At 37.6% G+C, this 58,285-nt stretch overlaps 3 protein-coding genes across 4 annotated transcripts; all 3 read right to left on the reverse strand.

The window, feature by feature from the left end:
• Positions 1-14,433: 14,433 nt before the first annotated feature.
• On the reverse strand, positions 14,434-27,344 carry LOC147564426 (uncharacterized). Its single transcript, XM_086646143.1, has 2 exons — positions 24,802-27,344; positions 14,434-14,833 (listed from the first exon to the last, which is right to left on the reverse strand). The coding sequence occupies exon 1, from the start codon at positions 27,078-27,080 to the stop codon at positions 26,298-26,300; it is 783 nt and encodes a 260-aa protein (XP_086502269.1). The 5' UTR covers positions 27,081-27,344; the 3' UTR covers positions 14,434-14,833; positions 24,802-26,297.
• LOC147564427 (uncharacterized) lies at positions 24,814-26,162 on the reverse strand. The gene is made up of 2 exons (XM_086673538.1): positions 25,911-26,162; positions 24,814-25,815 (listed from the first exon to the last, which is right to left on the reverse strand). The coding sequence occupies exons 1-2, from the start codon at positions 26,160-26,162 to the stop codon at positions 24,814-24,816; spliced, it is 1,254 nt and encodes a 417-aa protein (XP_086529664.1).
• Positions 27,345-29,085: 1,741 nt separating the features above from the next.
• LOC147564428 (Mitochondrial substrate carrier family protein) lies at positions 29,086-32,895 on the reverse strand. Of its 2 annotated transcripts, XM_086646155.1 has the most exons (6): positions 32,693-32,895; positions 32,365-32,505; positions 31,017-31,111; positions 30,492-30,825; positions 29,915-30,152; positions 29,086-29,551 (listed from the first exon to the last, which is right to left on the reverse strand). In XM_086646155.1, exons 1-6 carry the CDS (start codon positions 32,714-32,716, stop codon positions 29,301-29,303), a joined length of 1,083 nt encoding a protein of 360 aa, XP_086502281.1. In that variant the 5' UTR covers positions 32,717-32,895; the 3' UTR covers positions 29,086-29,300. The 2 variants fall into 2 exon arrangements, with proteins under 2 accessions (XP_086502281.1, XP_086502289.1); XM_086646163.1 differs by lacking the exon at positions 32,693-32,895 and having other exon boundaries at positions 32,365-32,544.
• Positions 32,896-58,285: the final 25,390 nt, after the last annotated feature.

The raw sequence follows: 58,285 nt of genomic DNA on the forward strand, positions 1-58,285 counted from the left end.
AATAAAAGAATGTCGTCGAAATGGGGTTTCTTCGGCCGCGACAAAGAGGTATAGACAGATGAAGGGTGAGAAAGAGAGTTAATCTCGAGTTCTTTGTTGCCTGTGGCAAAGGGGCTCTCTATAAACGTGTTTTCTTCGTCTCTCTCCTTCTTTATCACACTCTCTCTCTCTCTCAGTCCCTCTCTCGTTTTTTTCTTAAATCCGATGATATCTATCTTTAATCCGACAATTTCTCCCTCCGCCCATCCCTATCGATTTTACTTTCATTTTATTTATTTTGATCAATATCTGTGTCGCTGGCAAAAGATTTTCCCCACGATTGTTCATTTTTTATTTATTTATTTTGTTGTTGGTCCGAAGAGTTTGACTTTGACCAAGTTCAAGACAGATATTGCTTAATTTGGATTTGTAAAATTAGTGGCCCACATGTAACTTCCCGTGATATAAGAAGTTGGTTGTGAAAAAATAATTGTAGTTGATTGGGTAGACGCGTGGCCTGGCTTGAATCTTAAAAGGGATGTTTAAACTATTGGTAAGTGAACTTGGCTGATTGTAAAGGGAGACTACGGTGCTGTTTGTTTTTTTTTAAATTTCAGATCTGAAATCTGAATTGGATTCCAGTTCAGATTTCAGATGTTTGTTTTTATTTTTAGCCAAATCTGAAATTTTGTCTGACTTGATTTCATGTCTGAATTGGCTGAATAAAGGCCCAAACATTTCAGACTTCAAAACAAGTCTGAAAAGGGAGCCAAAGATCTGAAAAAGTGCGAAAAGACGTATATACCCCTGTTAAACTTCAAAATACAAAATTATATCCATCTTCTTCCCTTCCCTACCGAATCACCACCACCACCACCGCCGTCGCCGCCGGAAACAAAACGCCACCACCAGAACTTGAATACCACCACCATCAGAACTGGAATACCACCACCACCAGAACTGGAATACCACCACCACAAACTTTTCCGATTTGTTAAAGAAAGAGATGGCTTCGCCGGATCTGGTTTTGAATAGTTTCAACTTTGAATCATCACATCTCTTGATTCTTTACATGATTCGTTACAGAGAGGATTTCACTTTGTAGATCTTGTTATAGAGAGAGGAGATGATTGAGAGAGAAAGAGACTGAACCCTCGCCGGATCTGGCGAGGGTTTTACTTTGCTGATTGTTAGAGAGAGAGAAAGAGAGGGAGTGGGAGAGAGATTGAGTTCTTACTGGATCTTCGTCGGAGCTTCGCCGGACATTTAATTAAAGAGAGAGGTTGAGAGGGAGAGAGTCTGTAGAGAGTCTGCAGAGAGATGTGGGGAAAGAGAAAGTGAGGAGGTGAGAGTTGTTTAGGGTTTTGTTTTGGCTTCTTTTTGGTCAGGGATTAGGTTAGAGAGAAGTTTAGAAATATCAACTAGGGTCTAAGGGTACAAATGTCAAAGTTTCATTTCAGATTTAATATTTCAGATTGCAAAAACAAACATTCTAAGTTTCAAAACTATTAAGCCAATTCAGATTCATCTAATTCAGCTAAGCCAATTCAAATTCAGATAATTCAGATTCAGACATCATAAAAAAACAAACACCACCTACGTTTGCACGCGTGGGGGTGCGCCCCCCACATGTTTAAAATAAGGGTCCGTGGGTATATAGACCAAAATAATATTCAAAAAAGATTTATGATCCAATCTTCCCAAAAAATGGATATTTAGTCCTTTTACATTATGGACATAATAACCCATTCTTTGTGAGAGAACTACCGTCCATGTCCCTCCTACAATAATCACGGGATTTTTAATTTCCCAGGGTGAATTTGGAATGTTTCTAATGTGGGCGTGATTTAGGGGATTTAAAGCAACTAACGTATAAATCCGAAATTGATTTTTCTCTATCTTCTAACCGTTTTGGAAAGCAAATCTATTTTCAAATCAATTCAAAACAAAATTGTAACCAAATCAATTTTCTCTCTCTTTACAGATTTGGAAACCAAATCAATTTTCTCTCTCTTCCTATGTAAATTTTTTTCGATTCAAATCAATTTTCTCTCACTTAACTTTCAGATTTACAAATAGTATATTTTCTAGGATCAATTTAGCGTGATTTGGGGGTTAATGTACAAAACATATATATCACTTTCTCTCACTTAACTTTCAATTTTGGAAATAGTATATTTTTCTGGGAACATTAAAGCAACATATGTTTTCTTTTTTACTCATACATAAATACACATAGAATACAAATTATGAAACAAATACGTAAATTATGTATTATGTATGACGAGGAAACCATCATTTGTCAAGTATACAACATAATTTATCAAATGTATGTGGGTCTTGTTATATAAATTACACATAATTTCTTTTACATTGCACATAATTTTTTTTTACATTACACATCCTTTACATTCTGTTACAAAAAAAAAAGTACAAAATCTTCTTTGGTTCAAAAATGGTGCCCATCCATGTACTCTCCATTAGTTTCGTTGACTCACTTTGATTTGATGATTCTCTTTGAAGTTTCATCTGGTATATCAAATCTACACACATAAATACACATACATTAAAGAAAAAAAAATCATATATTGTATTATAAACTACATGTACAGTTTCGTAAATTATATATAATGTTTGTCAAATTTTGACAACATTTGAAGGTTTTGAGTAGTTTGGTAAACTTATCAAGGCTACTGTTTTGGGTGAAAAGTACACGTAATGGTAAATAAATAATACACAATTTATGTGCACTTATACGTAAATTATACACATAATGGTAAGAACATGAAGATATACGTAAATTATATATACTTTATTGCAAAGTACACGAGATTTGATAGTAAAGCGAAGTATTTCTACTAATGAAATGAGTACTGTTTTGGTGTTAAAGCACGGGTAATGTTCTATAAATTACCCATAATTTACTATAAATTGTGGTAATTTACGATAAAGTACATGTACTGTAAATTCTGTTATGAGTAACCGTACGAAAGAACAAATGTTTCAGAAATCCGTACGGATTGAAAACCAGATCTGAAGAAAAAAAAAATGAGAATATCATTAAGCTTAAACTACAAATCTAAAGATATTTGCTATGATGATTGATTGCAATAATGTCAAACTCGAGTTGAAGGATTAAACACCAAGATCAAAAACATAAATGAAATTTTAAGAGAGAAAAAGAAAATAAACATCAAACATTCGATTGATGATTGATAATCTGATCTCACGAAATATCAGAAACAACAGAAGATTAAACATAGATCTAAAGAAATGTGATATTATCACTGGATGCAAACATAACATACTAACTTTGAAGGAATCATTGAATAAGGAATAAACAGAAAGATCTTAAACAGTTATGAAAATTTTAGGGTTTTAGTTATGAATCATTGAATAAGGAATAAACATAAAGATCTTAAACAGTTATGAAAATTTTAGAGAGAGAAAATAAACATCATACATTCGAAGTTAATGAATTAGTAAACAGATCTTATAGATATGTATCATAAATCTGATACGTTTTATAATAGAACGAAATAATTAGGGTTTTAGTTATAAGAAAAAATATTAGATATTAACAATGGTGTTTATAAAGATTTCGAAAGTATTAAACCTGATAAATGATGAATTTAGACAACAATATAATGTTGAAGAAGAAGATTTTCTGAGTTTAATGGAGGTTTGTCAACTAAATCGGTTTTAGAGATATCAAATAAAGAGTTTCCGTTACTGAAAATAATGAAAATATCCTTACTTTGAATAGAAACATGATTGGAGAGAAATATGGGAGATAATAATGAAGATATCCTTACTTTGAATAGAGAGAAATATGGGAAATAATAATGAAGATATCCTTACTTTGAATAGAAACATGATTGGAGAGAAATATGTGAGATAAATGTGGAAAAAGATATGCATAGATTTCGAAGATAAATCAGTTATAAAATATGGAAAGGTTAGATTAGGGATTATGAAATAATATTTATTCTAGAGATTTGTGTTTTCTCTCTAGATGAGACCAAATGGACTAGATATCCATTTATATTATTTTTTTGGTTTTAAAATCCTTTATAGGATTAGAGAGGATTATATCTACTATTAGGACCCGTTTTTTGAACTATAAGCCCAAAAATTCTTAAAATAATTGTAGTTGATTGGAGATTATGTTTAAATTATATGGCCTCGCCACTGCCTCTACTTTATTTGTATCTCAATTCAATAATTGATAGTTTTCTACTTCAATGAGAATCGAACTTGGAACTTCCCAGAATACATAGTTGTTGGTAGACATATAATGTTTGTATCTCTTGTACTTGGTACTCTTTAGAAAAACAATTAATTCTGTTTTGACTCATAATTTGTGATAAGCTGAACGATTTCACCCCATAAAAGTACAACATCTTGATTTGATCTTTAATTGTGTTCGAAAACTTAATTTGGCCCCCGATTTTGTCAAACTTTCTATTTCTACCTTAATGGTGTTTTTGTAAATTTAATTTTTGTTTGTATCTGTCCACCTCGTATTTCTTTCTCTCCTCCACTTCACCCTCACTCTTCTACGTCATCTTTCTCACCCTCCACCTCCTCTTCTTCTCCTCCTTCAACCTAAGAAGGCCGGTGGAATATGGTTGTCGGCCACACAATTTTTTACGGGATCTTGAAATTTAATTTTTTTTTACAATTATCTCTCTTTCTTCCTCCACCAACAACACATCCAATGAAAATGTCACAGGAACTAAATGGAAACGAGAAGAAAATTTAAACTATGAATGAATCAGGAGGGATCAAATATCACTCCAAACACGGAACATAATAAGAAGAGAAAAAAAGATAATTTAGATCTTGTTCTCAAGGGATGATGATCTTAAATGGTCTCGCGATCGGCTTTTCACTAGCTGACTACTTTTCGACCTTCAACTTTGTTAACATAATACGTCGATAGAGAGTGAGTTTAAATGGTTGTGGGGGAAGGGAGATGGTGGTGCTGATGTCAATGCAGACCATCTATGCGGTCCGCCTTTAGTCCACTATTTTTTTTTGTGTGCTTAACAAAGACTTCGTTAACATAATACGTCGATAGAGAGTGAGTTTAAATGGTGGTGGGGGAAGGGAGATGGTGGTGCTGATGTCAATGCAGACCATCTATGCGGTCCGCCTTTAGTCCACTATTTTTTTTTGTGTGCTTAACAAAGACTTTTTTTTTTGTTAAAAGTATATATATTATTCAACTAAAGCAGAGTCGCATTACAATACATATTAAGAAGAAAATACGGAATACAGTTTCACTTTTTAGCTCTTTCCTTTCGGCGCGCCCATTTCGCTAGCTTGTCCGCTTGAGTATTCTGATCTCGCTTAATGTAATTGAATTTTACCTGTTGCATCTCCTTCTTTACGTTCCTGATTTGCCGAATGTGTACTAGTGATTGCCATTGAACTTGATGCTTTGAGTTATTCAAATGTTTGATCAGATTTATATTGTCACTTTCAATGATGACCTGCATATAATTGTTTTCTTTTGCCCAAGTAATACCGTTCAGTATGGCTAAAGCCTCTCCTTCCTCACTGTTCCTTGCTCTTCCAATATTCACGCTTGCAGAGATAAACTTTGACCTATAATCATGGACAATAAGACTAGTTCCTATCATTTGAGCCACATTAACAAAAGATGCATCCACGTTAATTTTCACAAAAGGCTGGGTCGGAGGTTGCCAGTTAGTATTGACAACGTTATCATGATTCACTTTTTCTGCACTAATTTTAGGAAAAGTTTTGATCAATTCTATTACTGTATCCACATTATATACCGATTGCTGAAAGCAGTGGTCACATCTCGTTTTCCATATGTACCATAATATTGTAACAAAGACTTGTTTGGAGAAAAATTGTTACATAACACCTATGATTTTTCTTTTCTTCAAATGATCTTATGACGACATCATTATTTGCTAAAGGCGCCTCTGTACTACCAAAATTGTTAAAAACACCTATGGTTTTTCTTTTCATCCAAGATATTTTAAATCCACTCACCAACCCAAGAACAAGATGAAGATGAGGATGAAGATGAAAAGTTGGGAAAAGAATTTAGATCTAAAAGTACCAACTAAAGAGTGATATAATTTTCATATATGTATTATAAAGGAAGATAACATGATTAAAAAAAAAGTTTGGTATAAGTTTGAAGGAAATGAGAAAGATAGGAAATAAAACATGAAAAAAAGAATTGCTCACATCTCAGACATTTGAGTCTTAATTTATGAACTGATAAAAAAGAAGCTAAGTGGCAACGATTATTTGAGCCAAAAATATCTAAAATAAGTAAGAAATAACTTATAAATTGTAGTTATTATCCAAATTAAAATATTTATAAGATTAAAGTATCTTTCGTGTGACTAATTCTTTTATTTTATCTTTCAACTTTAAATATATATTTTTTCATTAGATGTCGAATTTCAATAGAACTTGTATATTTAGACAGAAAGTTTCAATATCATAAATGATTAACTTTCAATATTTTTTATCAAAATAAAATTAAACAAAAAATGGCGTTGTTTCAATTTAGCGTCACATGCGATATTGTATAGTTTTTCTTTGAACCCATATTCAATATGAAACTCAACTTGAATCCCCAAAACAATGTAGCATAGATCCTCAGGGACACTTCTTAATATCGAAGTTTGAATTTTACTATTTCTAGAGAAAGATATGTTAGTAGTTTTGGTTTATTAATTTCATATTAATAATGTGTCTCGAAAACCAATGAGAATTTTTTTTCAAAGAGTGTTAAAGGATCCGTGTGAGTGAAATTTGGACCGGCCGCAAAGAATAAAGTGATTTAGTACAGTACAAACTATCATATTTTCGATTTGTGAAAGGTTATCTAATGTATACTTGTATAGGCAAATAACCTAGCCAAACTCATGTCAAATTCAATGTTTTAAATTGCTTATCAAAGACAAAAAGATGTCAACTACTAGTATTTGATTATTTATTTGTACATTAGTTATAATCTATTTACATAGCTATTGAGAAATGACCAGTAAAACTACATGACAATTGACAACCAAAATAACAAATACTGTAAGGTGCCATCATGCTAGCCATTTACTTTCAAACTTTACGCGAAAAATATCTCTATAAAGAGGTAAAACACAACTTTTTAGGCCTTTTGTGAGCAAAATGACATCTTCACGTTCATTTCGTCTATTTTTATCTTCATCTTCTCCAACAAACGATAAAACAATTTAAATATTACACCGAACCCTAAAAATCTCAGTACCATGGAACCACATAAACCTTCCTCCAGTCCGATCCATAGAAATCTGCGAAATCGGTTTCATCTTTGTTAAGTATCCATCAGCGCGGAAACATAAATAGGAGTCTCTAAGACTAATTCGATGCAATGAACCATTCCTAAAGTCACCACAGTCACAAAGTTTATCATCAAATGAAGAGAATGCATCTCCAAAGACCTTTCAGAAATCCTGATTTTGAATTTGGTTCTCCAAGATTATGGTAATGAACTAATGATGATGAATTCTCAGGCAAGAAAGCATCTTCTTTATATAAGAGAATGATTCTTGAAAAAGATAAGATAGAATTGGATTAATTTATACTTTAAAAAATTATTTTAATAGAAGACTAGGGTAGAGTCTTGGGTATCTCATCAAAAAAAAAAAAGGGGTAGAGTATTGGTGTCGTTAGAAAGCAAAGACTTTGGTTAGGTATATTTTAGGCTTAAATCTTTCCAATTAGAATTATTTATCATTCCAGTATTAACTATTTTATTAGAAAATAATAAAGGTAGTGCCGTTGGGACTCACGAAACCGAGTTCCTCTCGGCTCTCCCCACGGGTTGTGACCGGCGTGGGGATGCATAGGAAGTTTCCTAATGCATTCGACATCCACAACAAGATTTGTTTTTGATTTTATGTGTATCTATTTCCTCTATATTTCGCTTTCATATATTTTTATTTCTTATAAATTCTTTTGTTTGTAAATAGAGATGAGGAGGAACTATAGTATTCACTTCATTGCTTTATATATCAGAGTCAATATTGGTGTCGTTTATATTTGATCATTCTCGTTGAAATATTTTCGAAATCTCGGATCATCTCTTTAGTCTCAGTTGTTTCGATTTCTGAGTTGTTACTCGTATAAAGGATTCTCAATTCTCTTTGGTTGTGCCCAAGGGTCTCATCCTCATCTTCAATTGTGGTCTCTTCTCCTCACCTAAGGTCCATGATTAGCTTCAAGCCGGATTCTAAAAGATTTCTTCAATTGAAGTTTCAAATTTTTCTCTTCTCCAAAGTCAACAATAACTTGTTTTTTTATCCTCTAATTTGTGACCAACTTCTTTCTTGACTTCATAATTTTTATTACTAAAAAGTGATCCACTTTTCTTAAGACTATCTCTCAACTTTACCAGTTTATTTTTTTTTTCATTTCTCTTATTACTCTTCGTAAAATTCAATTCTGATTTATCTTAAAATCTTCTCCGACATCTCGTAAGTGGTTGTCGGCGGTCGGCCGCCAACCGCCGAGAGTGATTTTTGTATTTCTTCTTTTCTTTCTCATTTTTTTTTTTTTTGCAGGCGTTGATTAGCAACAAACCAAGAAAATGGAGAGAGGGAAATTTAGAGATAAGAAGATCAAATATATGTTGGATACCTCTTGTCTTATTAGGAGACTACCACCCAGGGAATCCCCCGCTATATCGTTCTAAACCTATTTTATTGTTATGAATAGAGAAGACCAAGTTCAACAAAAAAAAAAAAAAAGAATAGAGAAGATCAGATGATAAGTTGGATAAAAAGACTTTTTGATATTTAAGATATTGAACTCGGAGAAGACTTTGGGAGTAAGTGGACAAGACTCGGAATTAATTACTACTCACTCCCTCCCAAAATGAATGACCTATTTTGAAAAACCGATTTTTTAAAGGAACATCTTTAATTAGAGTTTGACTTTAAAAATTTACATGACCTTTTCAAGTGTACCCTCACTAAATTTTCTATCATACCATGAACAAGTTTAACATACTTTTAAATAAAGTTGTCATTAAATTTTAGTAATGGGCATTACTGAAAAGAGTGAAAAATTGTACTCTTTATTTTTAAAAGTGGGACAATAAAATGAGACTAACCTAAAAAGAAAATTAGGTCATTCAATTTAGGACGGAGGGAGTATATTCTTTAGGTGACCTTTGTCGTCTATAGACAACCTGTTGATATCATCAATCTAAGGACCTAACAACCCACAGGGATAAAACAACTCATAGGCCATAGCCTGGCTTTAGGAGATACCTTAAGGTCACAAACATTCCACAACCTCCAATTTTCTCAACTGTGATGTTTAGTGACAAAAATAGAAACACTTCCACTTTTAGGTCATATTTAGGGCAAGATAATGCAATTATCACAAATAGCAATCCCATAATGTAGTGGGAGAATTCTACCCAAGAATACAAAATTATATTGCCTCAAACAAAATTTGACGTTTATCGTGACTCGTCGTGGTGTGTTTTCTTAGAAGTTTAGTTTCGCATTATTTCATTAAAAGTTTTGAATTTTTGTAAACTACTCCACCCGATTTGTAATGGAATTGCCCTCTCACTTTCGTATTTGAACCGTTCATCAATGATAAACGGTCCAAATAAGAACAAATGAAGAGACTGTGTAAAATTTTCGTCATAAATCCCGTCAGGTGGTCGAGAAATTTCAAAGTAATCAAGAAGAATTACGATTAAATATTAATGATAAAAGTTTTATTTCGATTCCAACAACATACATGCCAAAGATCGACATTTAATGTGTGCCGTGTTAGATGTCGAGAATAGTTCGAATTAGATCAGGATTAAATAAATTAACGTTTTCGGGAATTAAAAACAACGAACCAAATATCATGTAAAGGGGATAATTTACACACTACACTTAAGTTTGATTTAGTGTCAGATATTTTGTGAGCTTGAATTGTTAGTTTTGTTCGATGTGTGAGGGGTAAGGTGGGGCGCGAATAAACCTATGGCATCAAAAATACTTCTTATTGTATGGCACCAAAAATACTTCTTACAGTTAACTCAACAGTAAGAAGGTGTGTAAAAGTCAAGGGCCCATGGCACACACAAAGTTCTGTCCCTGAATGCCCCTATTTAGTGTTTTATGTTGAAGTTTAAGGTTACTTGATTAGGTTAATGGGTGGCCAGGTGGGTAATTAGAAAAGAATTGTGGGCGATAGTAATTAGGTAGTTTAGATAGATTAGGTCATTGACTCATTGGATTAGCAAGAAATTAAGTTAGACTTGAACTTTTGGCTTGGATTTAAGATGGTATAAGGGAGGGGCCAATAAACTTGAACGGGAGGCGTGAGGAAGAAAATTAAGGGTCGGGGGGCCATGGCCCCTCCTGTACCTTATGTGCATCGCCCTTCGGAACTTCTTTATATTTTGTTTTTATTGAGAAATTTGTATTTAGTTTATACAACTATATTAAACAATTTTTAGGTTTAATTCCAAAACTGAAATGTTAGTAATTTTGTTTATTAAGTTTACATCAACTATGCTATCCTGAAAATCAATGATAAAACCAAAAAAAAAAGGTCCAAGAGAGCTAAAAGGATGCACTTGAGTTAAATTTGGACCAGAGTGACAGATAATAAAGTGGTTTAAAACTATCATATTCCTCCATTTGATTAGGATAAAGTTTGCTAAAGGTTATCAATAACATAATGTATGCCCATATAACCTAGGGAAACCCACAATACTCCCCTAGATTCGTGTCAAATTCTAGGTTTAAATTGCTAAACCAAAACAAAAAGATGTTTACTAGTATTTCACTTATTTATTTGAACATTAATGATAAATCTTTTACACAGCAATAGAGAAAATACCAATAAAACTACATGACAATCAGAAAAACAAGCCATGAAGCTCAAAACTAACAAATACTCAGAAATTGCACACCACTTATATCTCTATATAACACAACTTTTTCGTGTTCTGAAAAACGGCAAAAAAAAAAAACTGTACAGATACCTTTACACAATGGATACGTTTCATTTCCTTTATCTTCATCTTTTCTAACAAACCATAAACTGAATTCAATATATACTACACCGAAAACAAAAAAATCTCGGTATCATCGAACCACATAAACCTTCCTTCCTCCTATCCCATCCATAGAATTTTGCAATACCGGTTCCATCTTTGTTAAGTATTCATCAACGCCGAGACATAAACAGGACTCTCCAAGACTAATTCAATGCAATGAACCATTCCTGAAGTCACCACACTCACAAAGTTTATCATCAAATGAAGAGAATGCATCTTCGAAGACCTTTCAGAAATCTTGATTTTGAATTTGGTTCTCCAGGATTATATAGTAATGAGGATGAATTCTCAGGCAAGAAAGCATCTTCTTTATATAAGAAAAGGACTCTTGAAAAAGATAAGATCGAAATGGAGTTTATAATTTTAAAAGGGTAATTTACTTTTTGACCCTCTAGTTTGTGAGTAGCTTTCTTTTTGGCCTCCTAATTTTCATAAGTTCAAAAATGGCTCTATTTTTTTGAAAACTGACCGTTAATTTTAACAACTAATTATTTTATTTCCACAATTACCCTTACTCTAAAAACTAATTTTCATCTGTTCCTCTCTTCTCTAATGTCTAAGAAGTGGGCGATCGTCTGCGGTCGACCGACCGACCAACTCCTAGCAACCTTCTTGATTTTTTTTCTTCTCTCAATCTCAAAGACGCTTCACAATAACGGCACCCTTCCTTCGAACTTCTCTCATACTTCTCTCACTCTTCCCACATTCCTTTCTTATTCTTCCCTCTGAAACTTAAATTTCTGTTATTAAAGTCCTCGTAGATTATGAATTTTTGTCTATCTCTCTCACTCTTCAACTCGTCTCTCAACCCCTAATTTTGACATGTCCTTCAGCAACTCCATCGGATCCACGTCCACAGATTAGGGACGACCGAGTCTTGATCTTCTTTAGTATTATTTCTCACTAAATTGTTTTTTAGAAAACCCCAAATCTCTTCCATTCGGCACCAAGATTCCAACTTTATCATTTAATCATCACGAGTTCTGATTGTGTTGATCGAATCTCTATAGATAACGTCAAAATAAACGAATCTGTCATTCTTAATTTCGGATCCTCGTCTCTGTTTCGAATCGATGAGTTCTTTAACCCTTATTTCCAAGAATAACAATCAAACCCTAACCTAAGTGCCGATATGTTATGTGAAAATTTGATTTTGAATGATACTTTTTGGTTCCGAAGTAATTAAAGCTTCATCTGCCTTGATTTCTCGAGGTTATTCACTAATGGCGTCCTTTCTTGATCTTCAATTGAGAGGATTCAAAGTGAATACACAAATTAATATTCTTACACTTATTGATAAAGTAGTGGAACAATTTTTCTAAGAATTTCAATTTTCGAAGACGAAGAAGATGAAGTAAGAAAATAAAATAAAATAAAATCGAAGAAGAGAGAAGGAAATGTGAAAATTTTCATATGAAAATAATTAGGAAAACAAAAGAATCAGTTGTTAAAGTTAACTGACGGTTTAAAAGAAGTCATTTTCTAATTTATAAAAGTTAAGAGGCCAAATAAAAAGATGGCTACAAGCCAGGTGAAAAAAAAAAAAAAAAACAAAACCTTTTAATAATTATGTTATAGAAGACTAGGGTAGACCGGTAGAGGTTTGGGGTGTCGTTAGAGAGCAACGACTTTTGATGAAGTATATTTTAGGATTAAATCTTCCAAAGTAGAATTGTTAAACACACAAATTAGTTATATCAATTATTCTTCATTATTTTATCTTATTTATTTATTGGAGGATGTGCCTTCAACATCACTCGGTAAAATATAAAAATATGAGATTTTCTCTAAACTGTAACTATGAGAGGGACCGATCTATGAGACATAAAATTTAATCGCCAAGGAGATGGAGATGGTAGACACCCAATTAAGTAACCATGCATGTTTATTTTCTTTTCTACTCTTACTTTTTTTTGTTTCATTCAAAATCTTAATTTTGCGTTGAATATTGATTTATGTATGACCTTTCTTCCGTTGAAACTTTTATATGACAATGTAGGTAATAGATTGTTCAGCAACAAATATGAAATAACGTACATGAGGGGCAAAAAAAAAGTCTAAAGTATCTTTCTTGTGATCAAATTTACTTTCCTTTGGACCTATTAGAGTTTATGTGGGGTAAGAAACTAATCATTTCCCACTTCAATCACAATAACACGTGGATATAATTTTTTTACCAAGTATTTGTTCAGTGTACTAGTTGAATAATGAGTCATTATCAATTGTCAGTAGATATTAGAAGAAACGAATCAACCTAATTTTTAGGTTTTGAAATTTGTTAAATAGGTTTGTAGGTTTTGAAATTAGAAGAAACGAATCAACCTATTTTTGCAATTCAAAAATAAAATTTGTTTGTAGGTTTTGAAATTTGTTAAATACAAATAAATTTTTTTTTTTTTTTGAAAAATACAAATAAAAGTTTTTTTTTTGTTAAAGGATAGAATATTATTAAGAAATTAGAGTGTCATTACAATACAACTGAGAAATAAAATACGGAATTCTACACCAAGTTTCTGATTTATTCTTCTTCCGAGCCCTCTTCGCGAGCTTATCCGCCGCAGCATTAAATTTCCTGCAAGTGAAATTGAATGTGACCCTTTCTATCTTACGTTTGACTTCTTTAATTTTCTGAATGTGGATGCTAGATTGTCATTGAACGTCATGTTTACTGTTTTTGATATTCTGGATGATATTGATATTATCACTTTCAATGATGATTTGTTTATAGTTATGTTCAACCGTCCAAATCAGGCCATTCAGAATTGCTATAGCCTCAACAAAAAAAGAAAAAAGTTATTGTAGATATCAGATGCAACTTCAACAATAATATATTTCATCCAAAAAAAACTTCAACACCAATACTTGGGCAACAGTTGACCTGCAATAATTTGTCTTTTTCTTAGCAATAAATTGCCCTAAAAAAGAGGATGCCCCTTCAAACAAGACCCATGATGGTTTGTCCATTACTCCCTTTTCTTTCATTAAAATTACTAATTAAAGACTCCTATTAAAAAAGACCTCTTGAATAATATAAGTACTTATTGGAGAAGGTTTCCGATAAATTAGGGTTGATATGAGAGTACCTCTTCCTCTTGTGGTCCCATCTCTCCCAATTGACTATCTCAAACGTCCACAGTTGACTTGACCCACTAATTGGTTGTCTAGGGCATTTAAAAATGAATTAGTCAGGTTCTTTTTACTAAACATATTTTATTGATAATAGGGTGGATAAGAAGACTTTTTTATATTAATAATATCCAACTTGTATTAGATAAGACGTCGGAGAAAAGTGGGTGATGTAGAACGCAGCGGAATTAAAAAAAAATAATAAAATAAATAGAGAACGATAAAATAACTGTAAACTTGATTAACTTCAATGGGATTTTTCTCTTCAATGTAAACATAAAAATAGACTGGACCTCCTTTTATCGGATATTACACTGTCCTAGATAGACTCAAATTAGGATTCCTAAATATTAAAGATACTCAAACATTGAAATTTCCTAAATAATAGAAATACTAACATAAGGTAATTTCCTAAACCTGGATTCATTATGAATCTTTACTAAACTAGGACTCTTTCTAAACTACTAGCATGGCCGACTAGGCCATGGACGTGCGGGTTCGCGGGCCGGTCCCGGATGCGCCTACATCAGCTCCCCTTTCCCCAGAAGGTTCGTCCCGAACCTTTTCGATGAAGAAAACAATTTGACGCAACCGCATACGATAAATTTCGCCATATCGATCCTTGTGTTGACCAAAAACTACACCTGGGCCCTCGACGATAAAATGCCCATCGGGACGTCAAACCCAACCCGGCTCGTTTGTCTTTGTTTGGGCCCAGCCCAGAAGTCTCTTAATGGGTACTCGTCAACTAGACCCTAAAACTCGTGTCAAGGCCCAATCACGCGCAAAGAGTTCCCACGTGCACAAAGCCCCACACGCCCGAATCTCCACACGTCTGGCGCTCGACACGTCTATATCTCCACGTACCACGTGTAAGAGATTATTTAATGAAGAGATACTCCACATGTCAAATATATCCATAATGACAAAGATATCTGACTTGGTCAACGTAACCTCAGAGACAATTATCCCCCATCAATGACATGCATAACATGGTAACGTCTCACATAAATGTGAGACCATGCGCATGCACAATCAGAGTAGTCGCCAGAGAACATGCACAACCGTTGTGCATGTACAGCCAGCGTACACGTCACCATATCCCAGGAATCATGACGTGCATTTACTCCGTAACGGTCAGCCTTTACTCCTCCCAACGGATCACTCCTCAAGCCTATATAAAGAGGAGCACTTTCATTTCTCAGACATCGAATACAGAGCAAAGCAACCCATACAACTTCTTCTTCTCCACTCGCCCTCTGTTCTTCGATTATCCTCGAGACGTTTGCATACAAGTTCACCCGGTTCTGGTCGTGGACACTACTAGACGCCTCAAAGGTGTTAAAGCTTATCCTTGCTCGACGCTTCCGGCTCGACGCTTCCTGCTCGACGCTTCCGGCTCGACGCTTCCTGCTCGACGCTTCCTGCTCGACGCTTCCTGCTCGACGCTTCCGGCTCGACGCTTCCTGCTCGACGCTTCCAGACGTCTTCGAGGAGATCACAACCTTCTTCTTGCTCGACGCTACTGGTAACATCTACTCTCGTACTTCTGATCATTTCACTCCCGTAGATTCGAACTCCGGTCATTCTATGAGCCTAGCCACTCTCCGATAATACATCAACGGTTATACCCTCGGCTTTTCGTTTATTATCCATTGTAATACTTTGCTGACTTGACCGTCGGAGGGCCCTTGGCAGGCACCATCCCGGTGTCCCCCCAAGCCTTCACGGGTTTGTTTGTGTCTGTTCATCTTCTTCTGCAGGTTTCTTTCACACGTTGCTGGTGCCCATCAATCAAGAACTCGACGTTTGGAATTCCAGAAGACGTTTCAGCTACCGACCTTCTGACTTCCGACCCGTAGACTTCTCACCGTCTACAGTTTGGCGCCCACCGTGGGGCCTCAGCAACTAACAACGAAGACAATCAGCCAAATGGAAGAGAACATGACATCTGCTCCTCTTGACGTTTCTGCTCAACTTGCTCTACTTAACGCCCAAATGCGAGAGAACGCTGAACGTGTCAAGGCGTTAGAGGAAGAAAACCAACTGGTCAGAGCAGAGAACCAGTTACTCCAAGAAAAAATTACGGAAATTTCTATGATGACTCCAGGAGGTTCCAGAATTCATACCTCGAGAAATGCCCGACCAGTTCCTATAAGTACAGAAGAAGCAGGCCCCTCGAGTCAAGAAGTTCCTGTAACAGCTGGAGGATCGACTCCAGTCCCTACCGCTACTCCTGTCACACCATTACGTGTCACCCAGCACACGCATCAAACTCTTCCAACTACTACCCCCTTTTACTCTTCTCTCCCATATACTTTACCTACTGTGTATCCTATGACAAACGGATCAACTCAGGTTAATGTGTCTTCTGATTCACTTCCGTTTGCGTTTACAGGTACTCCTTTAGAACAGGCAATGGCAAAGAAATTGGCAGAGATGGAAGCGTTGATTACACGTATTCCAGGAATGCCCACTCCTTTCAAAAAGAGTCTTCCTCACAGTTACGCTGACTCGCCCTTTGTCGATGCTATCGCGTTGGTGGAGATGCCAAAGAAGTTTTCTTTCCCAAACATGAAGATGTATGATGGTACGTCTGACCCAGATGACCACATTGCCTCTTACAAACAGAGGATGTTCACAGCAGCTATTCCAAGGGACCTGCGTGAAGCCTGCATGTGCAAAAGTTTTGGGTCTAGTCTCATCGGACCAGCATTACAGTGGTACACAAACCTCCCAAATAACTCGATTGCATCATTTGCCCAGTTGACGGACACCTTTGTCGAACAATTCGCCAGCAGCAAAAAGTTGGAAAAACTTTCTGGTGACTTGTACCGAGTCCACCAAAGAAGAGGAGAACCATTACGTGACTACGTGGGAAGATTTAACAGGGAGAAAGTATCTATCCCTTATTGTAACCAGGAAACCGCTGTAGACGCCTTCAGAAAAGGTCTTTTACCAGATGGAGAGCTTTACAAAGAACTCACAAAGTTCAACTGCACTACAATGGAAGACGTGTTAGCAAGGGCGTGGGTAGAAATTCGTTGGGAAGAAGACGAAGCTCACCGAAACAGGTCGTACTCGTACGAAGGAAGAAGCAGTGATCGACACGCTAGACAGTCCGACAGAAGGACCGATCGTCGACATGCAGAACCATATCCAACATCCAGAGGACCCTTGTCCCGAGAGAACAGGAAACCATTCAACACCCCCTCTGGACGTCCAAGTGATAAGAATCAAGCGCCTGTTCGCTCCAAACTTCCGGAATACAATCTCAACATTGAACCTGTCGAAGTAGTCGCTGTAATGAAAGGAATGGGCAATGTAGTAAGATGGCCCGCCAAGACAAAAACTCCTAGTGATAAGAGAGACAATACCAAGTGGTGTGAGTTCCACGCTGACCACGGACACATGACCGCTGATTGCATAGCCCTTCGACTAGAAGTAGCTGAACTCTTGAAGAGAGGTCACCTCACTGACCTATTGACAGATAAAGGGAAAAATACTATAGCCCAAAGAGATGTTCATCCAAAGGAACCAGAGGAACCAACTCCAACAAAAACATGTTTGGTTATCACAGGAGGATCAGAAGTAAGCGGAGTCAGTCATTCAGCCGCCAAAAGAAGTGCACGTGTAGCAGCCAACCCAGACGCTCACTCATCTAAAACATCTTCACCTGTCTTCACAGACCAAGTTCTCAGCTTCCCAGACAATGAAGCATCAGGGCTCGTCAACCCTCATCATGACGCTCTCGTTATCTCACTTACTATTTCTAATGTTCTTGTTAAAAGAATACTTGTCGATAATGGTTCGTCTACTAACGTGTTGTTTTTACATGCATTGCGAGGAATGGGACTGGAAGAAACGAGTATATGTCGCCGACCCACCATTCTCATCGGTTTCAGCGGCGAGCAAAAGTACACGCTCGGCGAAATTTCTTTACCTGTTTTTGCAGGTGGAATCAACATGAGTACAACTTTCGTAGTACTCGACAGTCCCTCTGCCTACAACATCATACTTGGACGTCCTTGGATCCACAACATGAGGGCAGTCCCATCAACCTTCCACCAAGTTATAAGGTTCCCTACTCCGTGGGGGGTGCGTGAAGTTAAAGGCGAACAGAGCACGTCTCGAAACTGCTACAAAAACACCTTGAAGACGCCCAAAGCTCCTTTATAGCAATTACAGACAGAACAACTACTCCATAGTGACCCAGACAAGCCAACTATGGAGGAGTTGGACGAAGTACAGATTCACCCAGAGCTACCGGATCATAAAATACAGATCGGTTCAAGACTAAATCCTACGCTCAGAGAAAAGCTAGTAGAATTCCTCACGCTTCACCATGATTGCTTCGCATGGTCACACGCTGACATGACAGGTATTGATCCTCAAATCATAGTTCACAAATTGCAGGTCGACCCAAGTTTTTCTCCTGTCAGGCAAAAAAGGAGGAAGTTTGCTCCAGAGAGAAATAGAGTTATCAATGAAGAAGTTCAGAAATTGATCGATATCGGATCAGTACGCGAAGTCAATTATCCTGACTGGCTCGCTAATGTAGTAGTGGTAAGAAAGAAGAATGGTAAGTGGAGAGTCTGCATCGATTTCACCGACCTCAACAAAGCATGTCCGAAAGATTCTTTTCCATTGCCACATATTGACATGCTGGTCGACGCTACCTCTGGCCATGAACTTTTGAGTTTTATGGACGCCTTCTCCGGATACAACCAAATCTTGATGCATCCTGAAGATCAAGAGAAGACGGCTTTTGTGACGGAACGAGGTATCTTCTGTTATAAGGTGATGCCCTTTGGGTTAAAGAATGCATGAGCCACTTATCAAAGACTCGTCAACAGAATGTTTGCCGAAATGCTAGGTGATACCATGGAAGTATATATTGACGACATGTTAGTCAAATCTTTGGAGGCTGAACAACATTTGGATCATCTCCGCCAGGCCTTCGACGTCCTTAAAAGGTATAACATGAAACTAAACCCTGCTAAATGTTCATTTGGTGTTTCCTCTGGAAAATTCTTAGGTTACATGGTGACACAAAGAGGAATCGAAGCCAATCCAGAACAGATACAAGCAGTCATGAACATTCCATCTCCCACTTGCATAAAGGACGTACAGAAGTTAGCAGGGAGAGTCGCCGCACTTAGTCGCTTCATATCAAAATCTTCTGAAAAATGCTACCTTTTCTTCGCCACCCTACGCAAGTCAAAAAACTTTGAGTGGACGCCAGCATGCGAAGACGCACTTCAACAACTCAAAGCGTACCTGACCTCTCCACCTCTACTCTCAAAACCCAAAGAAGGTGAGAAACTTTATATTTACTTGGCTGTTGCAGAAACGGCAGTAAGCGCCGTGCTAGTACGAGAGGAAGATAAAAAACAACTTCCAGTTTACTATGTGAGCAAGTCACTTCTAGACGCAGAGACGCGTTATAGCCAGTTGGAGAAGCTTGCACTTGCACTGGTCCACGCTGCTCGTAAACTCAGATCTTACTTCCAATGTCACTCGATGGTAGTGGTTACAGAATTCCCGCTGAAGAACATTCTCCATAAACCAGAACTCTCTGGACGTCTTACCAAATGGGCAGTGGAGCTGAGTGAGTATGACATTTCATACCAACCAAGGACCGCCATCAAATCACAGGTATTAGCGGATTTCCTTGTTGATTTTTCACCTAACATGCTAATGCAGGCAGAGAAAGAGTTGTTGTGTTTAACCGACAAAAGCGAACAGAAGTGGAACCTCTCAGTAGATGGTTCAAGCAACATGAATGGTGTAGGGTTGGGCATAGCACTGACTTCTCCCGAAGGAGATCTAATACAACGAGCTATCCGTTGTGCGTTCAAAGCAACAAACAATGAAGCTGAGTACGAGGCACTTATAGCTGGACTTACACTTGCAAAAGAAATGGGAGTCCAGAGAGTAGACGTTAAGTCAGACTCCCAACTCATTGTCAACCAATTACAGGGAACATATCAAGCACGTGATGCCAAAATGACTGCATACCTTGCTCATGTAAAAGAATTACAAACTTCCTTCAAAGAAATGAACATAACACAGATACCTCGTCTAGAGAATGGACACGCTGATGCGCTCGCTAACCTCGGTTCTTCAATTCAAACAAAGGTAACTCAAAATATTCCTCTAGTTTTGCTTGAGTGGCCAGCAGTATGGAAAAATCCACATGCATCGCTCCAGAGTCTGGCTCATGCGTATTGACTCTCGAGGAAGAGGGCCCAATACCGGAAGTAGGGGGATGAACGAACACACACTCGGGAGACGTTTCGACTCTCGGCTTCTTCGTTGGAATTTTCTTCTTGGAGGCCACCTCCTTAGCCGATGGTACCTTAAAACTCTGTCTTGGAGCCATGTTTCCACCTGTAAGAAACAAAGGAAACAGCTGAAGAAAACATCTACTCGCACGAAGGAAACAGGTAAAAGTCAAACGACTGGAGAAAGCTGAAAGCAGAACACGTACCCTGTGCGCGTCTAGACTCAGTCTCTCCGAAAACCAACCTTTTCCAACTCCTCCTCAATGCGGGTTCCTCCCAAAATTTTTGGAGCCTGACTATCTGGTCGCCACGAGAAAATCCGTGCAAATTCCCGTCTGCTATATCTACATTACACAGAGTAGATGTCAGAGTAAAACATGTGAAACAAAACATGTGAAACAAAACACGTGGAGCAAAACATGTGGAGCAAAACACGTGGAGCAAAACATGTGGAGCAAAACATGTGAAATAAAACATGTGAAACAAAACATGTGAAACAAAACACGTGGAGCAAAACATGTGGAGTAAAACACGTGGAGCAAAACATGTGGAGCAGAACATGTGAAACAAAACACGTGGAACAAAACATGTGAAACAAAACACGTGGAACAAAACACGTGAAGCAAAACATGTGAAACAAAACACGTGAAACAAGACATGCGAAACAAAACATGTGAAAACCAAACGCGTAAGAACAATGCGTGTGAAAGCGTAATCGACAATATGGACGGCACTCACGAGCACTTCTCCATTTGAACGAGACATTCCCGCTCTCGCGCGGGGTAAACACACCGTCCCTCTTAACAAAGAAGAACCGGCGCTGCCAATTCTTTTCAGAACGTGGCAAACCGACTATAATCTTTGCCATCTTTGGACGGACTTTGAGTTGGTACTGCCTTGATCCATGATCATTTGCTTTCATGAAGTAGTGGGCAATTACATCTTGCGCGGTTAGAGGATCATTCAGATTCTCCCCAAGCTTCTCCAAGGCCATCAACAACCTCCACGCGTTCGGCATGAGTTGGGTGGGGGCTATCCCAAACCTAATCAACACATCCCTCACCAGACAAGAAATGGGGAATCGTACGCCCGCTTCCAGAAAGTTCTCATAAAAGGCATAATATCCAGGCCGACGCGACTCGACTACAGTTTCACCAAGTTCAGGCGCTCTCATCTTTAGAGTTGCTGGAATTTGATAGTTCACCCTGAGGTTTTCTACGCACTCCTCAGTCAGCACCGAGAGTTGTTGTTCCACATCGATCTCGTCATCAGAAGACGAGTCGACATGAGGCACTTCACCTAAATGCGGAGAAAGCTCAGCACTACTTTGTTCACGGTTGTATGGGAAAGTCCTGGCCATCCTACGTATCAAAGGGAAAACACACTCAGGAATGCCTCACGCGAGTACAAGACGGACTAACTGAAGATCGCGTGCAAAATGGGGGCATGTACAAAATAAAGACACTTACGGATCAAGAACGCATATAGACGAGTCACGTTAAATTGAGGTATTTTCCGCACTACTTACAGGATTGAGTAATTTTTTGTGAATAGATACATGTCAGAGATTTCGCACGCATCCTCCTCATGAGTACGCGTACACACCTCCACCTAACAAGTTTGCATGTACAACTACGCATGTCATAAAGCTTTACATGTACTCCCACACGCGCTACTAATTTACGTGTACTCCTACATGCTTCACCGGTTCACTCGTGCGCCAATACGAATTACAAGTTTACTTGTACTACAACTACTAACAGTTTGCATGCACATTTACAACTACTCCTAGTTTACACAACAGCTACAGGTTTCCATGTATCCTTGTAACTACTACGAGTGAATGCATACGCCTACTACAAGTTCACATGCATACGGGAAGTTTCATACAAAGCACTAATATGGAAGAACATGCTAATCGGTAAGACAAACGGAAAATAACAAATTCCATACGACGAGAACAGATCGAAGGATCGAAATTTCAAAAAATAAAAAAATGACTTACTTGTTGAGAATTGGTATGAAGATCACGAAGAACGCGAAGAACAGGAGAAAACCGCTTCTAGGAATCCAGAGCTCTAAAAAAGTTTTCACAACAATGAACTTCAAGGGCCTAAGGACCCCTTTTATAGGACTCCCAACCCCTGATCAAAGGGCCACATCGACTCATGGGTCACATCGCCACATGGCAAGATCCTAATGACCCATGACATAAACGCCACCTGGGCGTCCACATGGCACTACTCCGCCAAGTCACCAAATTCGGTCTCCTCGAAAGAAGAACTCCCAGCGTCGTACCTCGACAACAGTGGACCCTCCGCGCTGCCCCGGCAGCGTGGAGCAACAGCTCCCCGCTGGCCCCACGCCGTCCAGCCGCGTGGGAAGCTCCACGCTGCCAGGCAGCGTGGGAGGCTCCACGCTGCCAGGCAGCGTGGAGATCCTGCTCCGCGCTGCCAGGCAGCGTGGAGATCCTGCTCCGCGCTGCCAGGCAGCGTGGAGATCCTGCTCCGCGCTGCCAGGCAGCGTGGAGATCCTGCTCCGCGCTGCCAGGCAGCGTGGAGATCCTGCTCCGCGCTGCCAGGCAGCGTGGAGATCCTGCTCCGCGCTGCCAGGCAGCGTGGAGATCCTGCTCCGCGCTGCCAGGCAGCGTGGAGATCCTGCTCCGCGCTGCCAGGCAGCGTGGAGATCCTGCTCCGCGCTGCCCAGCAGCGTGGAGATCTTGCTCCACGCTGCCCAGCAGCGTGGGAGGCTCCTGCTCCACGCTGCCTAGCAGCGTGGAGATCCTGCTCCACGCTGCCAGGCAGCGTGGAGACCTTGCTTCACGTCAGAAACCTGCCCAACGAACCTCCGACGTATTCCGACAACGCGAGGGACATCTCGAAACCTGCTCGACGACGGGGAAGGTCTCCCGGACTTCTCCTCCCAAGCAGGGCCGCAGCGTTGTTATCTGGTTCACACGCCTGACACAGAAATCATCTAACCAATGGGACCGCCCTCGTTCCTTCCTTCTCATCTACTCTCCAAGGAAATAGACTATTTACTTAGAGAGTGGGGGACAAACTGTGTTGACCAAAAACTACACCTGGGCCCTCGACGATAAAATGCCCATCGGGACGTCAAACCCAACCCGGCTCGTTTGTCTTTGTTTGGGCCCAGCCCAGAAGTCTCTTAATGGGTACTCGTCAACTAGACCCTAAAACTCGTGTCAAGGCCCAATCACGCGCAAAGAGTTCCCACGTGCACAAAGCCCCACACGCCCGAATCTCCACACGTCTGGCGCTCGACACGTCTATATCTCCACGTACCACGTGTAAGAGATTATTTAATGAAGAGATACTCCACATGTCAAATATATCCATAATGACAAAGATATCTGACTTGGTCAACGTAACCTCAGAGACAATTATCCCCCATCAATGACATGCATAACATGGTAACGTCTCACATAAATGTGAGACCATGCGCATGCACAATCAGAGTAGTCGCCAGAGAACATGCACAACCGTTGTGCATGTACAGCCAGCGTACACGTCACCATATCCCAGGAATCATGACGTGCATTTACTCCGTAACGGTCAGCCTTTACTCCTCCCAACGGATCACTCCTCAAGCCTATATAAAGAGGAGCACTTTCATTTCTCAGACATCGAATACAGAGCAAAGCAACCCATACAACTTCTTCTTCTCCACTCGCCCTCTGTTCTTCGATTATCCTCGAGACGTTTGCATACAAGTTCACCCGGTTCTGGTCGTGGACACTACTAGACGCCTCAAAGGTGTTAAAGCTTATCCTTGCTCGACGCTTCCGGCTCGACGCTTCCGGCTCGACGCTTCCTGCTCGACGCTTCCTGCTCGACGCTTCCTGCTCGACGCTTCCGGCTCGACGCTTCCTGCTCGACGCTTCCAGACGTCTTCGAGGAGATCACAACCTTCTTCTTGCTCGACGCTACTGGTAACATCTACTCTCGTACTTCTGATCATTTCACTCCCGTAGATTCGAACTCCGGTCATTCTATGAGCCTAGCCACTCTCCGATAATACATCAACGGTTATACCCTCGGCTTTTCGTTTATTATCCATTGTAATACTTTGCTGACTTGACCGTCGGAGGGCCCTTGGCAGGCACCATCCCGGTGTCCCCCCAAGCCTTCACGGGTTTGTTTGTGTCTGTTCATCTTCTTTTGCAGGTTTCTTTCACACGTTGCTGGTGCCCATCAATCAAGAACTCGACGTTTGGAATTCCAGAAGACGTTTCAGCTACCGACCTTCTGACTTCCGACCCGTAGACTTCTCACCGTCTACAATCCTTAATTCTCATTTTTCACGAAAGTTGCCGAAATTTCGAAGAAGACAAAACTGGACCAAATCACCGACTAGAATCCGAAACCTATGATGCGAAGACTCTCGCAAAATCAATAGTAGTGAACAAAAATCCAACAAATTTCTGCATCTACCGTCATCTAGTAATTCGATGAAGAAATCGCCAACCTCGTACTCAATCTTATATGACAATGATTCTCGCAAAGTTAACTTCAGTGAATGAAGAACATCCATCTCGCCATCTGAAAAAAACTCGTCATCAAGAGCCAATGTATAAACGTAACCAACTTCAATTAAGTTGAAACGTATAGTGTTGATATGACACTCAAAATCTTCCTTCCCACGTTCATCTTCATGAAGTTTATGGAAGAAAATTCTATCATAATAAGTCAACTTATGATATTCCCGAGTTAATAAATTACAAATCTTGACAAGGTTCTTCCTAATTACGTTGAGAATCTTGTTCTGCTGAAGTGTTTCCCTCGAGATGTTGAGTGAGAGATCATTTGAATCAACAACACCCTTCACAAACCCTACAGGTACAGGAATGAGTTCGTCACAGTTGTCCATGATGTAGACTCTTCGGACATATAACTTGATATTGTTCATCTTCTTCCTCGTATCGAAGAGATCGAAATGAGCTTTCTTCGGTACAAAGAGAATTGCTTTAGATTTAAGTTGTCCTTCAACAGAGATGTGCTTGACTTCAAGTTGTTCTTCCCAATCATGAGTTAAACGCTTGTAGAAAGAAATATATGCGTCCTTGGTGACTTGTTCTGGTTTTCGAAGCCAAATTGGTGCCTGCTTGTTGATTAGTTCCCATTCATGGCTGACCTCTTTCACTTTCATCTTTTTCTTAGAATCGGTTTCTTTCTCATCATCTACTTCTTCAATGTCACCTTCTCCATCCTTCTTCTTTTCCTCCATTGCCTGTTTTGCATTATCCGTGTTCGCGAAGTTAACAAATCCAAAACCCTTTGAATTCCCATAATCATCCTTTATAATAACCACGTTAGCAATTTTTCCAAACTCAGAGAACTTGTTCTTAAGAAATTCATTTTCTTAGAATCAGTTTCTTTCTCATCATCTACTTCTTCAATGTCACCTTCTTCATCCTTCTTCTTTTCCTCCATTGCCTGTTTTGCATTATCCGGGTTCTCGAAGTTAACAAATCCAAAACCCTTTGAATTCCCATAATCATCCTTTATAATAACCAGGTTAGCAATTTTTCCGAACTCAGAGAACTTGTTCTTAAGAAATTCTTTTGTTATATCCTGGTCCAGATTCTTCATATACAAATTGGGAAATTGAGCATCTCTCAAACAATTATCAATTGGCTCCATAAACTTCCTTAATAAATTCATATTAAGTTCTTCAAATTTAGCAAAAGTAATGGTGAAGTAAGAGTCAATACCTTCAAACAGAGAACCAATTTCAATTGGTGTGCGAGCCGTAGACAAAGGAGTTCTGCCTTCACATTAAGTTCTCAATCTTCTCAAAGCTCTAAGATTTCCACTTATATTTTCTATGTTCATTCTCTTGAATTCTTGAACAAAGTGATAAACGATTCTATTATCAAAATCTTCACTTTTATAGTTCACATAAATCATGGGTTTATCTCCATGACCAACAACAATCTTGAATGGCCAATGCTTAATATCAGCCTGAACAGTGGGATCAAGGAGTCTTCGTCCAATCACTCGCTTGGCATCGAAAATAGTGTTAATGGGGTTCATGGCGACTTGCTTCTTGGAAGCATCTTCGATCAAACGTTCGGAATCAGTGAAAGCAACAGAAGATGGAGTAGTTTTGTTTCTTTGATCATTAACAATGATCTCAACACAAATTTCTTTTTCTTTCTCCGATAGTGAAAGATTATTGTTTTCGTCGTGAACTTCTTCATTAATATCATCGGAATCATCTTCTTTAGTTAAGACACTAGCAGCTCGGTTGTTCATATCGTCAGTCCTAGTAGTCGTAACAATCGAATCACTAATCACATCCAAATTAGAAGACTGTGAATTAGGAAACAGTGGCTTCTGTAATTCATCTAGAATTAGGTTACTTAACCCATCTTCATCAACTTTCAATTCATCAATAAGAGAGCTTTCGGAACACTTTTGACTACTTTTTATTTTCTTTTCTTCTTTTATTATTTCTTCATGGTTGACGGAAATAAGGGGCTTCTCTAATCCAGCCAGAGATTGACTAGATTGAAGCATGCAATCATCATTATCCAAGTATTGAGATGAGAGGTTCATCGAGTATGGAAGTAAACCATTTGGATTACTTGGATCCAACTGAAGTGCATCAATTTGATGTTGATGGAGAGTTGGTTGTGGTGTTTGTGGTAGTGAATAGGAAAGAGAAGAAAGAGATGGAGGTGATGGTGAATATGACGTAGAATAGTAATAAGATGGAGGTGAAGGTGTATAACACACTGGTGGTGGTGGTGGCGGTTGGTATTGCCAAGGAGACTGTTGTGGTGTATAATAGTTCGATTGAAGTGTTTCTGAAAAAAAAAAAAAAAACGGTTGTGGTGGTGGTGAAGTTGTTATTATAGGTGTTGAACACGTTGGTGAATACGGCGGTGGTGTATAATTAGGGTACGGTGGTGGTGGTGGTGGTGTTGGTGGTGCTGTTGTTGTCGGATAATAAGAAGGTGGAGGTTGTGATGGGGTTTCTCGTACGGTTTCTCCCGGATTCCAATGATAACTCTATTCGCATACAAACATGATGCCCATAAGCATCGATTCGTTATTCCTTCACGAGTATAATCTGATTGATTGTAATCTTCTTGAGGAATAGAATATGATTGATACTATTTTTTATATTAACAATATCCAACTTGTATTAGATAATACGTCGGAGAAAAGTGGGTGATGTAGAACGTAGCGGAATTAAAAGAAAACAATAAAATAAACAAAGAACGATAAAGAACGATAAAATAACTGTAAACTTGATTAACTTCAATGGGGTTTTTCTCTTCAATGTGAATATAAAAGTAGACTGGACCTCCTTTTATAGGATATTAGACTTTCCTAAATAGACTCAAACTAGGATTCCTAAATATTAAAGATACTCCCATTGAAACTTCCTAAATAATAGAAATACTAACATAAGGTAATTTCCTAAACCTGGATTCATCATGAATCTTTACTAAACTAAAACTCTTTCTAAACTATTAGAGTGGTCGACTAGACCATGGACGTGCGGGTTCGCGGGCCGGTCCCGGATGCGCCTGCATGAGTGGGATTAGCCAAAACTTGGAATTAATTAGTACATTCTTAAAATGACCTTTATAGTCTATACACTACATGTTCAGAGGACCTAATTGACCCGTAAGGAGTTCAACAAAAAAAAAATTGACCCGTAAGGCCATATTGCCATAGGCCACTAATTTAAGAGAGGTGTCAAATTCTAACAGGAGTCTTTCTTTTTTTTTTTTTTTTTTTTTGTTAAGACTAACAGGAGTCTTTCTATTTAGGTACAAAGTATTAAACAAAAATTTGTAACTTACCCATACAAAATTATAAAAATCTTTAATGAATGCAAACTCAATGATTGATGTCTCCTTGTCAAAGGCCAACTTTAAATCTTCTTAATTTGTAAAGATTTTTATTCAAAAACAGAATATCAACTTTGTCTTTCTACACAGTCCAAAAGTAAAGATAGATTTGATACAGAAAGAGAAATAGATTAGATTAGAATTTGTAGTGACAAATTATAATGATATAATCCATTCGCTTTGTAAATAAATATACCCAAATGCAAGAAGTCAAATTTTTTTTTTTTTGAGAAAGTAAGAAGTCAATATTGGTTTAATGAGCTAATTTGAAGCTAAGAGAAGAACATGGGAAACAACACAAAAAGGGCAAAATCGGCAACGTAAAGGGCCTAAGACGGATGGACCATATTTTATTTTGGACCCAGAACGCATTATTCTATATTTGGACCCTAGCTCCATTTGGGGTTTCATTATTATTCTATAGTTGGATCCTAGTTCCATTTGGGGTTTTATTATTATTGAGTTTGGTCAACGACGACGTGGTTTTGGTAATTGATATGTTCTAGTGATATGATATTGGTGATGCAGTAGTCTAGTGTCCGGTTATAGTGGAGCTGGTTGTGGTGGAGATGATTCACCAAGTAGGTGGCGGTTTAATAAAGGGGTGGCGGATTCGTGAAGGAGGTATTCTGCATAGTGGTGATGGTGCTGGTGCCATTTTGAAACACCACCTTAGTATATTAACCTAGACAAGCACCTTGAACTCAGACATGAATCTTGTATTTGCTATCTCACTTAACCATAATACAGATATCAAATGATAATCTGAATCAAAATCAGACCAACTGTCATAACTTATATTTCTAGTACTAAAAATGTAAGTATCCATTAAACCCAGACAAGCACCTTGAATTCGAAATGCTCGAACAAATGTGGGTCATCGGAAGGGAGACAGGGAACCCCCTGGGTGGTGTTATAAGGGAATTCTGTCAATTAGTAGTATATCCTTCCAAGCTTCATAAAACATCCAAGTTATACCTGAGGATGGCATCACTTTCAAACAACTAGCACCCCATCCTCTGTAAAGTCCTTTTAATCCCTCCTCCTGTATCACTTCTGCTATTGCAGCTCCCATGTGCGGCGGACACTTCCCTCTTAATGCTCCTACCATCAACCGCTTTCTTGCCACCTCCAACGGAAAGCTAATAGTACTTGCCGTGAAACCTGTCACACATTAACCAACTTTTCTCATAACTCTTGTTTTTTCTATCTCACCATCCATTACCGCTGTTCCATAAAGCTGATAAAGACGGTTTATCTAAGGTGGTAGAACGACCCAAATGGGAGACGATGTAGGACTTCAATCCTAAATTAATTGGGGCATAGTATAAGAATTGGGACGACCGACAGATTGACCGGTCAAGTTAGTTAAATAGTTGTATCCTAAGAAATCGGTGGAGCTTGAAGTACTTGTTTACGAATCTTTTGTATCAACTCTGTTGTTTCCTTGATAAGATCTGTATTCTATCAATAAGAATAGGGACTAACTCGGATAAAACAACATTTGCTTTCAAGTAAAGAGCTTACCTGATATAGCTCCTATAAGAAGCATCTCTGGACGGTTTAAAGTCTTCTTGTTGTTTGCTCGACAATAAGAAGTTTTTATCTTCTCGTACATGAAGTAGAAGCAAGTGCTGTATGGAAGCATGCCAATCAATGTAGGAGACAATCCAGAATACAAGGCTTTCACTCCACCTTCTTTGTAAATTTTGCTCAGTGCGAGGGTGATAGTAGGGTAAGCCTCACGATTCACAGTCAACCTATCCTGCAGAAGAACAGGAACAAAATCATCGTTTAGAAGCTACACCACTGTATATTGAAACTGTGAAACTAATAACTTAACAAAAAACAGAAGCAAGAATGACAGATGAGCTTCATTAAACTAGCTGTTGACACAGAAAGTTAATGTAATGGTTTCGAAGTATAACGGAAGAAATTAAAGAATGCCGCCACTTATATACCAATGCCTTGGTTTTTGTCTACTAATTCTGTTACCTATCTAAGTTAAACAAGAATGAAGAGAACAGCGTTTGTCAATACTTCTCTAATTTGGTCCGTAATCATACATTAGAAAACAAACCAATTACTAAGTTGCATCTTTTACCTTCAAGACTTCAAGCGGATGGCAAGCAAGGGTGCTAAAAATTCCAGCAGCAGCACCACCAACAGCTGTTGGAGATAACCACGAAATAGAAAAGTTCAATGTCAGACGTCCAATTTGAACTTTGGGGCATCCATTTTGCTCCCAATCCTCCTTAACCGACGTCACTGCTCTCTTTACGCACTCAAATGTGGCAAGCTCGATTGCCTGAGTCGGAATTATCCGAATCATGTTGACTGTGTTACCAGCCCACAGTCCTGGCCAGCCTCGTTGCTCCATAACCTCAACGAAACTACCTGCAATATTTCTGGATCCAACACCAACCACCATTCTTGTCCTGCATTTTCCCCGGATCACAATATTATGAATGACATATATATAGTAATTTAAGTTATCTTAAAACAGGTAAAGCTCATAAACTGAGATGCATTCTCCATCTTGTTTTTGGTAATTCAGAGGACTGGAGAAGTTTGATGAGTTATAACTTAAAGTGAACCTCACTACGTACAAGAGGCCATTGAAACAAACCTTATGGTTTCCAAGGGAGCAAGAACAGCTTTGGTCATGGCACCTGCCATGGCCCCACTAATGAATTCCCCAACTTCTCTAGTCCTGACAAAACCCTGCATCAACATAAAACACAGTTTCGAGGTTGAGATACTACTTATATACCAAATCCTACAAACTTTGAAGCATGAAAAGGCTAAAACCATATTTATCTTTTAATTGGTAACATAAGCTTTCACGAACAAGAACTAATAATACATTTGCTGATAAGTGATAATATAGTCATCGAGGAGTATAGGAGAGGAGCAAACAAAATCACAAGTTCAATCATATACTCTCCAGTCTCCACCTAATCCGTGGTCTTGGGAGTGAGGTCTTTTATCACTTTAATGATGAGTAATGTTTTCTAACAAAAATGCATACAACAATTTGGACAAGCACACAACAACCATATAACATAGAAAACAAGACAGAGTTCGCTACTTTCTTACGAAAAAATTAAGTCATATTGAGCTACGTGATTGACATACAAACAAAAATCCATGTGTATGGGTGAAATAATACAATTTGCTTGCTCTATTAATACTTAAATTCGAAAGAAAACATACAGTTTAGCCTTGAGGCTTTTGCCTCAACCGTCTTTTTGAACTTTGATCACATATAAATCATTGGTATGATTTTTAATCATTGTTTGTCCTAGAGTTTTCATTTTCAACATCAACACTCACTAGTTTTCTGTTCTTGAAAACTCTAACATTGCCTTTCTCGAACCCACGTCCGGGGACATGAAAAAGTGAACTAGGGCCAATAAATTCTGCCTATGCCTACAGTACGCTTCAACACCTGGGAGGATTACAGCCTAAACTAAGGCGCAGACGTGCAGTACTTTAGGCCTCAAGGCTAGAGACTCAACAGAGAGAGGGTAATGTCTCCTCAGTCACAGATAAACCTCAAAGCACAACTTTAGGTTAACTTTTCACCATCAGAGAACGGAATTCATTTCTCTCTTTTCCCTTGAAAATTCCCCTATCAAACTACCACTATGCAAAAATTGGCCCACCTTTTATTTCATATATGATCCATTCCATTATAACTCTCCTTTCTCCAAAATTAATTTTATCTGATTTTGATTCTCAGTTTGAATTCTATTCTTGTTGCAATATAAATCAAGCAGAAAACCCACTGTTCCTTTTTGCTGAAGCAAGCATTATAAAAACCCAAAAAAAAAATTTGCTTTTCTAACAGAGAGCATCTAAGATACCAAAGAAAAGGTAAAAAATGATAAATAGAATCCAGTTTCTCAAAAAAAAAAGCTAACTTTGAAACTGAAAGGTGATTCAAGTAGGTTTTTAGAGAGAGAGATGCTCACAGTCATGGCGCGTCGAACATCAGGGAACTGAAATCGAAGCTCAATAGGGTTACAACTGGTAGTCTCTTTATGAAGTTCCATCTCCTCCTTAGGAACTATAATCTCACCATATCCATCCTCCAATACACAGAAATTATTCTTCTGCGATTCCGATTCAAACACCATTATTATTAACCAATCAATGTCTATATCAGTGAATAAATGAAGGGAAAACAAGAATCAAACAAACCCAAAAAAGAAAAACAGACAACTTCAATGGTGATGATCAATGCTTGAAGCTCTACAAAACGAGGGCATTTAGAGAAATTATAGAGAGAGAAAGAGATACCTGTGATGGGGATTTTGGGACCATCTGAAGATGGTGAGAGATATTTTTTTAGGGTTTTGGTTTTCCCTCGTTTTGTTTCTTTTTTATTTGGTCTTTTTCAGCTTTACTGTTTTAGGGTTTTTATTTGGAGGGTCGGGATGGAGAAGGAAGAAGAAGACGATTTGAATAACCCTGGTTTGCCACGTAATCACACACGTGTCATTAAAAAATTTAATGAGATTACTTTCAGGAGCCGTTTAAAGTAAAAGTGAGTTGGTATTTCTCTTCTTTCTAGTTGATTATCAGATAAATTTTTACTACTATACCTATATTTATTTTAAATAGACCTTTAAATACTTCATTTTGATGTCTCCTGTTAATATTTCATAGCTACTAATTTAGGTAAATAATACTGATTTTAATATATATAAAGTTGATGTGTAATTTATGTAGTTTCAGTAAGAATAAAAGTGAACTTTTACAAAAATTTACATTCTTATTCTTCTCCGAACCAAACACTTAATTAGGAGTATGTTATGAATAACGTTCCCGTTCCGGGTCAAACCAAACATCAAACTACAATAATTTGATTCCTAAAAAATCACGTTACCTGAATGTGATTCTCAGGAGTCACATTTCATTCCCGCACGTCAAATATCTAAGGTTCGTTTCATACGTGGGGAAAAGATATGAAAAAACTGATTTTCTTAAGAAAATGAGTTTTCCGCCATTTGGTTTGGCCTAAATAGCGAGAAGGAAGATTTCTTGTGGAAATTTTTTTTGGAAAAAAGACTGATTTATTATACCACAAAAAAAGTGGGAAAACTCATTTCCTACCCTCTTCCAAAACACTCTCTCTCTCCTCCTCCTGCCAATTAACTCATCTGTCTCTCTAATTGATTGTTCTTCCTTCCTTGAGCCTTCTAGAATTAATTAAAGTTGTCTTAATTAACTCTAGTGTCACTTACACTACCATAGTTGTTTTTTTTTTTTTTTTTTGAACACTACCAAGTGTCACCTAGACTACCATAGTTGTTAATTTCTATAGACAAAATATACCAGTGATTCATATTTTTGTGCATATTTTTAGTACATCTATGATTGAGTACTCTTAAGATTCATTGAATTATTTATAATAGTAATCTCTTTAGTTCTTAATTTCTATTTGTTTTGATTCTTACTAAACTTGATACAAGTGAATTAAGTTGGTTACTATGTCATACTCATAATTCTGGACTCGATTACACTTCCGATTGAATATGTACGTGAGAACCAGTCTACGAGTAGTTAAGTCTCTTCTTGACGGTTTGGTGATGAAGTCTTTATTACATTAATGCATGTTTGATGATTCCCAATTTTAATGTGATACTCATGTTTCGGTTAAGAGATTAAGCTCTTTTCATATTTATTTCATGCATATTTCATAATTACTTGTTATTCGTTATTTACGATTAAGACTTAGCATTGGTATCATATGATGACTCTTTAACTAGTTATGAGGTTATCTAGCACTGAAGAGTATCTACCTTTGGTCTGAGTCGGCTAGAAATCAAGAACTAAACCTAGGTAAGCATATGTCTACATGTTCAAAATGGATTCTCCATCGAAACTCTTGACCTCTCTCACATTTAGAAATAAACCTCCCAACCATTAGGCATAGTTTAAGTGTAAGTTGTTTGTTATTTTCTTTTTTCGGCTTATGTATGAAATTGAAACCCTGGTCCTTGTAGATTGACCAAAAGTCGTACTAGGTTTACCACTTAATACCTCAATTTGGGGTTATGCCTTTCAACAAAAAAAAAAATAGGACTGTAAGAGATAATATGACTTAAAAACACAATAGGAGATAACTGCAATTAGAAATGTATACTTTTAGAAACACCGGTGTGTTACTTTATAGACGTACGACTTCGTTGAATGAAAATCGTGTGAGATGATTCGCCATATATAGAGAAAGAACCATTCATATGTTTGATTATCCTTTTCATACCGTACTTTTTCTTTTTTTTATGAGAGTTTCATACCGTACTTGTCATATGTTAAAATACATTTGGTCCACAAAGATATTGTGAGTATTTTTGTTCCATGTGTGGAAAATTATTGTCACCTACAAAAAACAATTGTTTTGATATTGGACAACACTCAACCTTTTTTTTTTTTTTGTTAAAACGGACAACACTCAACTTGGATAGTACCCTTTGGAAGGGGTTCGATGAAAATATCTATTATTGGTGGTCGACCCCATACTGATTGTCATGGTCACTGATCATCAGGCAAGTTTCTAGTTTTCCACCAACAAAATGACAATCATGTTTATGCATCCAATTAGTTTCCTTTCCAGTTTTGTACAGCTTGTAATCGACTTAATGTTATTCTGACATTTTAAATTAGTTTTACACAAAGGACACGGATAAGTACTAGATATATGTTAGGGACAAGGCTTTCCTATCTTTTGTGAAAGAGTCACTTTAGTTAGCCTTTAAGCATCAAATCAGCTAGTATATAACTGGTCTTCGTTAGTTTTTGTCTCTCCCACGGATGCATGCTCTTAACCCAACATTTGGTATTCATGTTTGTTAGATGTTTTGGCAAATTAACTCTTTTAAATGTATTTTAATAAATTTAAACATGTAATAATTGACAAGCTTTAGATCCTTTGTCTAACAGAGGATTGCCGCTTTCATTATACCTTTTTAAAGTTTGAAGATAATCTCAATAAATCTTCGAGTTAGATATAGAAAACAAGTTGAAACTTGTAAAATACCATAAACCTATTTAAAACGTGTAATCCGTTTTGAATGATAACCATATAAAGACCAAAGTTGATGATGGTACATAAAATGGTCATACGTTGATTATCGCCAATAAGTCAAGAAGAGACCAAAAGTTCAACTGATCAACCCGTCTCAAGGCAACAAGGCCGCTAGGCCCAAAGAAGTCTGCCAACAAACCCCAGAATCGGGAGGTCGGCAAGATCATCTAAAGAGCTCCAGCCCTGTCATTCCTCAAACACAACCAGGTTTGCCCTGGGATTTGTAAGAAGAGTTGGGGGGGGGGGGGGGGGGGGGTTTACGTAAGCAAGGCCGGTGCCTTAAGCCTTGAACATGAAAAAGGCAGAAGTGTCTCGCACGCTTACCGGCTTAATCCCAAATCTTCCGAAAGATCTCAGTCGATTAAGATCTCAAGCGTTTAATTATCTTGGGCTTCAAGAGTCTCGAAGGATGAAACATCGCTTAGAAGATCTATAAACTCGGCAGGATATCTACGAAGGATTCTTGAACGTAGGAACTTCTAATTATCCTGGATACGAGATAAACACAAAGAGAAAATTCTAACTACAAAATAGTAGTTCTAATACAACAAGGTGGATCTCAACCGCCTAAATCTCACCGTTTATCACAGTCTGTCCAAAACAACCTATAAAAGGGCATCACATGACCTTCGACAAGGTAAGGACTTCAGGATTCATTCAATACTCGTTTTTTAACTGCAAAGAGCAATCTGACTGTCTTCAGCGTCGAAGAGGTTTCCGAACTCTTTTCAGGTTTCTCCCTCAGGTTTTCTGGAGCAGGATCGAGAATCAAAGAAGCAGTATCATCCATTCAGACGTGATCCAACATCAAGTCTGTGTTTCCTGACTGATAATCGAGATTGGCGTTTTTTGACATCAACAGTTGATTGTAGATAAATTATCCTTGTCACAAAATTCTTCCGAGAAAAAACTTTAAAAAATTAATTTGAAGAATCAACATTCCAAAAGAATTCTTTTTTAATCATAATTCGAAAAAGGGGTTAGTTTAATTTTGGCTCCCAATTTGTGATCAACTGTCCATTTGACCCCCATAAGCCTCTTTTTGATTTAATCACCTCATTTCTTTTTCTCTCACTCCACATCACCCCTTCACTCCACATCATAAAACCCTCTCCTTCCTACACCCCACATTTTCTTCTCCTTCTTCACGGTTGTCGACATATGTTTGTTGGCCGACAACCTTCTCCATTAAATTTCAACTTTTTTCTTATCTTCCCTCGTCTCTTTACTTTCTTACCTCTCTCTCTTCTCTGTCCGGTAAAAGGAAGGAAAACCCTTTTGCTTGATAGGAGAGAGTGTGAAGAGATAAACAAAAGAGGGAGAGAGGAAAAAGAAAAAGGGAAGAGAAATTTATTTTTATTTGAGGGTCGTCGAAGAATGTTGTTAGCGACAACTTCTTGATCGATCATGAGGAAAAAAGAGGTGAGGTGGAGGGAGGATAGAGTTTAATGATGTAGAGTAAGGGGGTGACGTGTAGGAGAGAACAAGGATTGAGGGGGATAAATGAGAAAAAACAAAATACAAGAATGCCAAAAGGGTACTTTTGAAACAATACGAAAAAAAATTGGGTCTTAGGAGCCAAACGAACTGGGAGACACTTATACGGCATAAACAGTCAGTTTTGTCACGAATTGGGGGCCAAAAATGAAATTTTCAACATTCTCAAGTAATTTTTATGGATTAGATTATAAAGTGTGTACGTTTAAAAGAAGTCAGTTATTTAGAATGACATAGAAAATAAAAAATTTAAAAATAAGATGCCATATTTGAGAAATAATTAATCTTTGAAGGTAAGTTGTTAAATAAATCTCAATCAATGGTTAAGGAACTTAATAAAACCCTTTTGTGTTTATAAATATCATACCGTTCGAAAATTAATTTGTTTTATTTGATCTAGTTTTTCATGTTACGACTATTTTTGCTCGAGAAATAGAGTTTGTAGCCCAAATATTACACTTCTAATAAGGGTTTAGTTTAGGCTTACAAGAAATTGTCTTTACTGAGCTTAGGTCAAAACTCTATTTCAAACCCAGTATCTCTCTCGACCGAAAAAGGTAGCACAGTAGTTCATAATGTGTTAGGGAAGATATGAAATTTATAGCAAGAGAAAGATAATTCTAAAAAAAATATGATTATTTATGTTCAAAACGTATTATGAATAATTGGATTGTATTGTGTTCCTTTATAATGTATTATTTCTAGTCTTAACGTATTATATGAGAAACAAAAATTGGTTTCGAAAGAAAAATAATTTTGTATTTGACTTGAAGAACAAAATACGATATTTATCTTAATGTATTAAGAACGGGGACCAGAAGGAGGTGGTTAGAGCAGTACTTGGGTTCCAGCTAGGAACCCTACCGATCAGGTATCTGGGGCTACCTCTACTAGCATCCAGACTAGCTTACAAAGATTGTATTCCGTTATTAAATCAAATTCAGACTCGAGTACAGTCTTGGAAAGTACGATTCCTATCTTATGCAGGTCGTCTACTGTTGATCCGGACGGTTCTAGGCAGCATGCTAGTTTTTTGGGCTTCCGTTTTTGTTCTCTCAAAGAGGGTCTATAAAGAGATTAATCGTACCTTCAACAGATTCCTATGGAAAGGGCTCGAGGAGGGGAGTAATTAGCCTGCGGTGAAATGGTTTGATGTCTACTTACCAAAATGTGAAGGAGGGCTTGGTATCCGAGATATAGAAACTATGAATCTAACAATGAATCTTCGACACATATGAGACTTAATCAGTGAGAAGAATACTTTATGGGTCCGATGGGTAACGAGGAATCTGATCCGAAACAAGAGTTTCTGGACCATGAAAGTCCCTACTAGTTGTTCGTGGTGTTGGAGACGTATACTTGGTTGTACGGATCTGGCTAGAGGTATGGTTCAATACTTGATACACGATGGCACAAAAACCTTTTTTTGGAGAGATGTTTGGCACCCTATGGGATCACTTATCGACTACTTCAAAGCTAATGGTCGATTCGTTTACAATATAAGGGAAGACGCCTTGGTATCAGAGTTCTTACTAGAGGGTCGTTGGGAGTTCTCTGACCAGATTGGACATGCTTTCGAGGTGGTCTTTAATACTCTGAATGAAGTTGTGGTGGGAGGGATTGAAAAGGATACGGTGGTATGGAAGATAACTAATACGGGAGACTACACGGTTAGAGATACATACAACTTTATAAGGCAAAAAAAGCAGCTAGTTCCCTGGTCAAAATTAGTTTGGTGCCCGGAGGGGATACCGAAACATTCATTTATAACCTGGATCGCCATGAAACGAGGGTTAAAGACAAACGTAAAGTTAAAATCATGGGGGCTAGATATAGATGAGGTACGTCCGCTATGTAAAGTAGCTGAAGAGTCTGATGAACATCTTTTTTTACAATGTTCTTATTCTCTCAAGGTATGGACAGATCTTCTAATGTTAATGGGTATTAGAAAAAAATTCAATAGGGGGCTGGGCTGATGAAATTGAATGGTGTATTAACACTTTCAATGGCAACTCTGTCATAGGACGACTCAATATCATGGTATTTATCGGGTTCTTCTATCACATTTGGATCGAACGCAATAACCGAGTCTTTCGTAGGGAGGAAAAAACAGAACAAATCCTATTCAGGAAAATAGTCAGCGACATCAAGACAAAGGTAATGACATGGAGACGTAAACCGAATGGGTTGGGTGGTGCTCAGTAGATCTTAGAACGATGGAATCTGACTTTACCACTATCTTGAATCGAAAACTTGTAAATGGGTAGGTCCTAGTATGGATCAGACTCTAATCAGTACCAATGGGGCATTTGATGATGTCTCAGGTGGTTATGGTGCGATCTTGAGAACCTCACGAGGCGAGCCTATAATAGCAGCAACAACATGGTCAGAGAGGAGGTCGGTAATTATGCATGAGATGCAGGGAATTTGCCTAGGGTTAAAGCTTGCGGCAAAATTTGGTAAAACGAGTGAAGATCGCTACGGACTCCTCCCTTGCTCTTTCGATTTTGTCTTATGAGGGGAAGAAGCCTCCCTAGCAACTTATCCGTGTAGTCCGAGAAATATAGGAGTTATGGAGGCAAATGGATGAATGCTCTATTCAACATGTTTATCGAGAAATCAACCAAGCAGCAGATTACTTATCGAAAATGAAGCCAGTATCGGGATATATCGAGATGTTACCACATAATCTACCTGCTGACCTCCAGAAGATTGTAGATGACGACAAAAGATGAGTTATTAGAGTTCGGTGTAGCTAGTTAGCAAGACAACATTTGCTCTATTCTTTATTGTTTATTCGTTTATTTGTTTCTCTATTGACATTTTGATGTATTATTTTTTTCTCTAGTTTTTTCTAGTCCTCTTTGTTCGGGTTCGGGCCCTTTATTCCCGCTGACAAATTCAAATAAAAAATGTATTAAGAACGTCTATAGCATTATAAAAGACTCAAAAAAGAAGATAAAAAGTTAGACAATTCATAATACATTATGAAAATCATATGGATTACGAGAATTCACAAGATTTCAGTAGAGATTAGTATCTAGCTTTGAAAAAATTTGTTTGCACCTCTGCTTAATTACATTTCCCTCCAATAATTATATCTAAAATTAAGATTAGTCCAATTTTTTTGAACTAATAGCCTCTTTTTAGCTAAGAGATGAGACACGGCGAATGCCCATTTCGTGATATAAAATAGATTTTAAGACCATACCCAAATGTATATTAAGTATATGAGTTTAGTAAAAAACTCCTAATATAATTTAGTAAAAAAAGTACACCGTCTCTTGGACCATTTTTCTTTTTCAGTATATTTCTTTTTGAACTACTAGCGCATCTCAAACTCTTGACCTCTAAAGTAGAACTCTTAACACTCCAACCAAGGGGTGTATACAAATTTTTTTATGAGAAGGTTGTAGGCAACTTGTTAGCGATTTTAACCTTACGTATATAAAAATACACATCTTCATTTTCTTTGAAACAAATTTAACTATTTTTTTACATTTTTTCTTTGTTATCTTTCACTGCTTTTTGCTTAAACTTTGCGAAAGTAATTTTTTACTAAAACAAAATACTGGTTACATTTCATTTGTCTATTTTTTGTACTTCTCATTTTATACATTTATACCAAAATAGTTATTTTATAGTTTTATACAAAATTAGTTATTTATAAATTTATACAAAATAGTTTGTTTTAATACATAATTTAAGATGATGTCAACAATTTGAAAAATCTATAAACATTTAAATATAAAAATTAAATATGGATTACGTATTAAACAGAATGCAATTTATATATACACACACATATATATATACATTTATATATATATATATTTGTACATATATATATATATATATATATATATATGTATATATATGTATATATATACGTATGTATTTGTATTATAAACGATTAAATATAGATTACATATTAAGTAACATTTAAATATAAAAATTAATACTTATATATCATTAAAAAGGTATAAAATATTAATTTTAAAGCCAATGTGGAAAGCCCTTCTAATTAACAAATGGAATGTGATTCCGTTTGAAAAATATAATTTTTAAAATCAATAATTTTATACTTAAATGGTTCATTAATAGTTATTTCGTAAAAGTAAGGAATCTCGTCGAAGTATAAATTCTTCAATGGCGGAATCTCTTTTCATGTTACTACGAAGTTGAAAAGACTAATAAAAAGAACTAACATCGAATTTTTTATCATCTATATCCAGATGGTGCTATAGGGTTTACACGAAAGTAATTTACAAACGTGATGATAGAGATCTACAACATTGATTAGACTAATCAAACTTTGAAAACCATTAATGACCCTTCATTTCTAAATCATTTTATTATGTAATGAATTGACTATATTTGTCTACACCAACACAAGAACAGACTTTTTTCTAGATAAGAAACAAAATAGTGTATTACAATAGATAAATTAGATTTTTGTTTAAAAAAAATACACACAAAAATTTAATTAAATAAATTTTGATTTAACAATAAAAGCAATTAATTTTGTACCCTATTATATAAAGTTATATATAAAAAATTTATATAGAGATATTCTATTTTTTTAAGAATATACATGTGTACGTATAAATATATAATTTTAATTTCACTACAGGTGACGAGCTGATTGTAGTGAAAGTTTAAATTTCGATATTTATGAATTTATACAAAATAGTTCAGCTTAATAAATAATTTAATGTTGTCAACAACTTGAAACAAAAATTATAAACATTTTATTATATTTTATTATATAATATAAATTTGGAGAATAACATTCCTTATGCTTTTAAGTTGTTTTTTTAGTTGTATAATATTAGTTTGTACTGTATCTAACAAAGATATTGGTGGAAGAAAATAAAAATAAAAAATATACGGAAACTATCATAAAAATATGAATAATTTAAAACTATACAACAATAGATTATAATAGTATTATATATTTTCATACTTTTAATAGATAAAATTCATGTTATAGAGCAAACAACCCACATTAATGCTAAGTAATTGTAGCCTAACGATTTTGTTTCATCTTTTTTCGAGATGTACAACATATATATAAATTTAAATATACTATTATAGATAATCAAATATAGATTACGTATTAGGTAACACATATATATATAAATTTAAATATACTATATGTTTAAAAAAAAAGTTATGACATATAGTAACTTATTACAATATATATAAATTTAATAATATAAGTAACTAATTTTTTTTTAATGTAATAATATATATTTAATACACACGAAAATGTATTTATATTAATTTTATTTTAATAATATAAGTAACTAATTTTTTTTAGAGTTAATTCCTATTTGGCCCCCTACTTTGTGACCAACTTCCTTTATGGCCCCTTTTTTTGTAAATTCAAATATGGCCCCCTTTTGTTAACACCGTCAGTTAACTTTAGTGGTTAACTCTTTTGTTTCCATTATTGCCCTTGTTATAAAAGAGATTTGGAAATTCAATCATCATCTTCTCGTTGAAGGTTGCCGGCCGGCCAAAATTTCCGGCGACCTTCAAAATTAAAAAAAATTAACTTTCTCTCTCTTGTTCTTCCATCTCTCTCTCCTTTATGTTTCTCTCTCTCTTCTTCTGTCCCTCTCTCTCTTTCATTCTCAAAAAAAAAAGAAAAAATCTCTCTCTCTCATCTCTCTATATTCTGGCGAAGGGGAGGAGCCCCTTCGCCGGAATAACCAGACCGAGTCTGGTATTAACCAGACCTTCAAGGTCTGGTTATTCCGGCGAAGGGGCTCCTCTCCGTCGCCGGAATATAGAGAGATGAGAGAGATATATTTTTTTTTTTGAAAATGAGAGAGAGAGAGAGGGACATAAGAAGAGAGAGATAAATATTGAAGTTTTCTTTTAATTTCATGTACTTCCTTAGATTCACGGATCTTAGCACAAAATCCAATTTTTAATCTATTCTATAAAACAACCATCACCTATAAACACTACAATCTTACTTACTTTTAAGTTGTTCTCATATCTTTCTTTTTTATGTAACACATTTATTATTTTATCCTGTTAGTGTAAAATGTTGGTGAAGATTCCTCTCAAAAAGTAAATATTTTGGCTACCATGGTTACTTTATTTTTTTCGCCAGATTTTTGGTCACTGTAGTCGAAATATTGAACATATTTCGCCATAGTGGTTGAAATATATCAAAAAATTCGACCAATATTCATATTTCGACCATAGTGATCGAATTTTTGCACATATTTCGACAACTTTGGTTGAAATTTTAGGCGTATTTCGATTACTTTGTCCAAAATTTTTCTGTCAAAATTTATTTCATCATTTCTTACGTGTCTTTAGACAGAGAATGCGATCTTGACTATTAAAATATTTTATCTTTTTGTGGTTAATTTTAAATATTAAATTATTTTCAATATTGTTATTTTAAAGTGAATATACGACTATTTATTTAGTTTTTTTTAAAAAAAATGTTTATTTACTAAAAGGACTAATGTCCTTATACTAATTATGTCCCAATACACTAGAGAAAGGTACCTTTACCAACGACCTTCTGATTCTTTCCTTTCAATATGTAGTAACATAAGAAATCTCTAACAATCACTTATTCTCTGAATAATATCCAGCCATCTCCTTCCATAAAATTGGTTATCTCCAGAGAAGAGATCGAATTTTCTTCAGTAATCACGCTTTCTTTCTCTATTCGGATATCCTACCGTTTCCTCCATCTCCCTCTCTTAGCCGAATCCTTCACCCGAGATCTGAATGATTTCCTTCTCTCTCTTTGTAAAGTTCCCATAGAATCCACCTCTCTCTCTAAAATGTTATACTAGTTTCCAAATTACAGAAAGAGAGCGAATAGGAAATCTTTGAAATTTGGGCACCACTTAATTAATTTGAGAATGATTAAGTGCATCTCGGTTATGTTTAAGAAGTTGCTCCGCGAACAGTATGATACCATGTGTCGAGATACTTTTAACCATTAGATCTAGATGCGCGATCGAGAAAAGCCCGATACACACTCGTACAGCCCGAACGTATCCCGCGAGTTATCCACGCCATCAGATCTGCTTCCTACTGCGCGCCACGTATCTCTCAGAAACTATTGGCTTCACTTTAGTCGACTGACTTTAACCCACTCTTTGACCTTGCCTAACTTTCTCATTCGGACTCCGATTTGACTTTCGTTTTCGCAATTGGGTTCTCTTGGACTTTACTTTTCACCCGATCATCAATATTGGCCAAATTACCCGAATTCCTAAATGACCAAACTGCCCTTTTGTGTGTCTTTCTCCTGTTTTTAACCATTTTTCGTGCTCAATTCCTTCGAAACCCCCTGAGTAAAAGAAACACATAATACATCACAGTAATTGCTCGAAATATACTAACTAACCAGAATCCCCATATGAATTGTGTGTTTCTTTTCACCCGATCATCAATATTGGCCAAATTACCAGAATCCCTAAATGACCAAACTTCCCTTTTGTGTGTCTTTTTTCTGTTTTTAACCATTTTTCGTGCTCAATTCCTTAAAAACCCCTTGAGTAAAAGAAACACACAATTCATCAGAGTACCTGCTCAAAATATACTAACTAACCCAAATTAAGAGATTCAGACGGGACATTTTCATGTCTCATCATTGAGATTATAAGTGAATAACTCCACTTCTTCCAACCAAGGCGCTACTTGTTAGGAGACACTTCCAACTGAAGCCCATTGACTGGTGGGTGGGCTGGGAAATTTAGTCTTTAAGAATTAAGACTGCATAATGTGTTGTTTAATGCACCCAATATTTACCATTACAAGCAGCGGTCCCCCGATGATGAACTTGCTCGACAGAGCACAGACGGGACAACGGGTAAGCCTTTTACCTGAGCCCGCCCACTCTTTTTTGTCGGGTCGGGCAGGATGAGCCCACATCGGGCATGGACGCCCACAGGACATTTTCGACCCCGGGCGCCCACAACGAGTGGTGGTCAGCCGAGCGAAAATCCCACCTTTTGGTTTCCCTTTTGACAGATAAATTTCCTTGACAGTAAAACTGTAACATATATATAAATTTATACAAATATATTTGTATTATAAACAATCAAATATAAATTACGTATTAAGTAACATTTAAATATAATATTAATAATTATTTATCATCAAAAAAAGTTATAACATCACAATATATATATATATACCTTTTAATACATATGAAAATATCCTGGATGTACTTGTTCTACACAATGCCGCACCAAGATATGATGTGACAGTGCAAAGAGCGGCCACAATATATATATTAATACGTACAAAAATTAATTTACGAGGTGTTCGCATTTGGATATACACAACTTTGAGATATACACTACTAAGGCGTGATCGACCACAGAGGGTACAATGACAAAGACGTTAGCTAAACGGGTTCTATCGTGTCAAGAGAATGTAGACGGTAGTAGAAACCTAGTTGAAATATTTTATGAGAAAAGATAAAATGGTCACATTTTTGTTATAGTATTTAAGTATCAAAAACTGAACAAATAATAAAAAAGTAAGAAAAATTAACTCGAAAAACAAACTATCAAAGAAAAATGTCCATAAATGGAAGGAGTTGAAAGGCAGATCCTGATGTACTGATTATCAAATTATATAAAGAAATGATTAGAAAATGTGGGAGATTAGCAAATTTGATAAATCTCTATCATTATGTAGTTTTCTTTCCCTATTTTGATATTTTAATATATTATCTATCTCATAGAACAAGCTCGCCATGACTATGAAATTTTATGAAGGATACACAAATTAATAAATCTCTTTGAATACTTCTCTCTGTCTCAACTAAAACATATAATAAAACAATGAAACCATCAACTTTGGAACTTGGTGATAAGAATCCATGAAACAAAGACATGGACGAAACAATCTCACATAATTTAAGTGAAGTCCAAAATTTGTGAGAGATAGTGAAAAGAAGAAACTTTCAACCTCTAAAGAGAGTTCAAATTTATTTGAAAATGAGTATAAAACGAAGACAAACATATATTGAAGAAAATAAAGAAAAGAAATTTAGTAAGTAAACAACAGCAAGCTCAGAGGAACAAATCAAGAACACTAACATGTAAAAAGAAAATAAACAAAAGAAATTAACTTAATAAAAAACAACAATTGTTCTTCTATGATTTCCTTCTTTCTTCATCTTCTTTTTCTTTTGATTTGGTATTCAATTGATTGTATCATTCTCTTGTAAAATAAAGAAACGTAAAGAAATTAAACGTCAAACATAAACCAAAAGAAAATGTGTCAGAAAAACTATAAATCTATGTTAAAGAACACTGAGAGAAACCTACCATCAAACTTAATGCAATGTTAATTTTGGAGATTATTTCTCCAAGAGAGATGATTGAGAGAAATGTATAAGAAACTGCACCAAAATAATAGGACGAGTTTTGAAGATTAGAGTAAGTAGATGTAAAATGTAGAGAAAGAGGGATGAAACGCAAAATACTAAGAGCATCTCCAATGCAAGACTCAATCTTAAAATCTTAAGTGCAACCTAGGGCTATAAAGTATTTTATAGAAAAAAACCTCTCCAATCCAAAACTCAATTGAGATCTTAAGATGATGCGAAAACATTTAATTTTGAGATGTCTCAATTACAAACTCTATTTTTAGATCTCTGTTGAGAGTCTTAAGTGTCCTTGTCATCAATGGTGGAACCAAGATTTTCAGCTAACTGGGGCAGGCTTAAGTAAGATGTATTAAAAGAAAAGATTAAAAAAAATTATTTTATGGTCTATTTTCGAAGCTTGTCAAATTGGGAGGTCATTTTTATGAGTTGCTCTTATTAAAAGGGCAAAAAAAAGAATTAGTTTCCCTCACAAACTTTGTCTTAGTGGAGGCGCCTTTCATACTTATAGAGGGTGGCTTTTGAAGGATATATATGTTCGGTCTGGAGGAGATGTCTTTCCGAAGGAGTGTCCTTCGACCAAGATGGAAATGCGCTCAATTTGTCAGTTAGGATAACAATGACTTTATCCGGAAGATCATCTAGTCCGATCGAATTAGGGATCGTAATGCTTAGTTAGAAGTCGCTTACGAACGTCGGGTCACTTCGGTAATCCGCGACTAACATAGATCGGATCCTACAACGGGTTACACCAAAGAGTGGTTCCTTGATCTGAGAGAGTTGAATAATGGGAGCTTGCCTGTAGATGGATATGGTCCAGTTTGATAGGCGCCAAAAGATAGAAAGAATCGGGCTCGAAAGGGAAGTCCTAGATGGCTAAAAAATAAGTTATGGGTCGGTCAGATCAAGCCCATTAATGGGTTGATCTGGCCAACCACATAAAGGAAGGGTCAGTCAGCCAGCCAAGCTCATAAATGGGCTAAAGTGGCCGGCCACACTAAAGGGGAAACCCTAGTGAGAATTTCTTCCCATCTGGGATTCTCAGTCAGAAAGGGTTTCTGACAAGTTTATCTTTTCTCTGGAACTTAGTTTCTCTATTTAAGGACCATTATAGAATAGAAAAGGTGATAAAAAATGTGTGGATTTTTCTCTAGAGAAAAACTGACTCTCTCTCTCAGACAGCTAAGTGGAGAAAGAGAGGGTTTTAAAGAAAAAGCTCCCAATCTATTCTGCTTTGGGCCTTTATCTTGCCAGCCAAATCTTGGAGCCCAAAGCCACCGCTTTGGTGGCTTTGGGCCTAGGTCGGCTTTGGGATAGGTAACAGTGTTTTGAAAACATTGATCGCATGTATCTTTTCATATGTGTCATAAGATAGTGGAGAAATGAATATCTGTGATAGTTTGAGTTTTACTTATTAATTCCGTCATATTTTTATAATAAAATTAATTTAAGTATCGTTTTTAGATGGTTTCCATCATTTTGTGTCCTTCTAAAGTCAGTGGCGTATCTATGATTTACTTTGAGGGGGGGGGGGTCTAAAAAATCCGTATAAAAAGTTACAAGCACAGAAAACGAACGCACTTAATAATTGCACTCAAGCGAGTTCGATAATCATTCCGAACTTGATCTGTCTGTTTATGAAAAAACGTCTCAAGATGTTGTTTTTTATTTAACAAGTTTTGACATTTTCTCCATGCTTCATTGCGGAAGATATCGACCTTGCCTACATGCTCATATAAGGAGCTCTTCTTCTTCAATTTCTAAAGCCAATAATAAAAAAAATAATCCCCACCCTGTCCTCCTTTATCTATTCTAGATAGATAGCAACAAAGACAAAATGCAGCATCTTCACTAACATATTCTAACCAATAAGAGAACTCTTTATACCATACTTCTACAAATTTTCGATTCTGACTTGCAATTTGTGTAGTCGGGTAACTTTCTAAATAAGGCTGACGAGGATCTTTTATTAGATATGTTCTACGAATTTGGTCTCTCTCATTAGGATGATAGCTCATAATTGGAGGGCATAATCCTGGATCTGAAGGAAGGTCTCACAAATTTATCTCTGACCGTTTTTGCTTCGATGGAGAAGAATCATCATTGTTCATTGAAGGTGGTGATTTTCTTTTAATCCATATGTTCGAAAATAAGTCCAAACTATAAAAACATATGTTTTAATCAAATCTATGTTTTAAATATGTCATAGACAATTAGTTTTTTTTGTTGAACTACCATAGACAATTACTTGAAAAGGAAAATCATGAGATTTGAAAATTAGTTAAGATATATCTATGAACTAGTCTTCCTAAAGTTTGAAAATCCTAAAATCGACTTGAAAAATTCGACCTATTTTGGAAACCCTAAAAAACCCCAAATTAATTCACTAAAAAAAAAAAATTTGTGGAAATTGAACCAATGACACCCTATTACCCCCTCTCAGTATATCCTAAGGTTGTTGATGAGACATGAAAATGTCCCATCTGAATCTCCTAACTCGGGTTAGTTAGTCAATTTCGAGCAGTTACTCTGATGATTTGCTTGTTTCTCTTTCCCAGGTGTCTTTTACGGAGTTCACTGTGAAAAGCGGATAAAATTGAGAGAAAGACGTGCTAGGAGTATTTTTGGGCATTTCTTGATTATGGTAATTTTGGTCAAAATTGGTGCTCCAATGAAAGTACAGTCCAAGACGAATCCGTGGGTGAAGACAAAAGTCAAATCGAAGTCCGGATGCGAAAACTAGGACGGGTCAAAGTTTGGTTCAAAACCCGTTCACCAAGTCAACTGGAGAACACGTGGCGCGCAAGAAGGACTGAATTACACGGCTTCCATATATATTCGGTCATTTAGGCGGGCTCTTGGGATTTCTTAAGTCTTTGATTTTGTGTGACATGACACAATATAATACCGTCAGTTCGAGTGCATCTAACGGTTGGAATTACTTATGCTCACGTGGGTTGATATGGACTTGTGGTACAACATATTAAACTACTTCTTGATGCACCAAATAATTCTCACATAAACAGCCCACAAAATAGCACGGATTAGCCACGAATTAGGGAGGTAGTTGTCATCCTTCCTCTTTCTCTCACATATTTCTTTTTACATTAACAACATAAATAGGAAAGTTCAAACATTTTGCACATTAGAAGAAAGAGAACAGCTGGAAATTTTTAGAGATTGGTAAAGAGGATACTCAAGGAAGGATTTTGCAAGATTGAGAAACCAAAAAGGGGAAAAGAAGATTCGGTAGAGTGGGGCTGGAAGATATATTATTTAGAGAGAGAAAGTTTCTCTTTAGTAACTCAGAGATATGAAGATGATTGATTCTCATTGGAGGATCTTGGCTGGAAATTAGAATTGATAGAAGATAATATGGAAGGAAAGAAATATGAAAGGGATTTGATTGATTTTCGTACATAAAATAATGGAGAGAGTATCCGGCCATGATATAAAACGGAGAGCGTCATCTTAGTTTGAGAGCATCTCGACTGGAGGGTCTTCCTATGGTAGCTCAACCAAAACCGACTATATTAGAGAGAGAAAGGGGAGTGGCAGGAACCAGACGATCATCTCTTCGCTCAACATCATCATCCATCTTTCATCTTCATCTTCTGAATTTCTTTTAGTGACAGAGAGAAATTAAGAGAGGTTGAAGAGAGATTAGACAGAAATCACGGGTTTAGCAGAGAAAAACAGAGAAGGAGAGGTTAGAGAGAGAAAACCGATCATCATCATCATCTTCTATCTTTCTTATTCTTCTTTTGATTGTAACTTTTTAGTGAGAGAAGAGATTACAGAGAAGAGATTACAGAGAAAGAGAGAAAGTTAGAGAGAGAGACAGAGGGATATTGTAGAGAGAGGGAGAAACAGATTCTCGGTTTTTAAGAAAGTAATTTGATTTTTCGTGATCTTTTGATTTCTCTTGTTAATTTATACTTCTTAGTGTGAGAGAGGAAGATTACAGAGAAAGAGAGAGAGAGATTACAGAAAGATTGAAAAAGAAACAGAAAGAAAGAAGACGAGAAAATAATTTTCTCTCAGAGAATTCATTTCCGGGAAGACGAGAAAATCGTTTTCCCGGAGGGTGCGTTTGGCAGAATCTCGGAAAATCAGAAGGAAATCACTTCCTTAGGCTCTGTTTGGCTGGAAAATTAGTAAGAAATTCAACTTTTCTACTTTTCTTTTCTTTTTCTATATAGTTAAGCTTCCGTCCTTTATCATGAAGAACTAATTTTCTATCTAGGGTTTTGATGAAGTCGTAATAATCATTTTCTCGACAATTTATTAAAGTTTTTACCATTTTAACGATAAAATCTTCCGGGTTTTTAGACCGTTCATGGACTGAAAACCTGAGTTATATAAAGAACTATCTAATCAGACCAAAATAAATTGTCGTTAGAATTGTTTTTTTTTTTGAATGATATGATTGAATTTAAAAAGAGAACGAAGGAACGACTATGAACAAGCCGAAAAGAAAAGAAAGAAAAAAAAAAAAAAACAAACGACGAAAGAATACGAAAGAACCATACACTATTACATCGAAGAAATGAAAGCCCCCCAATTCCCCACTATGTCCGAAAACGATCTAAATTTAACCTTTGGATTGTTTCGGCTCCAGTGATAGACCAAGCACTTAGCTGAATAAATTATATCTTCCACCGACCCCGGCTTGTCGGAAAAGATAACTGAGTTCCTAGAGTTCCAAATTACCCACAAAATAGCTTTAGGGATCATGTTTATGATCGGATTTCTCCCTTTTAGCCCTCCCCACGTTGCCAAGAGGTCTACAACGGAAGCTGGGGTAACCCACGACACCCCTAAAGAGGCTATAAAATACCGCCAAACATTATACGACATATCACAATGAATAAAAAGGTGCGAGCTTGACTCCTCATCGTTCTTACACATTGGGCACCTGTTGGGGGTAGAACAACCATGCTTTCTCAACAAGTCAATAGTAGGAACCCGCTCTAAACACGCCGCCCAAAGAAAGAAAGATACCCTCTGAGGAACGTTCCGCTTCCATATATCCAAGTACACCTTAGACTCTCGGCCAGAGAAGTTAGACAAGACTTCATAGCAAGACTTAACGGAGAGATCCTTATCCTTCGAGTTCATCCATTCCTTTGTGTCTACGTCGTTGGATAAAGAGAAACTACCCAGACACCACATTAATCGATTGAAGTCATCAACTTCCCAATCTCTTAGACTGCGTCTCAACGGAATTGTCCAAACCCCTCCCACGGGATCAAAGAAATCGGTTATCATCCCGTCCTTGTTCAAACACACTCGAAATAAGATAGGAAAAGCCACACATAGAGGTTGTTCTACTAACCACGTATCCTGCCAGAACTTGGTATACGCACCCGATCCGACCTTAGTCCTCGTCTTAGAGTAAAACACATCCCATCGCTTAAAGATTCCTTTCCAAACCGAGCAGCCGTATGTTCCTTTAGGAGGAAGAGAGATCCATCCGCCACTGGCTTCCCCATATTTTTGCCCGATGACAATCCTCCAAAGCCTATCCCTCTCGATCCCGAAACGCCACAACCACTTCGATAAAAGGGCGTCATTCATAACTCTGAGACTTTTGATTCCTAAACCACCCATCGACTTCGGTCTACAAATCAAATCCCAAGCCGCCCAGTGTATTTTCTTCACCTCTTCCCCCACGTTCCACATGAAGTTTTTGAAACTCTTCTCTATTTGAGAAACCACGCCGATGGGCATCGAGAAGAGGGAAAGAAAGTAAACTGGAAGAGCTGAAAGGACGGCCATAATCAAAGTAACCTTACCTCCACGGGACAACGTCTTAGCTTTCCAAGAGGATAGTTTCACCGATACTCTCTCCAAAATTGGATCCCATAACTTTTTCGATTTGTATCCGTGGCCTAAAGGAAGCCCGAGATAAGAAGTAGGCAGGGACCCTTTAGTACACCCAAACGACCTAGCCAGGCTATCAAGCTCCTCTACCTTTCCCACCTCGATCACTTGGCTTTTAGAGAAATTGATCTTCAGACCCGAGGCTGCCTCATACCAAATTAAAATATCCTTGAGCTTCAAGATTTGAGTACTGCTTGCTTGGATGAAAAATAGCGTGTCGTCCGCGAACTGAAGGTGAGAGACCATTGTTTCTTCTTCTTTCACCCTAAAACCATCCAACCACCCCTTACTTTCCCCAATAGAGGCAAGAGTGCTCAGAACTTGAGCAACTAAAATGAATAGAAGCGGGGATATCGGGTCCCCCTGACGAATCCCCCTTGAGTTCTGAAAAATGTCCGTGGTCGAACCATTAACCAACACAGAGAAAGAAGCTGTAGAAACACACTTATAAATCCAGCACAACCATTTTCTTTTAAATCCCATCTTGGTCATAACTGAATGAAGGAAGTCCCAACTCACCTTGTCGTATGCCTTCTCGAGGTCCACTTTAACTAGGATGCCCTTCTCCCCACTTTTAATCCTTGAATCGAGCAATTCATTTGCTATAAGAACGCCGTCTAGAATTTGTCTTCCTTCGATGAAAGCACCTTGATAAGGAGAAATGAGGGACTCGAGACAAGGTTTCAACCTGTTTGCCAAACACTTGGACAGAATCTTGTAAGGCCCGCTGACCAAACTAATTGGGCGATAATCGTTAAGAGTTTCTGAAGCATTCTTCTTGGGAATTAAGACCATAAACGTTTGATTCAACCTCCAGTCCAAACTGCCAGAATACCAGAATTCCGTCATCATTTTCATGATATCTTTGCCCACTATATCCAACATCTCACATAGAAGTTCATCGGAAAGCCGTCTGGGCCCGGAGCCTTGTCTTTCGCCATCCCCCTGATAGCTGCCAGCACCTCTTCCTCTCGGAATTCTCCTTCCAATTCTAAAGCAGCGGAATCATCCAATCTAGGGAGATTGATTCCTTCCACCCCCGGCCTCCAAAGCTCTGGTTCCTCAAATAAAGAAGCGAAATGAGAAGAAATCGAACCTTTAATATCCTCCATATCTGTGACAATGCGGTCGCCAACTTTAAGGGCCGCGATTCTATTCGACCTCTTCCTACAATTGATAATACTATGAAAGTATTTAGAATTTCTATCTCCCGCTTCTAACCATAAGACCCGAGACTTTTGGCGAAGGCTGATCTCTTCCAAACTAAGCAACCTTTCCAAATCACCTTTTAAAGCTGCCCTACTATCAAACTCGGCCTGGAGCAGATCCCTCCCTTCCTCAATCTTGTCAAACTCATGAATCTGATCTTGCAGCTTAGTCATAACCTCTCTTTGTCGCTTAAATTTTTCTCTCGACCATGGTTTAAGCTTATCCTTGAGTGCTTTCAGCTTGCACCATAATGGACTCATCTCATCCATGTCTTCCCACCAACCCTTGACCAGAGGAATAAAGTCCTTGTCCCTCATCCATATCTCTTCCAGTCTAAAAGGAGGATTCTGAATGACCGAAGATTCCACTTTCAAAAGAACCGGAGCGTGATCCGAAACGGGGCGAGGCAAGATAATTTGAGTAGCCAACGGATACTTCTCCTCCCAATCCTTGTTAATCAAGAATCTGTCCAGTAAGCTCATGTTAGGGGATGTTTGGTTGTTGGTCCAAGTATAGGACATCCCAAAGCTAGGAAGATCTATCAGAGAATTTCTTTGCACCCAACTATCGAATCGTTTCATTTTACTACTAATTGGAGCAAAGTTCCTCTTTTCATGAACGAAACGAGTAACATTAAAATCACCCCCGATGCACCAAGGTAACTTCCAACTATCTTGAATCATATCTAGCTCAACCCAAAATAACTCCCTAAGATTAGAAACACAGGGACCATAAACAGAAGATACCATCCATTCATAACCATCTAACACATTACAGAGTTTAGCTGAAACAGAAAAGACACCTACTGCTTTGTCTAAACACACAAAAAGATTAGGATCCCACATACAAAGGATCCCTCCTGCTGCCCCTACAGCAGGGAGGCACACCCAATCCACACAATTATTTCCCCATAAACCATAAACCAAAACATTACTAATACTATCTAACTTAGTTTCCTGCAAAAGAACAACTGAAGCTTTGTATTCCAATCTAAGCTTCCTTACTGCTGCTTTCTTCTTCGCCGACCCTAATCCCCTGATATTCCAGCTGATGAAGTTAATTGACATGTTTACCACTCTTCCCAATTGCTGAGCTAGACCTTGCCCTCTTCTTACCTTCTACCTTGTCTTCCCTGAGTGTCCATTGAAGCCTCCTTGCTTCCCTCTCACTTCTAGAACGAGATTCCGATCTTGTAACCCTCGAGCTTGAATTTGGGGTATCTGGCCTTCCCCTGGACACCACTATCTTCTCACTAAAAGGAGTAATACAGGTCTCCTCAACATTCCTCACCTCCTGTTCTTCCGAAAAAGCCACCAAGTCAAGTAGTTCCACACCTCCACCCTGACCTTCTACCTCTGTAATCTCTTCCTCAACTACTGGAGCAACCACATTAATAGGGATAATGGCTTCTCCCGACGAATCCGAGCTAGACCCTGACTCCCTGCTCGAAATACTTTGCAAAGGCCCCAAAAGATTCTTCAGCTTCTCTTCCTTCCCCTCTACCTCAAAACCCAACTCTCTGCCAACTTCGATGAGTTCGTTGAAACTGTGGTTGCTAGAATCACCCTCCGAAGCTGAGACATCCGGAGCCGAAAGATTATCCATGGGAGAAGATGGGGATGACTTCTCGATAGGGGTTTTAATCTTCCAGATGCTATGCCCCTCCTTGCCCATAAACAGTTTTCCTGGACCTGTCCTTGTAGCCTCCTCAACGAAGTCAGATAACCCGGCCCATCTTCCGTCTAACTTGAGAGAGGGTGCCCTAAAGGGCACTTTGACCCTCTTAACACAAATGGGCCTGCGTTTGAATTTAGGCACTCTTTTGGGGCGGTTCAGATCTAGAGGGCCAAGCAGAATCGGGCTCGGGTTTGGAACTTCCTCCACCCGACCCGCCACGATTTGAAAATCACCAGACGCAGGAGCTGACATCTCCATCACCGCCTCGCCTTCTCCCTCAGTTTCCTTATTTGTGAAAGAAAACTTGCTTCCTCCAGAAGCAACGATGGGGTCAGAACCCTCCACCCATTTCCCCTTCTCCAGGTCCCTGACAAAGACATCAACGGCACTACTATCATCTTTGGTCAACTCTCTGTTCTGATCCCTGATGAATCGGTCTGTATCACTGTTACCCCTGTCTTCGATGTCAGAGGAGTGGGCTGGGTACTCGAAACTAACCGCCGGAATCTCCATGGTCGCCGGCGAGTATTCACAGTGAAGAAAGATCTCGACCACTTCCCCCCTATCTAGTAAAACCATCCTGTCCGGGATCTTGGTCAAGATATCACAAGTCAAGAAAATATTCGCGTAGGCTAATATCTCCATTGAAACTGTAGACTCAGCTATTCCTTCGAAGCGCCCAAATGCACCAACAATATCTTTGAACACCTCCTCATTCCAAAGATTAAAAGGAAGACCAAAGATTTTCAGACTAACCTTGTGTTTTGCAAAATTGAACTGGTTGCATTCAGGAAACCAATGTCTGAAGAAGATCCACTCGTCTCTAGCTTTCTGAATCTCCCCTAGATCCAGCAGGGGTTTGGTGTTCGCCGCCGTCTTCACCACCACCCTGACTTCATTGAAGGGGATAAGCTTAACCTCCTCTGACCCCAACAAAACTTTGATGTTATTTTCAAGCTCCTTCCAATCCTTCACTGGCACCGTTGCATCCACTATCACTGTGTCTTCCCAACTGATCGCTCCATTCGGAAGGGTAGCCATTTTTTGAGTAAGAGAAGTCGGAGAATCACACAACTTGCTGTTGTCGGAGGAACTAATCTGCACCAAGGCTGACTTATAGGTCTTTGCGTGAGTAGTTGGGTAGGTTGTTGGGAAGATGACTCTTAACTTCTCGCGTGCAGCTCCTTTGCATGCATTTGGTCTGCCATTTGTCGAGAAATCCGGGGTGGGTAACGAATTCGGGGGTGAGATAGGGTTTGGGTGATGTCTTTTATTAGGGTAGGGGGGTTGGAAGAGGAAGACGAAGGGTTCAAGCTTTGACTGTGGTTAATGCTTGGTTGAGGGAAGACAAAATTATCAGGGTGCTTAGAATTAATGTGCGTGGGTTTTAGAAGTCTATGGTGGTAAATGGTTTTGGACTTGAGGGAAAAAGGAAGAAGCTCATCCAGCTTCTCTGCTATCTTGAACCAGTGACTACCTTTCTTGCCTGCTGGGAGGCACAATGAACTCCTTGAGTTATCTTTAGCACCTGTGCGAAAAACTCTGATGAATGGGCCATTGTTGTTCTCACGAACTTCCCAAAACCACACCATCGAACTCTCTCTGAACCTTCCCATCGCCGGTGGGCTTACCTGAGCCGAGAAATGGTCAGCTAGTGACCTCACAAAACAAGCCAACTTGGAAACCCCTTCTGTTGGAAGATTGCAATTCCATTCCAACGAGTTGCAATACTCTCTAATCCTGATGAAATTGGCATTCATCTTGTCAAACTTAAACACCCTTCTATCCACGGATAAAGTCGCCGCCCGGCCTTCCATAACTGGACAAGAGAAAAAGAGGGTACTAGAAGAAAGACAGGAGATACAAAGAGAAAGAGAATGGGGGAGGAAGGTAGAAGGAAGAAGAGAAAAAAGGAATAAGGGTGGGGGGGCGAGGAGAACAGAGGAAGTTATGGTCGGAGAAACAAACGTCCGGGCAGGGAAAAACCCACACACACACTACTTTCTCTCTCTACTTTCTCTCTCATCTCTCCTGGTAATTTTAGTTACACTATCTATTCTTTTTAGAAGTGATATTGGATTCTGGGACATTTTTATCTCTCAAAAGCTTGATATTTGGCACAATACCTTGATACAGATCTTCATGAAAAATACGAGTAGAACGTTTTTTGGGATATTCCATGTCGTTAGAATTGTTAGGAGAACGGATTCAGAAAACCCTAGGCTCTCCCCCATTTGAGTTCCTTGTATCATTTGTAATTATTTTCTTTCCGTAATTTTACTTTAATATTTTATTATTTTAACACCAAAACCACAAAAACCATTTTCAAAACTGTCTTACTTCCAAGTCTTAGAATAGGTTTCACTTAGTCTCTGAGGAACGAACCGATCTTACCGGAATTATTACTTGACGCCCGTATACTTGCGGGTGGTGACCTATTTAGGAAACTTTTTAGGCCCATCAGTTGTGTTTGATAAGCGTTTTTCCGGAGAAAGTAGAAAAATTTTCTCTAAAGTTTACACTTTCCTTGTGTTTGGTAGCCAAAGAGGAGAAAAGAAAAAATATTATCACGTGACCTTACTTTCCCCAATTTTCCCTAAAACAGGGGGAATTTGTTACCCTCCTACTACAGGAGCAAAATTTTCCTTAACGGCTGAAAAACGAAAACTTCTCTCTTTACTTTGACTCTTTCTTCCTCTGGCTTTATTATTTCTTCATTCTCTCTCTCTCTCTCTTCTTTTTGTTTATCTCTCTCTAGTTAGAAACAATTATTGTTGAAAATCATATCAAATTCAGTATTTTTGTCTTTACTTTTTTGTTCTAATGTGTTTTCTGTTTGTTGAATTTAATCTAATTTTTGTATAAAAATTATGATTTTGCTTTGGGGTTTCTAGGTTTACTGAAACTAACAAACAAATAATTATAAAACTACCCATTTGAGAGAAATCCAAGCTGATCATCCACCTAGAGGTTGGAATTCTTATGATTCATATTCTTGGATAATCTCTAAAAATGAGTTCCTAAATAATGCAAAAACACTTTCAACCAAAATAAGCAGTCATGGGTATAATGTAAAGACTCTGAATTTTAATCAAAAGAATCATTTTTCTTTCTGAGATCTAATTAGTACATTAAATTCTATATCCAA

The sequence above is a fragment of the Eschscholzia californica genome, unplaced genomic scaffold (genome assembly GCF_041429995.1).
Source record: "Eschscholzia californica isolate CP2 unplaced genomic scaffold, dmEscCali1.0.p SCAF_1, whole genome shotgun sequence".
NCBI classification, from domain to species: Eukaryota; Viridiplantae; Streptophyta; class Magnoliopsida; order Ranunculales; family Papaveraceae; genus Eschscholzia; species Eschscholzia californica.

Excerpts from the sequence above, each read along its gene's own strand:
- LOC147564426 (XM_086646143.1), bottom strand. The coding sequence starts at position 27,080 with ATGAACCTCTCATCTCAATACTTGGATAATGATGATTGCATGCTTCAA.
- LOC147564427 (XM_086673538.1), bottom strand. The coding sequence starts at position 26,162 with ATGGAGCCAATTGATAATTGTTTGAGAGATGCTCAATTTCCCAATTTG. Across the intron at positions 25,816-25,910 it reads AAGAAGGTGACATTGAAGAA|GATGATTATGGGAATTCAAA; the intron begins GTAGATGATGAG and ends GTTATTATAAAG.
- LOC147564428 (XM_086646155.1), bottom strand. The coding sequence starts at position 32,716 with ATGGTCCCAAAATCCCCATCACAG. Across the intron at positions 32,506-32,692 it reads TCCCAAAATCCCCATCACAG|AAGAATAATTTCTGTGTATT; the intron begins GTATCTCTTTCT and ends TCGGAATCGCAG. Across the intron at positions 31,112-32,364 it reads ATGTTCGACGCGCCATGACT|GGTTTTGTCAGGACTAGAGA; the intron begins GTGAGCATCTCT and ends ATGTTGATGCAG.